Raw genomic sequence first — 72,089 nt, forward strand, 5'->3', positions numbered from 1 at the left:
CCTCTGCGGGGGGCCTCAACTCCCCTCAGACAGAGGTTGTGCCTGCATCCCATGGAGCAGCCTCCATACCTGGCAAGCCCAGACCTGCTGTGGACAGAGACTGCTCTGTAGCAGCCTCCTCTGCCCTCCCCCCCCCCCCCACCTGACTGGGGGTGCAGGCAGCTCCATGGAGCCAGTGCTCAGCCAGGGAGCCAGCTTTTAAGATGGGGGGAGACAGCTGATACAGAGATTGTAAGGGAGGGAGGGGAAGTGTGTGAAGTCAACAAGATTAACCAATAAACCCAGACTTATCAGTTAATCATGTAAACTACACTTTGACATCCCTAGTACGAACCAGGAGTCTGCGAGCAGGAAGGAGGGCAGCATGAGGGGGTCTATGAGGAGTGTAGGTCTTAGGATTCTTTCTGTAAGTGGAGGAGACCAGTTGTTTGAAAGGTGGGGAGTGTATCAGAGTGTCTTTGACTGGAGAGAAAGCTGGGGATGGATAGGGGTTTCTCTAAAGAGAAATATCAGGTTTTTTGGAGGGGGGCAGTCTTTAGAGGTGACCTGTTTGTGTGATATGACTATGTTTACAGAGATCCAAAGTGGTATGTGAGTGAGCTGTATGTAGGTGGGTGAACAAGGGAGGAACAGGGTGCAGCTGCAGTCTCTCTGTGTGAGAAGCCCTTCTATGGTGAGAGGGGTGGGTGAGTTTGGTGCGTGTCCAGTTTGGTGCGTGTCCCATTTTGAGTAGTGGCTTGTATAATAGAATTCTAAACTATATTATACTGTTATACCGCTAGGTGGTGCCATGTGCATCAAATCTACTAAACTCGGCCCTGCTGAGTATCTTGCTCAGAAAGAAGCTGTGACTGTCCCATATTGATAAGGAGCTTGACACATCAGGTTGGCTCCTGTGAAGAAAATTGTCACTTTTTTTTTTTTTGGTGCAGAAGGTAGGTGCTTCCTCTGCTTTCACACTCCTCCTCCAGCTAAAGCAGGTTCGGTGACTGCAGTGAGATAGGATCCAGGCAACTCAGGACTGCCTCCTGGTCCAGTGTGGGGTTTATACAGTCCATCATAGTAGGCATCCTGAGAGCCACAGACCCTACATTGCCTCCAGCATCTGGCAAAAGAATGGACAGCATGGAGCTGGCACATTACCTTGTCCACGATATCCTCCTGCTGCAAGAGAATAAGAACCTGACAGAGATCTGGATGCCTCCAAAATCAGGGGGATTAATGGCAATAGAAACCAACAGCATTTCCATCTAGTACCTGGTCATTTCTCAGGGACAGATTTACTCTAGACCTCTGGGATTGACTCTTTCTCTCTGGTGATCTCTAGTGCTAAACAATCTACCCACTGTAGGGTGAACTCCAGTCTCCATTCCCCCAGCCTCCCTTTAACAGCTGTCCCACCTCCAAACCCACTGGCTGATGCAGCTCATGTTATCAGAATATCTCCTCCACAAACCACTCAAACTAGGTAGGATAGGGAGAGGACTCTAGCAGAGGGGCTGGGAGGTTTTCTAGTAGCAATAATGTGGGACGAGGGATGCTGAGCCCTTTCCCCAAGTGACTCTCACTGATTCATGGTGAAGCCTGCAAGATGGCAACCTTAGTGAATGGGGCTGATCAACACTTGTCACTGATTGACTCATCCAATTCTCTCCAGAACAGGGCAGCAGCAAAGCAACCTTCCCCCAGCCCTTGTGCTTCAACCCTGCCTACTCAGTTTGCCATGGCAAAGGTAATGCAACAGCTCTACATCATCCTGCCCCCCAAAGCCGCCAGTGACAGGGGCAACTCTAAATGGTAGCTCTGGGAACTGAGCTAAGGCCCTGTGGAACAGAAAAGGCTCATAGACATCACTAGCACGTTTTCTTGCCCATACCATGAGCAATGGCAGCTCCTGATGATGCAATGCTTGTAATTAAAGAGCCTTGCTAAAGAGCTGATTCTGAACTGCTCAGGGACAAGCTGGCTCCAACTCTGACTCATTCCTCTCCAGGCTTGTTGCTGTCCAGCCACTTAATAGCAACAGGATGGAAAGGACTTCCATGACCTAGGGTACGTCTAAACTGGCGGGTTTTAATACTCCACCGTGTCTAGGGAATGCATCTGCTCTTCTGCTTTTTTTTTTGGTGGAAGAGCTAACGCGCTCTTAGAGGATAAAGGCAGTGTCACCACCCCCAAACTCATGAGCTTACTCCAACTCCTTACCTCATCACCCATTGGCTGACCAACTTTCCCCAGAATGGAACTGGCTAGGACCAGCCCAGCCCAGCTGATCTAGAGCAAGGGGTCATAGATGGCAAGAGTTGCTGTTTGGAGCAGTGATTTTCTCTGCCTCTGAGACAATATTTCTGAAAACCAGAAATCTACAGAACATGAGCCTTTAAATGCTTGCCCAGAGCCAGGCTCCAAACCCTGGGGCTGGAATGGTATTTATGTCTGGAGGCTCAATTGCACACAAGGATGGATCAAAAGCCTAGTGACTGTTACTGCAAGGGGGTGGGGGAGTCACAGCAGGGGCCATGAAGTGCTGGGAATATCTATGTGGGTGAGCAAGCATGCTCTGGAGTACAGCTCTGGGACACACCAGGAGCCTCCTGTCGCCTCCAGCAGAGATACTTCCTGGGAGTAGTTGCTAGGAGCGTGCATGGGACTTTTGGAGCTGACACACCAAAGCTCTAGTCCTTCCCCTTCGTGATTTCTCTCTAGTAACTGTGTTAGGAGCTGCAGCATGTGAGTTTGTTCCAAGGAGAATCCAAACTGCAGCATGAGAAGGACACTGTAACCTCACCAGAGAGCATAGTTCCTTGGGGGAGGCGCGGGGGGATGGTGTGCGTGTGTGCGCGCTCTGCTTCTTGACTTGTGATGGCAAATCCCACCTTCAGGTAATAGCTGGGTGTGTCATGCTCAGTCACCAACCCAGTGGCTCTCCTCTCAGATGCTCATTTGTCAGCCAGGTAGACAGGGACATGCCATAGATTCCCAGAGATACAATCTTGCAGTGACTCACCCACCCAAAGATTTTTTCATGCCATGTAGCAGTGGGATCCCTGGAACACATGAAACCATGACTATTAGCAAGGTTCCAACCCAGGACCTTTAATGCCATGCTCTTCCCCAGATCTGAACAAGGAAATCTATGAACTAGAAATAAGTAAGTAAGACTCATGGCCAGTTTCCAGGATGAAGCCACTGCAGGGATACCTCACCAGCCCCACACTCTGAGCTAGGTACTTACCTCCCTCACCCCAGGCTGGCAGTGTTTATGTAGCCAGCTCTCCTGGTGCCACTTCCTGCACCACATGTCTCAGCAGCCCTGGGGGAGAAAGAGAGATGAAGTCAGGTTTCTCATTCTGGTTTCAATACCTACATCCTGCCATTCCCAATGGTGGATACTAGGGATGTTAATGGTTAACCAGTTAACTGGTGGCCCAGCTGGGCCCACTGCAGGCAGTGGCTCTCCTGCCCATCTGAAGCAGCCTCTGCCCATGTTGGTGGGCTGCTTCAGCCCAGCCAGCCCTCCACCTGCGCCTATTTAAGCGGTTAATTGATTAAATGGGATTTTACATCCCTAGTGCATATATACTGGGAGGAGCTCTCATTGCATCCCTGGCCCAACAGAACAACAAGGCTCATTCCCATGGATGGAGTATCCTGGGCTGTAGTTGGGAAGATCTGATCCTAAATTGGAGAGGAAGAGAAAAGAGAAAAAGACATCCTCCATCTGGAGCAATCTCAGAGGAGTCAGCAGGTTTTGGCAGGGGTCCTGTCATGGTGTATGCACATCCCATCCATTGGGGTGCAAGTATCCAAGGGTGATAACACCACCTAGTCAGCTGCCAGCAATCTCCATCAATCTGTACCAACAGCCTTCTGGCCTGAGCAGTACAGTCTAATGGCTAGCGTTAATAAGGAGTAGCCCTTAGTTCAGGGCAGCATCAATATTTGGGGGCAACAGCCCCAGTAGGGGGACCCAGGCCCACCCTACTCCACCAGGCCTCAACCCAGGGCCTGTCAGTGGCAGCATGTTGTACCACTCGCTCTGTGGGGAATCCAACTGCAACACACCAAGCTCACCTGAGTGGGAGATATCACTCCTGCCCCTTGCCTGGGGCACTTCCTACTAGTGCTGGGATGGGGACATTCCATGTGGTCTCTAGGTCTTCCAGTTCCCCTGCAGCCGCCTCTCTCAGGAGCTCCTCCAGCACTGGTGGCTCAAGACAGTCTCTGGTGCTCCTCCAGGAGGTCCTTCTCCAGGAGTCAGCTCAGACGGAGCCGAGCTACTCCCCTTTATACTGCTCCAGGATTTGGAGCATGCCCAATCTGGTTGGAGGGGCAGGACTTCCTCTGCCCACAGTGTTTTAACCTCTCCTAGTTCAGTGTGGGGTATGCACACCCTGTCACAGGTCCCAATACCTCAGTGGAGTCAGTATCAGATGGGAAGGGGCTCATTTTGTCAGGCTTGCCCTTGCCCAGCTTCCTTCAGCCTAAGTCTTTTATTGCAGCGGTTCCCAACTGCCAGTCCACAGAGCAGCAGCGGGCCATGAACTCCTGTTTGCTGAACTGTGGCACATTTGCCAGGCCATGCCCCCAGCTTTTATTTAGCTCCACCCGCTGGGGTTCCCAAGAAATTCCCTTCCTGCCCACTTTCCCACGCAACAGCAGGGTAAGTGGGGCAGCTGGCAGCCAGGTCTGCTGCGGCCGGAGCTGGGAACGCGGTGAGGCCGTCCCTACTGAGGCTGCCTCATTGTTGTCCTGGTTCTGGCTCTGGCAGCTGCTTTGCAGCCTGGTTGGTAGGGCCACGTGTAGAGCAGCTGCCCTAGCTGGCAGGGCCAAATGCAGTGTGGAGAGCAGATGCCCCAGCTAGTGGTGCCAAGAGCAACGTGGAGAGCAGCTGCCCCAGCTGCTGTGGCCAAGTGCCCCATGATGGGCGGTTGCCTCTGTGACCCCATTCTCCTCCCACTCCACTCAGCAGGAGCCTCCCCTGGCCTCCAGTTGCTTCCAGCCAGTGGGTACACACATTATTATTATGCATTATTAAGTGCATAGGAAAATATGAATGTGCAGAGTATGTCAGCACTGTCAGGCCTGTTAACTACTGCCTCTTTAATTCTGCAACTGGTTTGGACTGGAGAATAATCTTTAACAAGTATTAGCAACTATTTTATTGGGCTTTTTTAAATGTGTGCGCAGCAGTTTTTCAAATTCTTGTTAACCATCATTTCCCCCCTCCTTTGATTTGCCTGTTATACCCTGGGCTAAAATTACCATAATGAATATGCAAATATTTCAGTGCTGTCCGCCAACAGTTTTTGAATGAGTTTGCGGGTCGGTGGTATAAGAAAGATTGGGAACCACTGTTCTATTGGGTCCCATCTCAACAGCTAGGTTTCCGTACCCCTCTGGTGTCACAGCGGCTGGTACAGTTGGTAAATACGGTCTCAGCTATGATGTACTTGGCTGGGTCACAGATATACAGACTCAGCTGAGCCACAAGATTCCAAAACTGGAGAAATGTGCTGAGTTCTAATGGAAGGAAGAGAAGACGGGTCCCCATCAGCAATCTACAGTCAGCTCCCAGGATTCTCTCTCCCACAAGTCTCTCTGCTGGATATGCTCAGGGAGAGGAGCTAAAGCTAGACTCTTAAGTCTCTTTGCCTTCAATGTAGCCTGGAGCAAAGGGATATGGGCAACCCACTCCATGAGGACTTGCCCCCAGCTGCCCCATGATGATAAGGCCAGGAACAAACCTGGTGGGAGCAGGGGCTGGAGTATGGTCTTCTTTGAGGCCCAAGCCTACCACTTAAGCAGGCAAAGAAGATCTTGACTCAAACCTCCCTGCTCTGACTCTGCCTCCCCAAGGGGAACACTCCTAACTCCCAACCCCTGCACTGCAGCAGATCCTACAGATTGTCAGAGACAGCCCGCTTACACCGAAAGTCAGGAAGATGGGGTCAGAGGTCACTTAGGTCAGATTCAGTGAGGGTGATGGTGAACTGGAGCTGGGCTGTTCTGCACCTTATGGCCCTGGCTCTCTCCTAGGACACTCTGGACCTGATCCAGAAGTTGGCTTGACATGCTGAGGGGGAAAGGGTCAATGGGCGGGTGCACTTGTTGTGCAAATGAGTCATTTCCCAGCCCCAAGAGATTTTGTGCTATCACTGGCTCCTTCCTAGAGAAACAGGAGGCTCTCCAGTTAATCAGTCCCTTTCTTCTACTGAGATAACTGGGAGATTGCCCTCACAGTCACTCCCTTCATCCCACCAAGGATTTTAGAAACAGAGAGGGGCGAGGAGTCTGCTTCCTTCCTGAATCAGGAGTTCAGAGAAGATGGGATCTGCCCCAACACTGAACATTGTCCCAATTTGGAGAGACAATGACAAGTTGTGACCTGAAAGCTACAATCATTGTCCTGTGTGCAACAGTCCCCTTCAAAAGCTGTATGATCACCAAATCTTGATTTCAAATCAATTCTCCATTTTGTCAGGGGTATTTTGGGTTGTAATTCTGTGCTCCAAAGTGCTTGGTGTCATCTGCAAATGTTATAAGCATACTCGCCCTCCATTGCCCTATTTGTTAATGAAATTATCAAACAGTGTTGGGCCAGGCTAACCCCTGCAGAATCCCACAAAATATGTTCTTTCGTGTTCACCACCAGACATTGGTAACTACTTTTTGAGTATGATCTTTTAACTAATTGTGCACCCACATTAAAGTAGCTTCATGTATGCCACATTTCCCCAGTTTATTTTTGAGACTATCATGTGGGACTGAACACCAAGATATATCATGTCTATTGCTTCATTCTCTAGTAACCCTGACTAAAAAGGAATGGAGTTGGTTTGGAATGAATTGTTCTAGCTAAATCCAGGCTTACTAGTCATTATACCTTTAAGTGCTTACAAACTAATTGTTTAATACAGGCAGTCCCCGGGTTACGTACAAGATAGGGACTGTAGGTTTGTTCTTAAGTTGAATCTGTATGTAAGTCGGAACTGGCGTCCAGATTCAGCCGCTGCTGAAACTGACCAGCGGCTGACTACAGGAAGCCCGAGGCAGAGTTGCTCTGCCCCGAGGTTCCTGGAATCAGCTGCTGATCAGTTTCAACAGGCTGAATCTGGATGCCAGTTCTTACATAGTGATAGAAATGTAGCCGTGTTATTCTGGGGTAGTTGAAGCAAAATGCAGGACAATGTAGCACTTTAAAGACTAACAAGATGGTTTATTAGATGATGAGCTTTCGTGGGCCAGACCCACTTCCTCAGATCAAAAAAAAAAATTTTTTTTTGATCTGAGGAAGTGGGTCTGGCCCACGAAAGCTCATCATCTAATAAACCATCTTGTTAGTCTTTAAAGTGCTACATTGTCCTGCATTTTGTTCCAGTTCTTACATACAGATTCAACTTAAGAACCCCAGGCGTCCCCAACTCTGCCTCGGGCTTCCTGTAGTCAGCGCTGGTCAGTTTCAGCAGCGGCTGACTTGGGGACGCCTGGGGCAGAGCAGCTTGGGTGCTGCTGGGTTGGTCCAGTAGCGCCGCTCCTCGGCGCTACTGGACCAACCCAGCAGCACCCAAGCTGCTCTGCCCCAGGCGTCCTGATTCAGCCGCTGCTGAAACTGACCAGCAGTGGCTGAATCAGGACGCCTGGTGCAGAGCAGATGGGGTGCTGCCGGGTTGGTCCCATAGCGCCCAGAGCAGCGCTACGGGACCAACCGGCAGCGCCCCAGCTGCTGTACCACAGGCGTCCGGAGCAAAGCCGCGGAGTACGGGGGCAGCGGACAGCCCAGACGTGCCGCGGCTGTCCTGTTGCCCACGTGCTCCGTGGCTTTGCTCCCCGTCTCCCTGGTCTGCTGGTTTCCAGCAGACCAGGGAGACGGGGAGCAAAGCGGAGCAAAGCCGTGGAGCACGCCGGCAGCGGGACAGCTGCGGCGCGTCTGGGCTGTCCGCTGCCTGCATGCTCCGCGGCTTTGCTCCGCTTTGCTCCCCGTCTCCCTGGTCTGTTGGTCTCCAGCAGACCAGGGAGACGGGGAGCAAAGCCTCTGAGGACGCCGGCAGCGGGACAGCCGCGGCGCGTTTGGGCTGTCCGCTGCCCGCGTGCTCCGCGGCTTTGCTGCCCGTCTCCCTGGTCTGCTGGAAGCCAGCAGACCAGGGAGACGGGCAGCAAACCCTGTTCGTAACTGCGGATCCGACATAAGTCGGATCCGCGTAACTCGGGGACTGCCTGTAATTTGTTCTATGTATCAGAATGATGCCAACTAATTCCCAGTCCTCTTCGTTCCCTTTTTTATAATGGGTACTATCTTGTTAATGGCTATGAAGATATTCTTTTTCTAGGATCTGAGAAGAGAATGTTTGTGCTACGTCTAGACTGTAAGCTTCTTTCGAAAGATATTTCAACTATTAAACAGCAGAACCATATTTGCTGCATAGAATTGGAATTGGGTTCAGAACAGATTGAGTCAGAGAATCTGGAGAATGGGAAGGTGTGAGACTGCAGCGCCATCTAATGGCCACAAGAGAAATGGGCTACTTGTGGCCCTGTGTACGCTGGTTGTTCAGTTAATACAGAAAGACAGATAATGGAGAGTTATATAAACAGGGTTTTCCTGCATTACATCATAATCTGCCATGACTCAACATGATAGGACACCTCATGTCATACATACATTGTTGCTAGTGACACTCTCAAATGGATCTTCACAGCTCCCCAACCACCAACCTGCCATGAGGTAGGTATAGAGGATCGTTAACCCTATTTGACAGAAGGAGAAACCAAGGCTGAGAAAAGTGAAGAGACTTGTTTTACCCCACACTGCCAGTGGCAGAGTGGGGAATAGGAGTCTTGACTTTGAAACTAACCATCAGCCTTGAATTTCATATAGTGAATGATCAGAATAAAGTGATCTCAAATGACATTCAGACCAACAACTGTTCATAGTAATTATTCAGCAAGTATGTTAGAGGAACTAGAACATTAGAGAGACTCATGAACTACTCAAAGACAATTCATGCAGAAAGGCAGAAAAAATTCATCAAGCCTCTGATTATGGGTTATTTGCTTGATCTTAAAAGACAACCCTGAAGTCCTGAATCTCCTTCCAGTAGGCAGGAGGAGGCTGTAGCCTAGAATAGCCCCACCCATGCTCTGCCCCCAGGCTAGGCCACCCTCTGACAAATCCCAGAGTTCTGCTCTGGCCTGCCCAGGCTGGCTGGCGCTTGGGCCCTGCTGCCTGCCCGGGACTCAGACCATGCCGCCCTGTCTCCTGGCACACTGGGGCTGGGAGCATTGCAGACTTGCCAATATCACATTACCTGCCTTAGCCAATCGGATCTCCCAGAACAAAGATCAGATGCTTCATCTGGACTCAGCATCATTGTAGTTGACAACATGGATAGCGACATGGCTACTGCAACAGTGCAAATAACATGGCTGTGGCTCGTTATCCACTATTGATAGGAGCTGCTCAGCTGAAGTCCACTATATATTTGTGTACAATAGGTAGGTCCACCGATAGGGGGAGCAAAGAGAGCAATTGCCCAGGGGCTCAGCAATTCAAGAAGGCCTGGGGCTCCTGCCACAGCTGCTGCTATTGCAGCAATGGTAGTGAACAGAATCCAGGCCCTTTAAATTGGTGTCATAGCACCACACTGCTCCACATGCTCCCTGTAGCTCTGAGGGCTGGGGACAGGGACTGGCCATGCTCTGGATGACATAGAGGGCTGGCTGTCCCAGGCCCCGCCCTTCCACCAGAGGCTCCACCCCTTCTGAAAGCATGAAACCGGCTTTCTCTCCACCTCGCCCAAGGAACCACAGAAGCTGTCAGCTCCCCTGACATGAAGTAGGCCTTTACTAGGTTGTCTTATGTAACGAAATGAAAGACCTCCGCTATTTGGACAACACATCACCACTTGTCTCCCTTAGAGCCCCCAGATTCATATTATTTTAGACTGTCTGTTCTCCCTGAAGAATTCAAGGTGCTCAGTCAGCTCCATAAAGGTAACCTTATCAGCAATGTCAATACCTCATGCCCTTTATTAGGATTACACCATCTGATCCCTCCCTCCAGTTTCTAGGTTCCTCAAGGGCCTCCCCCAGTTAAGGAGTCCCTTCTTCTTTGGAATATTAATATAGTTTGTAGACAGGTTAATGGGCCCTCTTCTTGAGCCCCTTCCAGTGTGATCATTGCTACATTTCTCAGTGAAGACAGCCTTCTTCGTAGCTAGAACATCAACCCAAAATGGAGAATATAGGCACTTACGGCTGATTCCCTCCTAGAGATAAGATGACCTCATTGCTAGAGCCCTACCAAATTGACAGTCCATTTCACAATCATAGGCTTTCCAAAATTATACATTCATAAACTCAGAAATTTAAATCTGGAATTTCAGTGTTGTAATTGTAGGAAGTCCCCAACAGGAGTGGTGGGAGGGGGCGGGAACAAGGTTATTGGGGAGGGTTGTGACACCGTTATCCTTATTACTGTCAGAGCTGGGCAGCTGGAGAGAGGCAGCTGCTGGCTAGGATTCCAGCTCTGAAGGTTGTGGTGCTGCCAGCGGCAGTGCAGAAAGAGGGATGGCATGATATGGTATGGTATGGTATTGCCACTCTTACTTCTTTGCTGCTGCCTGCAGAGCTGGGCCCTCAGTCTCCAGCTGCCCAGCTCTAAAGATAATAGTGCAGACGTCAGGGTGGCATGGTATGGTTTTGCCACCCTGACTTCTGCACTGTTGTTGTTGGAAGGTTACTGAATTCGGAGCTTGGTGTCCGCCAGCACAGAAATAAGGCTAAGAGAAAAAAATTGTTGGACAGACAGATGAACATAATGTGTTGGGGTAAAGTCAACATGATTTCTCTCAGGGGAAATCATGCCTTACCAAATCTATTAGAGTTCTTTGATGGGGTCAACAAATATGTGGACAAGGGAGATCCAGTGGTTATAGTGTACTTAGAATTCCAGAAAGCCTTTGACAAGGTCCCTCACCAAAGACTCTTAAGTAAGATAAGATGTCATGGGATAAGGGAAAGTCCTTTTATGAACTGATAACTGGTTAAAAGAGAGGAAACAAAGGATAGGAACAAATACTAAGTTTTCAGAATGGAGAGAGCTAACTAGTGGTGTCCCCCAAGGGTCTGGCCTGGGACCAATCCTATTCAACTTATTTATAAATGATCTGGAGGAAGGAGTAAACAGTGAGGTAGCAACATTTGCAGATGATACCAAACTGCTCAAGATAGTTAAGACCAAGGCAGACTGTGAAGAGCTTCAAAAAGATCCAACCAAACTAAATGATTGGGCAACAAAATGTCAAATGAAATTTAAAGTAATACCCACTGGAAAAAATAATCCCAACTATACATACAGTATGATGGGGACTAATTTGGCTACAACTACTCAAGAGAGAGATCTTGGGGTATGTCTACACTAGCCCCCTAGTTCAAACTAGGGAGGCTAATGTAGGCATTCAAAGTTGCAAAAGAAGCCTGGGATATAAATATCCCGGGCTTTATTTGCATCTTCCCGTCCGGGTGCCATTTTTAAATCCCCCTTAGTCCGAACTAACTGCCCGTGGCTACACGCAACAGTCAAATGTTAACTCGAACTAAGTCCTTTGTTCAAGTTAACTGTTACATCTCATTCCACGAGGTATAACAGTTAATTCGAACTAAGGACTTACTTCAAGTTAACGTTAGACTGCCGCGTGTAGCCACAGGCAGTTAGTTCGGACTAAGGGGATTTAAAAATGGCGCCCGAACGGAATGATGCAGATAAAGCCCGGGATATTTAAATCCCAGGCTTCACTTGCAACTTCGAATGCCTACATTAGCCTCCCGAGTTCAAACGAGGGGGCTAGTGTAGACATACCCTCGTAGTCATTGTGGATCTCTCTGAAAACATGCACTCAGTGTGCAGCGGCAATCAAAAATGCAAACAATGTCAGGAATCATTAAAAAAGGGATAAAGGATAAGATAGAGAATATCTTATTGCTTCTACATAAAACCATGGTACACCCACTTCTTGAATACTGCATACAGATTGGTCGCTAGGGATGTGAAGGACTAGTTGACTAGTCAACTATCCAATCAGTTAATTCTTATCAGACAGTCAAGAGGCTAGTCGACTAGTCACTTCCCCTCCCTTGCTGCCTCTGTCAGAAAGTGGCAGCAAGGAGGGGGGGAAAGGAGAGAGTACTTCAAAGCAGCTGTGTCGCGTGGAGCCTGGGACCACACTCTTGGCTCCACAAAGTGCTGCCGCTCTGAAACACTGCATTCAACCCGGGGCCAGCTAGGGTGTCCCAAGGCTGCATGCGACGTTTCAAAGCAGCAGTGCTACATGTAGCCCAGGATCAGCGGGGGAGTCCCCACCTTATCCCGGACTCCACAGGGCACTGCCACTTTGAAATGCCGCAAATAGCCAAGCATCAGGCTCCCCACGGCGTTTCAAAGTGGCAGTGCCGCATGGAGCCCAGGGTCAGCAGGGGAATCTCCAACTGATCCCGGACTTCATGCAGCACTTTTGCCTTATCGACTATTCAATTAGTCAATTACTCAAAATTTAACATCCCTAGTAGTCACCTCATCTAAAAAAAAATATTGGCAATGGAAAAGGTTCAGAGAAGGGCAACAAAAATTATTAGGGGTTTGGAACAGGTCCCATATGAAAAGATTAAAAAGACTTGGACTTTACAGCTTACAAAAGAGGAGACTAAGGGGGGGGGGATGTGATAGTGGTCTATAAAATCATGACTGGTATGGAAAAAGTGAATAAGGAAGTTTTTTACTTATTTCCCCAATATAAGAACACGGGGTCACCAAATGAAATTAATAGGTAGCAGGTTTAAAAAAAAAGGAAATTTTTCTTCACTCAGCACACAATCAACCTGTGGAACTCCATGCCAGAGGTTGTGAAGACTAGGACTTTAAAAGAGTTCAAAGAAGAGCTAGATAAATTTATGGAGGTTAGGTCCATCAATGGCTTTTAGCCAGGATGGGTAGGAATTGTGTCCCTAGCGTGTATGTCTGGAAATGGATGCCAGGGGAGGGATCCCATGATTACCTGTTGTATTCACTCCCCTCTGGGGTATCTGACATTGGCCACTGTCAGCAGTCAGGACACTAGGGAAGATGGACCTTTGGTCTGACCCAGTATGGTCGTTCTTTTGTTCTCAAGGGTGGAAATACCACAATCTCCCCTAAAATAACCTTTCAATCTCCCCACTTCCCCATTTGAGAAATTCTGGTTTCCCCCTGTGAAATCTCAGTAGTATATGGCAAAAGCGCACAAAAGATCAGATTTCATGGTCTGTGTCGTGTTTTTCATGGCTATGAATTTGATAGGGTCCTGCTCACAGGTCTCTCCATAGATTTTTACCTAAGGTTGTTTTCATTTGAATAGATGATTCACCTGCCTGTTTTCTTTCCCTAGCCCCATTCCAGCTGGGGACCGGGAAGGAGGGGTTGGGAGGACAGATTGCATATTTGAAGTAGAGACAGCTGTTGTGTGTTACCTTGACAGCATAGTGTCCTTCAGGAGCTGACCTATGCTCTTAGTAACATTTGCAGGTACAGCAAAAGGCCAGGTAATATTTACTATCTAAATGGGTTTCTAGTTGCTTTAAATCATGCTAGATTGGATTCACACAAGCTGGTTAGAGCTCACTCCCCCAGGGCTCAGGCAGCCTCTGTAGCAAGCAGAGTACCCATGGCAGAAATTTGCAGCACCACTATACAGGGATCAGTGCAAACACCCACACCCACCCACTATACAGGGATCAGTGTGCGCACGCATGCGCACACACACACACACAATTCCCTGTACAAAGCCTCCATATCTGACAGCTGCTTTGGCCTGCAATCATTGCACACATCCAACCTCCTGTTTATGAGGTCACTGTTTCCCAGTCACCAGAGGTGGAATACATGTAGATAGTCACTAGTTACTCAACAGTAACTGATTCTTTGAGATGTGTTGGCCACATGTATTTCACAATCCAGCCTCCTTCCCTCCTCCTGCAGTCTTTAATGCCTGAATTCTGTGGTAAATGGTTGAACCCATCCATCCCTTTATACCTTCAGGTAGAGCAGTGGTTTCCAACCTTTTTATGCCAAAGATCATGTTCTAAATGTCAGAACAAGCCAAGCTCTACCACCTCATCCTTTCCTCAAGACCCCACCCCTTCTGTGAAGCTCCGCCCTCTCTGTTCTCCTCTCCATCACTTGCTATCCCCAGCCCTTATACACTCCCAGGGTATGGCTACACTGCCGCTTTTTTTCCGATTCTTCTGTAGGAAAAGGTTTTTCCAACATTTGGCCTGTCTAGACTGGGCCAAATGTTAGAAAAACCCCTTCTTTCGGAAGCTCCCTTGGGTTGCCGAAAGAGCACGGGGCAGGGACAGAGTGCTAAAAAGAGTGGAAGAATAAACACACCCCTGGACGCGGAAGAGTTTTTCCAGGCTACCTCTGGAACCCCAGAAAAACTCCTGCAATCTAGCCATACCCTCATTGGGTTGAGACAGGATGTGTGGGCTCTGGGGTGGGAAGGATTTGGGTGTGGGAAGGGGTGAGAGGTACAATCTCTGGGAGGGAATTTGGGTGCAAGAGGAGAAGGGGATGCTGGCTCGAGGAGGGGGCTCCAGGCTGGAGCATGTTGGGGTCAGGTGGAGGGCTGGGATAATGCTCCCACCAGCACAGTTGAGGCCATATTAGTGAAGCTTGTGGATGTGAGGGTGCAGGAGTTTGGGTTGGGGTAAGTGAGGGGCTCAGGGCAGGGAGGTTGGGAGTATGATGGGCTCAGGACACAGATTTGCAGCGTAGATGGTACAGGAGTGTTGTGGCAGAAGTCTGAGGATGTGGGGGTGCAGGAGTTTGGGGATGTGAGAGGCTCAGGACAGGGGGTTCCAGTGTATGACAGGGTCAGATCTAGGAGTTGCAGGGGTGTTCTGATGGTGTGGCCAGATGGGGGCTTGACCCCAATTAGGGGCTTGTTGGGCAGGCTTAATTTTTAAATAAAATGTCAAGCACAGAAAGTTTCAGCATTGTCTTTATTTATGAGAAGGGCGGGGAATCTGTTTTGAGTCAGGGGTCACTGACCTACAGAAAAGTCAGTTGACACCACACAAGTGAGATGCAAAGAAACTCTCCTCCAACCCACTCACCCCATTCAAGCCTCACTACTATGGCCCCAGCTGTGCTGCTGGGAACAGGGGACATGGTACTGAGGAAGGGTGCCAGTGGTTGCTGGGTGCTAGTGGGGCAAGGTGCCAGTGGGGACAGGGTGTTCGTGGGGGCAGGGGATAGGGAGTCCCCGGAACATGCCTCCTCTGGGGACTCCTAATAGCCGTGCCACCCCTTCCCCCCTGCCCCCGGGGCAGAGGGAAGCCCCAGCACACACCTCCTCCCGGGACTCTTTTCCCCTCCCCCTCCCGCAGAGGGGGTAAGCTCCGGCACATGCCTCCTCCTGGGACTCCTCCCCCCTCCACACACACACACCCCGCAAAGGAGGGAAGCCCCAGTGCATGCTGCTTCTGGGGACTTCTACCCTCACCCCACCCAGTAAGTCCCCGGTGCTTCACAGACCTGGGTTGTAGTACTGCACCGGCTGTTTGGGGGAGGGGGAGTAGCCAGTGCACTTCCTGAAACCCCTGAAGTGATGCGCAGCTGCTGGACTTCTTTCCACCCCACAGGAAGCCAGCACTACCTCCATTGTCGCTGGAGGTAGGTAGCAGGGCTTCTTGGGGATGGGGGGAATTGGGGGGCACCCCCGAATGCCTCGTCATCAACCAGTCGAGCCCTCCTGATCAACCAGTCGATCGTGATCGACAGGTTGGTGACCACGGAGACAGGGTGTTGGGATGAGTGCACCAATGGCACTAGCATGGCCCTGATTGGCACTGTTGGCCAAAATAATCCAATTATGTGGATGGGGAATGTGCACATCAGGCCTGGAACATAAGTGGACAATTATTCAAAAAAATTACCTAAGTACCCTAAAATACATCCATAGTTAGTTACCCATTACATAACTGAGGTATCCCAGATGCTGAAGAGGTTTTTGAGAGAGGTTTTCAGTCTAAAAGGGTATTGATCTAGAATTGATGCTCTCCATTAGTAATTTGCAACTTCATTGGGAAAATACCAGTTCATGTTATGATTTAATTATGTGCTGGTAGTGTTATTTGTTCCTAGTGATTACTCAAGGGACCATGAATAGACTGGTCTTTATTGAAAAAAATTTTTTAAATGTTAAGTCAAACAATGATTTGTAGACTTCAAAATTCAAAGTACCTCTCCAATTTTATAGCACTTACATCTTTATGTATCTAGGAAAACTCCATGTCAAGGGTTCCTTTTTAAACTATGAAAATCATCACTTTAAACTCAAAAGAGATTAAAAGGGTGAGGTAATGCCAACTGTGGCACCAATCAGAATCTCAGGTTGTGACAGTTGCAAAACCACTATTCCCTGTTTCACTTGACAATACACCTCCCCCCCCAAGCTTAATTTCTGATATTGGAATGTACTAGTACTGCAACTTCAAGTCTCAGAAATATCCTTTTGTGTTAGGCAAATTCACTAGAATTTAGCAAAGTGAACTGAAATTTGGCCATTAGTATTTAACCCTAGCTTAGTAGTTTTAAAAGCATGAAGTATAAGCTTCTTAATAGATAATTTCTTAAAATACTAATACTAAAATACTATATTTCAGCCATAAGTTACTTTAACTTCAATTTCCAGACACACAAATTACCCCAAAACCCATCAAGAAATAAAGAGATTCAAACTCAAATATGCTTAATTCTATTTATTACATGTTAGAAATATTCACATCTCATGGTATCTGGTTTACCGTCTAAATCCAGTCATAACCAACAAAAGAAAAATGTTAACCATGTTTCAAAATGAGCACTCTTACATTCATTTTCTCCTCTGTAACTTAAGAAAAAATTGTTCAGCTGTACTAAATTCTTATGTTTGACTATTTGAAAAGAAGCATTAAAAATCTGCTTTAACAAGCAAGTATACTGGTTTGTTAATCAAATGTAAGTTGGCAGTAGTAACCACAAATTAAGCCCACAGGTGGTTATTAATTCTCTCTTCTATCCAAAACTGTCTTTTCGGTTACTTTTTTATATCTGGATATGTATGCAATTTTGTTCAATTAAATTTAATAAGAAAAGAAATCTAAGATTTGCTGTCTGAGAAAGCTCCTGCATTGTTTTCCTTATAGCTCTCCTATGAATCCAAATAACTTCCTTCAATTATTTTATATTTCAGATTCTTGCTTAACTGGAGATCTAAATTGAGGTCTCTGTTTAATTCCACTTAAGCTGAAAAAAGTACAGAAACTCTTCATTTGATGGTGTGCATAAACATTACACTCCATATATAGCAAAAATATCTTTTATTTATAATTTACATTTCCACAAGTGAAAATTGTACATTTTTTTACATATACAATTCCATTCAGTTAAATTTGAACGCATCTACAGAACTTTCACACAATCGACACCTGAAACTGTGCAGGCAATAAAAAATTCAAATACAAAAATGTATTTATTAACCAAATAATAGCTGGGGCCCTGCCCCATGAGAACATTTTATTTATATAAAAAGTATTTGCCTTCTAGCATTAACACAGCAGCTCTTCTGTTCTGTAAAAAATCATACCTTTCAAGTTGAGTTACACTGGTTCAACCTTATCAGTTTCTGTTTTAATATCTGTAGATGCAGGTGTGCTCTCTTCTATACAAGTAGCAGGGGTGTCGACAGGTTCTTCTTTGACTTTAGGACTGTTACAGGGCTCCTGTATTTCTTGTTTGACAATGTTCAACATAATATTTAGTGGGTTTTCCACAGGGGTCTTGCTGGGAGATGGTGTACAATCAAATGATGACGTCTGTCAAATGAAAATTAACAATAAATACACAATTTTGCATATCGCTAAGACAGTTACTTCCTTTCTGACTAAAAGGGTGATAGAAAAATTATTAACGTTGCTTCACAGGCTGTGTTAATTTGGTTATTTAAAATGCAAGCTTCTCCCCTCACCAAGATTCTTAGAAAGTTGGTTTGCTCTGTAACATTATTGTCTTAGCAAAAATAACCTAACATTCTCTAAATGAAAATTATGTCAAATAAGGGACAAGTCTGTAGTATAGTGGTTTTCAATCAGAGGACTGCAGACTAGGGATGTAAAATTTCAATTTAGCTAAACAAATAGTCAATGCAATTTGATTAGTTGATAAGGGCACTTCCACCTTTGAAGTGCAGGCAACAGCCCCAGCCTACATTTCAAAGGCAAAAGTACTGTGGAGAGTATAGGGCCAGTGGGGGACTCAAGCAAAGCCCGCTGGCCCCACGCTGCCCGTAGCGTTTCAAAGCGGCAATGCCGCATGGAGCCCAGGGTCAGCGGGAGAGTCTCCAGCTGACACCAGGCTCCACGTGGCACTGCCATTTTGAAATGCTGTGTGCAGCACGGGGCCATCTGGGGACCCCGGACTGTATGCAGCTTCTCAAAGTGGCAGACCCTGGGCTCCACATGGCGCTGCTGCTTCGAAAAGCCATGTGCAGCCCGGGCCAGCTGGGGACTCCCAGCTAGCCCCCAGGCTGCACGCGGCATTTCAAAGCAGCAGTGCCATATGGAGTCCAGGATCTGGCACCAGTCTCCATGCAGTGCTGCCACTTAGAAGCATTCCCCCTCTCCCTCCAGTTTCCTTTTTCTGACAGAGGTAGCAAAGAGGGAAGCAACTACTAGCCTGTTGACTATCCGATAAACAAATGCTTATCCAATAGTTGGCTCGTTGTTCACATCCCTACTGCAGACTACGTCTAAGGATTGCAGAAAGTTGTCATTACCATATAACAGTGATTTTTAACCTGTTATTAAACATACCCCCTCGGATTCACAGCTATATCTAAGATTTCCAAAGGGATTCACACCTCCATTTGAAATTTTTAGGGATCCACAAACTAAAAAAGTTGAAAGCCACTGATGATGTATATTGCCATAAAGCATAGTATGCTCCTCGCTAACCCCAACCCAAGAATTTGAATTTATTCACATTAAACATCTAAGGAAAATTAGAAACAAAAATCACATCAGGATCAATTCACACCATTCAGCAAATTATTCTGATTTAAAAGCTTTAACCCCATACATTTGGACCTATATATTCTATTTATGGCTTTTGTTTATTGCTGTTTGATATATAAGCTGACTTGCTATGACACCATAGAGTTAAGCAATAAGCTTCCCAATTAGTTTTCAATTCTATAGTTACCATTACACCATCATTCTTGCAGTTCCTTTTCTAGTCATGTGACAGAAATGGGTAGCATGCTCTGAATACATTCACTCTGTACAAAATCTCTCAATACAAAGGAAAAAAATCAACCTCATAATAAAATGTTTGAGCATAAATAATGAAACACTTACATTTTGGTAATCTTCATAACATGATGGATGATAAATCTAAAAAAAGGAATACCATGTGACTTCTCTACATATTCAAACAAACAAATGAACTTTATGTATCAGTTGCACTGGTTATGAAATTAGGTTTGCAGAACACTTTTGATTATGCACTTCACTGTCGCATAACCTAACTTCCCTAAGAATTCACTTTTGAACTGAAGTCTTCCATGCTTGGTTTCTAATGCCCAAAGGTAAATCTGAGCAAAATATATTTTGTCCTTAATGCTGATCATAAATATAATTTCTCCACCAAAACTTCATGTTAAAGTTATTAGACTGTATGTTCCACCATCACAAGGTATGAAAAGCAAGGAATGCGGCTTAAGCAGTTAATTATCATGACCGCAAATCCATTTATTAGCATCCCTTCTCAGCATCAACTATTTCCCTCTCCCCACACTCAGATAGTTATAATGGTTAATATAACAGTGGTGCGTATTTCATATGTTCCAAATACATATAAATATAATTTAAGAAGGGCCATACTGGGTCAGACCAAAAGCCCATTTATCCTAGTATCCTTCTTCCAACAGTGGCTAATGCAAGTTGCTTCAGAAGAAATGAACAGATCAGGTAATCATCCTGAAGCCAATTCCCAACTTCTGGCAAACAGAAGCTAGGGACATTACCCCTGCACATGCCAGCCACAGATGGACTTAATCTACTAAAAACTTATCAATCTTTTTTGAACCCTGTTATATAGGGCCTTAGCAATATCCTCTGGAAAAGAGTTCCACAGATTTACTGTGCAGTACACATCAATAGAATCACAGAACACTAGAACTGGAAAGGACCTCAAGAGGTCATCGTGTCCACTCCCCTGCACTCACGGCAGGACCAAGCACCATCTAGACCAGGGTTTCCCAAACTTATGTGTCGGGACCCAAATATTGGTCACCATTACATTTCAAAAGGGTCACCAAGTGTCTCCCCAGGTGGCTCTGCCTTCCCTCCTCCCCCCATTTTTTAATTGCCTTGGGTCACCAAGTCTTCCTGAATTATCAAAATGGGTCCCCATATGGAAAAGTTTGCGAACCGCTGATCTAGACCATCCCTGATAGATGTCTATCTAACCTGCTTTCAAATATCTCCAACTTATTTCAGAGTTTAACCACCCTGACAAGTTAGGAAGTTTTTCCTAATGTCCAACCTAAACCATCCTTGCTGAACCTTCCTTGCTGCAGTTTAAGCTTATTGCTTCTTGTCCTATCCTCAGAAGCCAAGGAGAACATTTTTTCTCCCTCCTTGTAACACTCTTTTAGGTACTTAAAAACCACTATCATGTTCCCTCTCAGTCTTCTTTTTTCTAAATTAAACAAGCCCAATTCCTTCTGACTTCCCTCATAGCTCATGCCTCTCTAAACCTTTCATTCTTGTTGCTCTTCTCTGGACCTTCTCCAAATCTTTCTTGAAATGTGGTGCTCACAACTGGACACAATACTCGAACTGAGGCCTAATCAGTGCAGAGTAGAGCAGAAGAATGACTTCTTGTGTCTTACTCACAACACTCCTGTTAATGCATCTCAGAATCACATTTGCTTTTTTTGCAACAGCGTCACACTGTTGACTCATATTTAGCTTGTGGTCCACTATGACCCCTAGATCCTTTTCTGCAGTACTCCTTCCTAGACAGTCGCTTCCCATTCTCTGTGTGTGAAACTGATTGCTCCTTCCTAAGAGGAGTACTTTGGTTTGTCCTTATTAAACTTCATCCTATTTACCTCAGACCATTTCTCCAGTTTGTTCAGATCATTTTGAATTATGACCATATCTTCCAAATCATTTGCAACCCCTCCCAGCTTCATGTCATCTGCAAACTTAATAAGCATATTCTCTATGCCAATATCTAAATGGTTGAAGATATTGAACAGAACCGGTCCCAAAACAGACCTGTGCAGAACCTCAACCCTTCCAGCATGACCGTGAACCGTTAATAACTACTCTCTGAGAATGGTTATCCAGCCCGTTATGCATCTATCTTACAGTAGCCCCACCTAAATTATATTTGTCTAGTTTATTAATAAGATTATGCGAGACCGTATTAAATGCCTTACTAAAAGTCTAAGTATACCACATCCACTGCTTCTCCCTTATCCATAAAACTTGTTATCGTATTAAAGAAAGTTATCACATTGGTTTGACATGATTTATTCTTTACAAATCCATGCTGGCTGTTACCCTATCACTTTATTTTCTTACAGATGTTTCCAAATGAATTCCTTAAATTCTTGCTCTATTATCTTTCCTGGCACAGAAGTTAAATTGACTGGTCTGTAGTTTCCTGGGTTGTTCTTATTTCCCTTTTTATAGAGCACTATATTTGCCCTTTTCCAGTCTTCTGCAATCTCTCCCATCTTCCATGATTTTTCAAAGATGATAGCTAAAGGTTCAGATCCTTCCTTTATCAGCAACTTGAGTATTCTAGGATGCATTTCATCATACTTCTTTTTGTATGTTTTAAACCTGATGCCTCTAATATATACTCTTTCATCATCTCTTTTGCTAGCTGAAAAGTCCGTCTTATTAAGCTCTCCTTACAGGGAAGTCATTCCATACCCCTCATCATTTTTTTCCAATTCCAATATATCTTTTTTGAGATGGGGCAACCAGACCTGCATCTAGTACTCAAGATGTAGCCATACTATGGGTTTATATAGAGCAGAGGTGGAGAATCTGGGGGCCGGAGGCCAGATGCAGCTTCCAGCTTGCCCGGATCAGGCCCCTGAAGCTCGGGGCTCCCCCCAGCATTGGAAAGTACGCACTGACGAGGGGTGCTTTTTTTGTTTCTCTCATATGGTGCCCGACTGATTTTTCTGGGTGTCAGTGGCCCCTGACTAAAAAAAGGTTCCCCACCCTTGATATAGAGGTTTATTTTCTGTCTTATCTATCCCAGAAGTTCTCAAACTGTTCAGCATCCTGAGGATACCCATTTTTATTTATTTTTTCACATGCCCCTAAGCCGCCTCCTCCCTCCCCTCAGACCCTGCTTCTAACTCCACCTCTTTTCCCAAGGCCCCATTCCTGTCCTACCTCTTCCTACCCTTGCTCCATCCCTGCACCTCCTCTTCACACCCTTTTCTGCCCCCACCCTACTCCTTCCATATGCTGTGAAACAGCTGTTACCTGGTGTCCCCCAGCATGCAGGAGGCACTGGGAAGGAGTAGCAGAACTTGAGAGAGGAATCCAATGGAGGAACCCACTTTGAGAAACACCAATCTACCCTTTCCTGACTTGCAACACTGTACATTTTTTGACTACCTGTGCACATGAAGGCCTTGTCTACATTTATCAGGAGATCAGTGTTGTGAGGATCTATCTCCCTGGGGTCGATTTACAGGATCGATCCACTAAATCAGCCACTGATCATGCTCCCATTGACTATGGTAGTCCATTGGATCAAGAAGAGTAAAGGGAGTTTACAGGAGAAAGTTTCTCCCATTGACCCCCCCACAGTCCAGATGCAATGGTTAACTTTGATATACGGTACATTGACCTCAACTATACTATTCGTATGACTGGAGTTGTGTATCTTACTTAGTTCAACATTGTCTCCTCGTGTAGGCCAGGCCTGAGGGGATGTTTTCAGAAAACTACCCACAATGACCTCAAGATCTTTCTTGAGTGGTATCAGCTAATTTAGACTAAGGATGTTAAATATCAATTAATCTACTAGGTGAGTAGTCAATGGAATTTTCATCGGCTACTTGACTAGTCATTAAAGAAGGGCGCTTTAAGCACTCACTTCTGGCTCAGGTTGCATCTGAGCACAACTCCTGGCTACCACTCTGAACTCTTAAAGGGATCACAGAGAGAAGCCGGAATGCAAAGACGCTGGCTAATTCTCTGGCCCCTTGCAGGTCTCAGGACAACCCTCATGCTGCTCCTCTGCATTTTTAAAAGGGACGCCACAGTGGCAGCTGCCATGCCCCCTTTCCCCCTCCCAAACCACCTCATGCTGCCCCTCTGCATTTCTGAAGGGACACAGCTGACACAGACAAGCGGACAGGCTGCCGTTGCTATGTCCTTTTGAAAATGCAGAGGGGCAGCATGAGAGCTGCCCTGAGACCCAGCGGGGGACCAGAGAATGAGCTAGCATGTATGCTAAAATATAAATACTTTGAGGATACCCCCTCCTATATGGTGCAGAAGTTCTGGTGCACCATTAAACCTAAAAGGCAGCAGAGAAAACTCTTCAAGAGTGAGGACAGACTGAGCTGCCCCTCCACCATTAGGACCTTTGAACACCCATGCTATTTTTTCAATCTACCATGGCTTTTAGCAATCCCAACCATCACACTCCAAACGTAACAAGCTTCAGAATACCTTTTCTTCTACTCTAATAGCATTCTTGAGATGCCACTCCTCCTCTTCCTCATCCCAATATTGTTCAAATTGCTCTTGGCAAATTTCACAGCTCTGAAAGAAGGGAAAAAACATAGCTAAGTAAATTTACAAACATTTAATTAACGCTTTTGTGCTTTCCAGTTTCTGTAGAAGCAGCTAACTACAGTTTACTAAGGGGACATTTTAACAATCAAGGTAAACACATTGGAACACATCACATTCCTATGTACACAATGTATAGTTAAGTGTCAGCTAATGTAGGTAACAGAAACTTTTGTCCACCTTGGTATTCTGCCAGTATAAACAACTCATAGCTGATCATATAACTTTCCTCTTTAAATAAAATTCAGGATGTCTATCATAATTTTGTTGCTACTCTGTAACATTTAAGAACTTAATTATTATTCAGCATTTAATAAAGCCAATTTCCATTGGCTTCAGTGGTAATGTCTCTGAGTAAGGCCTGAATAAAAACACAAGTTAGAGAGCTTATTATTGGCCGACTAAGAATTTTTTCAGTTTGCCTGCCTCTACCCTCTCTCCTACTGCAAGTCTGCTAAATCCAAGCTTCAGCTTCCAAACAGGTACATTTCTAACATGTATTTGTTAGATACAAGGATAAAATGTCACAGTTTTCATAAAATACTTAGGGATAAAAAGAAAAGCTGTAAAATTGCTCAGAATTAGACCATCCCTTTATGTAGGCTAATCAAGGTAATTTAAATATGCAAATTCACCTCATCTGCTCCAGCTGGTCCAGCAGGAACACTTTGAAACTCTTTTTCTTTAGCAGCTTCTTGTGTCTTCAATACAACCTCTTCATGTACTTTTTCAAAGAACTGACTCTTGGCACGTTCCTCTAGATCAGCTATTTCTTCAAATTCTATCCAGTCCTAAGGAAGTTAATAAAATTAATATCCAGGCCATCTTTTCATTAATCATAACTTTTACACATTTAGAAATACAGAACCCCAAATGTTCTATTTTGACAAGAGGTGAGAGCATTTTTAATAAAAGATAAACTTAAAAAAACAACAAATAGTCTGGCAGCACTTTAAAGACTAACAAAACACGTAGACGGTATCATGAGCTTTTGTGGGCATAGCCCACTTCTTCAGATGCTGTCACTGAAACTCTCTCATTAAAGATACAGTATGAGATGTAGCCGTGCAGGTTTCTGCACACTGCTCCATTGTAATGCAAGCCTGTTTTACAGGAACCTCTCTTTGCAGCAACAATGTAGTTCAACACCTATCCTCGTTTTAATCATTCCTGTTTAACTGAGACTATCAAAAAAGGGTCAATAGTCTTAAGACTTTGTTAGTTCTCTATAAAGCTTTCTTTTATGCTCTTACTAGATTTACCTGGTATTGCTCAGGTCCTTAACTCAAAAAGTTTAGTTTTTCTTCATTTAAAACATTGTTCTGGGGTGGGGCTGGACATAAGGGTACAGTATGCAGGCTACCCTGAGGAAGAGAAGACAATCCTAGCCCTCTCTCAACCCTAGCCCTCTCTCACCCCAGTAGCTTGGGGCCACATGAAAAGTGCCTATCCATGGCTGCTGCAGCTCCTGTAGGCACAGCCAGGGGAAGGGTGCAGGTTCCCCATCTGGATGACACACAACACACAGACAAGGCGGCACACAAACTCTGAAATATATAGTCGATACACCTGTCTCTTTCTCCACTCCTGCCAGCCCAATGGGATTATAGCTGTCCTAGTCCCCATCTCGAGTGCCTTACTGACCCCCCCTCTGGTCTTTCTTTGGCCCTCCTGCCAAACCTCCTGAGAAACAACTGAATTCCACACACATCCCATTATTCTGGCACAATCAAACCCTGAGCTTGCTTTAAGTTATAAGATGAAGCTACATACCAAATTTGACAGTCCAAGCTCTTACCTTTTTAGGAGTTCTTGAACAAATGGACTCACAGATAAACAGACAGACATTTCTAAAATATACAGGCAGTCCCCGACTTACGCGGATCCGCACTTACGTCGGATCCGCACTTACGAACGGGGCTTTCTCGCCCCGGAGGTCGGGGCGAGAAAGCCCCGTTCGTAAGCTGCTCCGGTGCCCCTGGTCTGCTGGAGACCGTCTCCAGCAGACCAGGGGCACCGGGCGGGTTCCCGCGCTTCTGAGGCTTTGCCAGAGCAAAGCCTCAGAGGCGCGGGACCCCCCCGCGGCTGCGGCTTCAGTCTGGGTGCAGCAGACCACAGGCACCCAGACTGAAGCGGCAGCAGTGGCGGTTCCCCACGCCTCTGAGGCTTTGCTCTGGCAAAGCCTCAGAGGCGCGGCACCCCGCTGCCGCTCTGCTCCCCGTGTCCCTGGTCTGCTGGGGGGGGGGGGGGGGGGCGCAGCTAGTGTGCTTCCCCCCCCCCCCCCCCCCCCCCCCCCAGCAGACCAGGCTTTTGTTTTGGACTCTGGGGCAGAGCAGCTGGGGCGCTGCCGATTGGTCCTGCAGCGCCGCTCTGGGCACTACTGGACCAACCCGGCAGCACCCCAGCTGCTCTGCCCCAGGTCCTGATTCAGCTGCTGCTAGTCAGTTTCAGCAGCGGCTGAATCAGGACGCCTGGGGCAGAGCAGATGGGGTGCTGCTGGGTTGGTCCAGTAGCACCGAGGAGCGGCGCTACTGGAGCAACCCAGCAGCACCCCAGCTGCTCTGCCCCAGGCGTCCCAAGTCAGCTTCTGCTGAAACTGACCAGCGCTGACTACAGGATGCCCCAGGCAGAGTTGCTCTGCCCCGGGCTTCCTGGAATCAGCTGCTGATCAGTTTCAGCAGCAGCTGACTTGGGGACGCCTGGGGTTCTTAAGTTGATTCTGTATGTAAGTCAGAACTGGCGGTCAGTTTCAGCAGTGTCTGAATCTGGACGCCAGTTCCGACTTACATACAGATTCAACTTAAGAACAAACCTACAGTCCCTATCTTGTACGTAACCCGGGGACTGCCTGAATAGTAAGATATCCACTGACAGAAAAAAGGGGAGGGAGAAATCCCAGATGATCAATTATAAAAAGGCCAAATTTTGTGCTGATTTACATCCCATGCAACACACCTGATTCAGTGCACCTGCACAGGGACTAATTTTTCCTTTATTCATATAGACACATTCAAAGATATTATTGTGTTACTTACTGTTAAACTGTAGTACCATCTTCTGTGAGTAATTTTTCTGCTAATGTCTTTTTCAGTGCGATTTTGTCGGTAATGCCAGTCCAAGTGATCTGCATATACATCAGTCTGTGAAGTTGTAAACCTCATTCCACAGGAGTAACACTGAATACCAGTGTATAGTCGATTTATAACACTATCATAGCGCCTACAAGAGAAAAAAATTGCCAAGTGTTAACATTTACTCAGAAAGTGATTTTTTTAAAGGGTGAGAAAACATTTCAGTGAAGTATGCTGGATTCTCATTGCCAACACAGAAAGCAGTGAAGTCATTATATAACTAAAACAGGTGTCAGAGCATAGGTTTCCATAGTTTCTAATTTTGTGAAAGACCTAAAATGAATTCAGAGATCTCTAGGTAACCATACATAAGAAGCATATTAGCACATGCTTCCAGTTTTAGATCTACTGAGTCTAATGATCTAAAAAAGCAAATTGATGTGAATAAAAAAAATATTAGGATCAAAACTGCAAACCTTTGTGCAGGTGCGCATATGAACAGTTCCACTGACTTCAAACTGCATTTTTTAAATATTGGTCCAATTCAAAAATCTGCATGTTTTCTAAGAATTAAATGTGTATAAATACATTTCACATGGAAGATTTTACGGTAAATGATATGCCATTAATATAATAATGAAACAGAGTTGTATTCTTCCTTCACTCTCACTCTACTGTAATATCAAAATCTTCTACAATTAGAAGATTCCCAAATTACCTTGAAGAAATGACAATTCAACTACCTATATACTATTGTGTCATGATTACCCAGAGTGCACACTGAGCCCACATTAGTACACGTACTGTTTTAGTTCTTCAACTGTAAAGTTCGTGAGATCTGGGATATCTTGATCCTCACTCTGATCTTGGTCATCCTCGTCCTCTTCTGGAGCTGGTTGGGTAGAAGTTTCATTCACTTCTAAAAAGCGCAGATGGAAAACTGTCAATCTGCCAAGATGTTATTCTGAAATAGTTCAACTTATTCAAAGAATAAAATGAACCTGGTAACGCCATACACACTACACTGCATTAACCAATTCAATCGACAATTTGAATTTGGGCACATTTTCAACTGACTTTTCTAACTCATCCAAATCCTTGGTTTTGAAAGAAATCTATAAAATACATAAGCTAAAGCAATTTCAAACGATGTTTTAAACAATTGTTTTTATTAAAACAAATATGGAAGGATGGAACCAAAGACAGATTTATGCAGACGGACTGATTTTATTTGGAAATCTGGCTGTGTTAGTTAGCTAAAATCTACAAGTAAACTGTTCAACTGTGGAAGTTTTAAAAGGAAGTTACCAAACACAGTTCACTTCACTCTGTGCACCAAAATGGGCACTCCCAAATTATAGGACACCATATCCATTTTATTTGCCATAAGAAAATCATTAGAACATCTACTTGACAAAAAATTAGAGTCTTTGCATATCAAGATTTTTACTGGGAGTTTTTCAGTACACTCGTGTTAAAATCATAGAATCCTAGAGCTGGAAGAGACTTTAGGTCGTCCCCAAGTCCAGCCCTCTGCCCAAGGCAGGACCAATCCCAACTAAATCAACCCAGCCAGGGCTTTGTCAAGCCCAGACTTAAAAACCTCTAGGGATGGAGATTCCACCCCATTCCAACGCTTCACCACCCTCCCAGTGAAACAGTTTTTCCTAATATCCAACCTAGACTTCTCCCCACTGCAACTTGAGACCATTACTCCTTGTTCTGCCATCCGTCACTACTGAGAACAGCCTTTCTCCATCCTCTTCGGAACCTCCCTTCAGGAAGTTGAAGGCTGCTATCAAATCTCCCCCTCACTCTTCTGCAGACTAAAACCCAAATCCCTCAGTCTTTCCTCATAGGTCACGCGCTCCAGCCCCCTAATCATTTTGGTTGCCCTCTGCTAGGCCCTCTCCAATGCGTCCACATCCTTTCTAAAGTGGGGGGCCCAGAACTGGACACAATATTTCAGATGTGGCCTCACCAGAGCTGAATAAAGGAGAATAATCACTTCTCTGGATCTGCTGGCAATGCTCCTCCTAATGCACTCTAATATGCATTAGCCTTCTTGGCTACAAGGGTACACTGTTGACTCATATCCAGCTTCTCATTTACTGTTATCCTCAGGTCCTTTTCTGCAGAACTGCTACTGAGCCATTCAGTCCCAAGCCTGTAATAATGCTTGGTGTTCTTCTGTCCCAAGTGCAGGACACTACACTTGTCCTTGTTGAACCTCATCAGATTTCTTTTGGCCCAATCCTCTAATCTGTCCAGCTCACTCTGGACTCTATCCCTGCCCTCCAGCGTATCTACCTCTTCCCCTAAATAGGCAGTTTAAGAGGATAAATGCTATACATACGTGCTGAAGTGGAATCAGTAGGTTTTGACACTTTGAGGATTCCTGTCTTAAGGAGTTTAGAGAACAACTCATTTACATCAAGCTGGCCAAGATGATTATCAGGATATGAAAGTGGAACGGATCCTAAGTGAAAAAAACCAGCAACACCACAATATTTCTGATCCATGCAAGAAAATCAAACTTTGATATAAAAGTCATCTTGTGTATTTTATTCATACACATTTAAAACAATTTTTTGAAAAGTTAATGTTTTAAAGAAAATAGTTGCTAAGCACAGTTTTTAGTATGCCATAATGCTGAAAATGCTTTTGTATGGGTGAGAGAAGGCACACGGAGCAGTACGGCTGATGTGCGTATGTCAAGTTACACCATACACGCCTGCATATCAGAGACCAAAACTAAAGGTTTTCATAATATATTAAGTGCACAAAATCAAATAATCAAATGTAACTATTTTCTAGATTCAGACTAAGAAAAGAATATATTCCAAAAACAAGCATGTATGGTATGTTGGGTGGCAGACAAATTTTGAATGCTTAGTATGTAAGGGGAGGGAGTAGCTGCAAAGGGAAGCTGACTAACAAAGAACCAAGAGAGCACAAAACAAAAGGAAATCTGGTAAACGAAAAGCTGAAAAAATGGCGGAACAGAGAGGGGAGAGAAAAATATGAGATAACAGAATGGCAAAACAGAGGTGGTTCTATCTGAGGGCTAATCTTTTCTCACAGAATTTGGATTGGATGATGAATATTCCTGATAGTGATATGTAAAATGGAATGTATTTCAGTAAGCAATGAACATCAGAGAACACATGGGTTACATAAACTAATCAGTACTCGACCTGATTGATACTTGAATGGAGAACTTCCAAAATAAATTCAAGTATTACAGAAATTTTATTTATTAGCAATTAAATGGCAAGTACTGAATCAGGACCCCAGTATAGTGCTAGGTGGCAATACGCCACGAAGTGCATATTGTCCAGTAGACGAGATGTCGACTACCTGAGTAGCTGCTACGTTCTGTCGTTTCTGATGCACAAAGTTTGCCTAGTACAGGTTGGACCTCCCTTGTCTGGCATCTTTGGGACATGACCTGTCCCAAATGAGGGAATTAGCCAGATATGGGGAGGTCCCTGCCACCGGCATCCCAGGACACTCCTCCCAACCCCACCCCTATGGTTGGCTCCGCTCTAGCCCCATTGCCACTGGGCTCCAGCCTGCTATGGCTCCCCGGAGACAGAGCTCCCCAGCTGCCATGGCCCTGCTTCTCCCCCACCCTACAGGGAACCCCCAGAGACAGTACTTGCCAGCTGCCCTGCTTTTGCACCTCTGGCTGCCCCACTCCTGCCTGGCCCGGCCTGGGATACCCAAGGATGGGGCTCACTAGTCCTATTGCTACCCTGCCAGAGATTCCCAAGGACAGGGCTCACCGATCCCACTGCTACGCCGCAAGGGATCCCCAGGGATGGGGTTCACATTCCTGGGTCCCAGGGCTTTCTGATCCAGCAACATCCGTGATCCTGCCGCACCACGGATGTTGGCAGACCAGAGAGTTTTAGATTTCGGAGGTTCAACCTGTAATTTAAAATTGCTGGCACAAATTTGCGTACATACCTGCTTGAGTCTGAACAAAGCTTCCGGGATTTTGTGGAAGTACAGGTAAATACGTTTGTCCTTGACTGTAAGATCCAGGTTGAGAAGATACAGATATACCAGGAACCTATAAAAGTAAAAAGTTATGTACTTTTTTCATAGCTATTTGAATTACAAAATCTTCTTTCTTGTTATTCATTTCTAAGTATCCCCAGTATAGAAATATAAGACTTCAATGGACCTCAAAAGATCATCTAGTCTAGCTTCCTGCACTGAGAACAGACTGAGTCTGAGTGTTACCCGTTATGTCCAACCAGTTCTGAAGCAGTAGGCACTATAATGGCTACTGCGATAGTGAACTAGCCACGCTCAATCAGCCAAACAGCCACATGAGTAAACTTTTTGGCCTGGAGGTATATAAATGATCACAAAATTGTGGGTCAGGGTGCAGGGGGGGGATATAGGATGGCCTGGGGCTCTGACACTGGCCTGGGGTTGAGGGGTTCAGGGTACAGATGAGTGCTTCAGATTGGAACTAAAGGGTTCTAAAGGCAAGTGGGGGCTCTCAGTGGGAACAGGGGATTTGGGAGTAGGGATGTTAGCGACTAGTCAACTATCCAATAAGCAAATGTTTATCGGATAATCGAGTAGCGACTTGACTAGTCACTCCCCCCCCCTCGTCTATCAGAAAGAGGCAGCAGAGGGGAGCAGGAGCTGGTGGGAACCAGCTTTAAGCTGGTTCCCCCTAGCAGCATCTCCACAGGGGAGGCAGAGGCACAGCAGGGCTCTTGTACATTTCCAGCACCAGCCTCTGTTCACAGTGGCTCTTACTACATTTAAAATGCAGAGCCACAGCGTGGGAGGCTCCGGAGCCAGCATGAGTCAGGACTGCTCATTTCTGGCTGGAGTCAGATCCTGGAGCTACCTCTGCTATGGCTCTGCACAGCGGTGCTTAACTATATGATTAGCCAGATAACATTTTAACATCTTTATTTGGGAGCACGGGAGTGGCAGGGAATGAGGGCACCAGTTGGGGGTGCGAGTTCTAGGCTCAGACAGAGGTTTGGGGCAAAGGAGGATGCTCCAGGCTGGGGCAAAGGGGCTTAAGAGGCAAGGGGAAGATCAGAGCTGGGGCAGGGCAAGCTCAGGGGTGCATGATTTGGGAAGCATTTACCTGAAGCAGTTCCTGTAGGTAGCAACCCAACCTCCCTCCAGCTTCTATGGGAAAGGGGGCCCCTGCAGCTCTACATGATGCCCCTGCAGCTTCCAGTGACCACTGTTCCCTGCCAGTAGGAGCTGCAGAGCTGGCCCTACAGGTGGGGACCGCATGCAGCGCCACCTGGTTGCCCCTGCTTCCAAGAGCTACATGGAGGAGGGCAAGACAAGCCCCTAACCTTACTCCTCAGCAGCTCAAGAGCTGAATTAAAAGGCCCAGTGGGCCTTTTCGCCCACCCTGATCTAGACCATCCCTGATAAGTGTCTTGTCTAGCCTGTTCTTAAAAATGTCCAAAAACAGATTCTACAACCTCCCCCATGTAACTTGTTGCAGTGCTTAACTACCCTGCACTGTTGGGAAATTTTCCAAATGTCTAATGTAAATCTCCCTTGCTGCAATTTAAGCATTATGCCAGTAGTCTCCAAACTTTTTACCTTGTGACCCTCTTTCCCATTTGCTCCTCTTCCCAGAACTGCAGGCAGGAGCAGATCCAGGGCTCCAGAAGAGAGGGGGAGAGGGATGTAGACACAGGTATGGTAGCTGAAGCCACAGCTGGGGGTAGGACCAGGGTTGGCATTTGGGTGTAGGACAGGAAGCTGGGCTCAGCTGCGGAACTAGGTGGTACTCCCTCCTTCCCTGCTCAGGCTGACCCAGGCCCCAGTTGCGTCTCACTGAATATTTAACACCCCAGTTTGGGAACCTCTGCATTCTGCATTGCCTATTTATATCCATCAACATGGAATGGCTGCATATGTTTTTGAAGGCTCCTTATAAATTGACAACACAGTAATTCAAATTGTATTTGTATTGCCAAGCATATAGGGGGAATGAGGAGGACCTAACGAATGCTAAGGACTTCCATGTTTACTTATTTTAACAAGTGATGTTTGTTTCTTTTAGCCAATAGGCCTACTTCATTTTCCAATACTGGCTCACCATTGCTTCTTTTAAACTGTTTCTTTTGACCAAAATTGGGCATTAAAATGCAAGTGTATGCCTACCCATTTAATTTTCAAGTAAACTCTGCTATGAAGTAAATATACTGATTTTTAGCTGAAAATTTAAATGGTATCACTTGTACCAAAAAATAATGGAATCCAGAATGTCTCCATAAAAACAAAACATGCTAGTGAATTCCAGAGAGAAAAAGTAATTTTTATAATTACTTCTACTGTTATAACTGCCTTCTACAAACTGATCAGTAAATTCCTTCAGCCTATATACTTCTGGATTCAGGTCTGCTGCCTTTGATGTTCTTTAAAATTTTACCACTATGATATGAGAACACCTAACTATTGGTATGCATTTAATTAGCAGATCTTATCATATTCAGCTTACGACCCCCTGAGAATGAAGAATGCTTGTAGAAGTCAAATTTTCTGATTAGGTAGTTTTGTTTGGCACAATTCTATCTACTGAGAATTTTTGCAGGACAATCATCAATATTGAAGCCAACTGACCTAACCCACCGGTGAAAGATGTCTTCTAAACAGGAAACTTTTGTCCAACAAATAGCATGTGCCAAAATTCCGTATTCCTAATAACCTCCCTCCTTCTTGAGAGCATTAAATTTTGTAGCTTCAATAAACTACACATATCCACACGGCTTCTTCCTACTTACTTACACTAGTTAAGAAGCATTTGGCCTCTATTTCTCTTGCAGAAAATGTTTATATGTACTTAAGTTTATAATGTTCTCCATGGAATTAATTTTGTGCAAAGTTTAGTTAAAATATTGCATTTGATTTATAACCCCAATCACAGCTATTTTTGCATTCAAACAGTTAACGGAAATAGACCAGTTTCATTATTGTTTTGGTCAGGTTTCACTTTCAGAAACTTTTAAAACACGCTGGAAAATACCTGAACCTATTAAAAAAAAATTCGCATTTTTCATATTAGGATATTTCTTTTAAAAAAAAAAAAAACCCTTTCAATTTGGAACCAATATTATCAGATTATGTCCCTTTAAAATTCAGTCATATGACTGGAAGAGACTCGAGGGCATCTAGTCCAGTCCCCCTGCCTTTGTGGCAGGACTAAATATTATTTCAAGATGGTAGCCAATTATATTCAAATTAAGAATGTTAAATTTAATTAACTAATCAAATAATTGATGCAATTTGCTGGCTCTTGCTACATTTCAAAGACAGAAGTGCCACGGGGAGCATGGGGTCAGTGGGGGATTCAAGGAGTCCCCTGCTAGCCCCATGCTTTTTGCTTTTTAAAATGTACAAGAGCCCCAAAAGGGGTTCTTGTACATTTCCGAAGCAAAACGCGAGCAGGGAGCATAAGGCCAGTGGGGGACTGCTTGCGACCCCTGCTCACCCCATGCTTCTTCTTCCTGCCAAGCTTCTTCTTTTGAAATGTAGCAAGAGCCCTTGATACATTTCAAAGGCAGAAGTGCTGCCAAGTCTCCACTGCGTCCGTCGTCCCCCCCACCCCCACAGAGACAGTGCTTTTAAGCCCACTCTCCCCAGTACCCCCCTTTGCCGCCTCTCAGACAGAGGCAGCAAGAGGGGGAAGCGACGAGTTGAGTCACTAGCTGACTATCCGATAAGAATATGCTTATCGGATAGCCAACTAGTTGCTTTTTAATTTTAAGCCATGTGTAGGGCTGCTGTCTCCTAAGCCCTCAAACTTATAAAATTTTGCTATACAGATGTAGGCAAGTTTAATACTAAACAATCTTACCTGTTGTGGCTGCGGAGTATTTCCTACTGATACAGAATTAGGCAAGTTACTGAAGTTTCCATATTGAGGACCCTGAAGATTCTTGTCATCAAAATAATGTCCAGATGTTCTGTTAAGTGGATTGGGAAAGTTCTGTGCTCCAGGGCCAGGTGGCCCATTGAAATTTGGTCCTTGAGATGTATCAAACATTTCATGCCTCTGGAACTGCATACCATGGGATGGTCCACTGTAAGTCTGACTGGGATGTTCACTGTATGGACCAGTTTGCCCATAAGCTATTGTTTCCAGTCTTGAGGCAGCAGTGTTAGCTACATTTTCAAACCTTGGCCCTTGAAGACCTAGAGGCATTGCAAACCTTGAATCTGGCTGGTGCTGAGGACCCTCAAACCTCTGAGGTACTGGTGTATCAAATCGTGGCTGTTGTCCAGGTGGGCCATCAAACCTAGGAGGTGTCTGTTGACTAGGTGCCCTTTCAAATCTTGGGCCAGGTTGTCCATGTAATCCATCAAATCTTTGTAAAAGGGACAGCTGACCAGGTTGACTATCAAATCTGGACGAATGACAGCCATCAAATCTTGGACCAGTCTGACCCAAAGGCCCTTCAAATCTAAGTCCACCCCCTGTCTGGACTGATGGACTCTCAAACCTAGGACCAAGCCCTGGCTGGGCAAGAGGACCCTCAAACCTGAGACCACTCCCTCCTTGCACATGTGACCCTACAGATTGCCCAAGAGGCCCCTCAAAACGCAGACCTCCTCCTGGTTGAACATGTGACCCCAAAGGCTGACCATGTGGCCCCTCAAACTGGAGACCACTTCCTGGTTGACCATGGGGCCCCACTGGCTGCATATGGGGCCCCTCAAATCTGAGTCCAGACCCTGGTTGACCAAGAGGCCCCATAGGTTGACCATGAGGTCCTTCAAATCTGAGTCCACTCCCTGGTTGACCATGAGATCCCATAGGTTGACCATGGGGTCCCTCAAACCTGAGGCCACCAGATGGCTGACCATGAGGCCCGTCAAATCTGAGGCCACCCATAGTCTGGCCTGCAGGCCCCTCAAACCTGCGACCACCCACAGGCCCCTCAAACCTTATAGCACTTCCTACTTGCCCCAGTGGGCTTTCAAACCTTAGTGCACCACCTGCACCTACTGGCCCAAGGGGCCCCTCAAATCTGAGGGGGCCTATCTGCCCTGATGGCCCATCAAACCTCAGGGTACCCCCACCCCCTGCCTGTCCTACAGGCCCATCAAACTGAGAGCTAGCCACTCCTCCCACCTGACCCAGTGGCCCCTCAAACCTCATTGAAGCCTGTGCAAGTGGCCCTTCAATTCTAGGACTTGAATTATTAGAAGGTCCATCAACAAAATGACCAACTTGTCCGTCTCCCCCTCCCCTTGCAGCAGGCTGTCTAGGCGAGCCATCAAATAGAGGTCGGTCTTCCATGAGTGGACCTAATCTCGGCTTTACATCAATGCCCCCAAATCTTGATCCTGGACTCTCTGTAAATGTTTTCTCTGGATCTTCATATCTAGGTCTCTTGAAATGTTCACCGAATGGGGATCTTGGTTCCTCTCGAACACCTAAAATTTAAAAGAATAGTTACTTACTGAAATTCTTCACGATTCCTAGCCTCAATAATATCAAAATAATATATGTACCACTCTGTCCAAGTATCTGTCTTTCTTCACGATTATCAAATTTGCAGAATCCATCTCCATCAATGTTCTGAAACTCTGGTGTACTTTTCCCTTGTTGCCTGAGTGCATCTCTGAACTCATCTGATTCTCCCCAGCTATCATAAGGATCAAAGTTTTTAGAACTTCTTGTTCCCTTGGAAGAATTTTGCTCATCGTGTCTTCGCCGGATCTCAAGTGGTGAAAGATTATCAGGAAAAGGTCTATTACCACTTATGGGAGAATGCCGTCTTGACCTCTCTCCAAATTGCTCTTTTCTGTCAAACTGTCCTCCACGTATACCTTTTGTTTGCTCACATTCTATTCCAGAGAGCAATGCATCAGTCAAATGATAGTCTAAGATATCATCAGGATCTAACAGATCAAGTCTTGGAAATGAATGCTGAACTTGTGTTCTTTTCAATTTAGCCTTATGTTCATAATATGTTAATTCAGCATCAGAAAGAAGTGGTTTCTTCTTCATACCACATTTTTCTTCTGTAGGACTATCCCACACATTGCATCTGTGCTTTCCTTCCTGATATTGGAACAGTTGACGAATCTGATGAGCTACAACAAGGAATTCATCTTGTGTTATTTCACCAGATGTTAGACGTTCATTTGCCTACAATGTACAAAAAAGTAAACACGTTTTAGATTTAAAAAACTTTATTTTTCAAATACAAATAGCCAAAGGAGGTGGTGTTGCTGACTTCCCACTTGCACCCAGTCCCTCCGCTATGCCTCTGCCTTTTAAATGTATTAAGAACTGCCAGGCTCTTAATACATTTAAAAGGCAGTGTCATAACAGGGTTAGGAAGGTAACCCCGCTGCAGCTCTGCTCTACCCCCTAATTGACTAATCAATTAGCTCATTATATGCAATTTAACATCCCTAGTTCTGAAGTGTAGAAAATAGCGAACTAGACAGCTGAATGTCTCAGGATAAAGAGAAAATTAGGAATGGTGTCATGGAAGCAGTCTACTAGGCCACCAAAAACTTAAACATCTGGTAGTTACCCTGACATCTGTTGGAAAAGTAATACAGCAAATTCAAAATTTCCAGTAAATTCTTGGAATGTATTGGGAACAACTTAATTTCAGAAAGTAGGGGACATTACCAAGGGGAGATCCATCTATTTGGGTACTCCATCTCTTTAAAAAGCATAAAGGAAGTCGGCAGGAGAGCATCTCCCATGATACAGCACAGTGTAGACACCACGGCTACGTCTAGACTGCATCCCTCTGCCGACAAAGGGATGAAAATCAAGCACTTCGGAAGTGCAAATGAGCCCGGGATTTAAATATCCCGGGCTTCATTTGCATACTCACGCTCGAGAGCTGTACCCAGCACGCACCCTTTGAAAGTGAAAGTAAAGTGTAGCCGCAGCTCTGCCGACAGCAGGGAGCTTTTTCGGCAGATCCTGTACTCCTCATTTTTTGAGGAGTATAGGATCTGCCGAAAAAGCTCCCCGCTGTCAAAAGAGCTGCACTACACTTTATTTTCACTTTCGAAAAGGAGCAAGAAATTGAAAGTCAAAGGAAAGTGAAGGTCCTTATTTAGTCTGGAAGAAGTGTTAATAACTGGTAACATCAAGAAGGCTGAGATGTTTAATGTCTATTTTGCTTCAGTGTTCACTAAAAAAGGTTAGTGGTGACCAGATACTTAACACAATATTAGCAAGAAAGAAGGGACACAAACAAAACTAGGGAAAGAACAAGCTAACGAATGTTAAAGTCAGCATAGTCTGATGAAATTCATCCTGGGATAATTAAGGAAATAGCTGAAATAATTTCGGAAATGTTAGCTATTGTCTTTGAGAATTCATAGAGGACGGCTGAGATCTCCACTCACAGGTGAAAGAAACATAGCATCTATCTTTAAAAAGGGGACCCTGTGACTCTCAGACCATTTAGCCTAGGTCTCCAGAAAAAATACTAGAAAAAAAGTATTTAACAATCAATATGTAAGCACCTAGAGCAGGAATAGGGAACTACAGCCTGTGGGTCAGATCGAGCCCATGGCTTGCCTTGATCCAGTTTGTGAGCCTCTCAAGATCCCTTCCAGTTCTAGTATTCTATGATTCTCTAAAATAACTGTTATAAAGATTGTAAGGATCAATTGTTCTCCATGTTCACTGCAAGTAGGACAAGTAATAATAGATTTAATCTGTGGCAATGAAATTTACATTAGATATTAGAAAAAAAAATCTAACTTCAAGATAAGTTAAACTCTGCAGTAGGCTTCCAAGGAGGTTTTGGAAGCCCCATCACTGGAGTAAAAATTGACTGGACAAATACCTGTCAGGGATGGTCTATACTTACATGGCCCTGTCTCAGCATGGGGTGGGAGAGCTTGATTTAACTTTTAAATAGTCCCTCCCAGCCCTATATATGATGCAAATTATTTGTTACCTTTTTAAGTAGCTCTCGCTTGCTTGCAGAAGTCAGTTCTTTGGGAATTTGCAAATTGGCATCTACACTTAATCGATGCTGTTGCTTTGGGGCTCGAGGTGACAAAATTCCTTTACTAGCTGCCCACATCTCCCTGTGCCTCTGATGAGGAGATTTACTAGGTCCTCCTTGATGTTCTTCATTCTGTTGTGAACTGAAAATAATAAAATAGTTAACAATTAATTAAAAATAGATTCTTTATGCACATTATGACTGATGTGCTGCAGCCACAAGGGAAACTGGGCATCAATTATTACACTGGTTTGCCAGTAAAAATGTTCAAAGAACAAGTTTCAGCTGTTTTGATAATCTGAATACTACTCCCCAATCCTGCTCCTACTGGAGTCAATAGCACAACTCTCAATGATTTCAGCAGGAGCAAGATCAAGGTCAAAACTGGTAACTTACTTTTTACTTTCCTCCCAACCAGATTTCCATCGTTTGCTCGATTTGGAACCTTGCCAATTTTCCACATTCTCCTTTGGTTCTGGAGTGGATTTTGTAGAATGCTGATTTGCAGTTTCCTGTGGTCTATCTTCTTGAGTTTTTTTCAGTCTCCTTGGATCTCGTGCATCCTGTTTAAGGTTCCTCTTATTAGAATTTCTTTCTTCTCTTGTAGTTAGCGTAAATTCCTCAACATGAGATTGCTTAGGCCCTGACTGACGGAGCTTTCCAATCTTAGGAGTAGAGGACGTAGGAGACAAACTTCTCAGTCTTCTTTTGGGTGATCTCCTCTCTCTTCTCTTTGGTGAATGGGTAGATGGAGATCGAGACTTAGGAGAGCGTGACCGGGATCTTTTTCTATTACTGGCTCTTCCTAGTTTTCCACCCTGTTTTTCTAAGTCTTCTGAAAGAGAGTCTTGTTTTTGAACAATTCCATTAATGACTTTATTTCTGCTGCCAACAGGTCTGTGTTCTGATGTCTTATGTTCCTCTTTTTCTTTTCTCTCCATACTTTTTCTCTTTTCCTTTGTGTCGTCATCTTTATCATCTGGCTTCTCCTGAAGATGCTTTTTTAATCTTGGATCTCTTTTACTAATTTCAGATATTTTGGTACTTTCACATTCTTGGCTGTTAGCATCTTTAGTATGGGATAACTTGCTTTTCAAAGGTGATGGTGATTTAGATTTTGCCTCTGTCTGATCAGGTTCCTTCTTTTGTGTTTTCTCACTTGATTTTAACTTGTCTTGCTTTGATGAATTTTGTTTTTCGGACTGAATTATTTTGTTTCCCTTGAGATCAGATTGATTTCCTATAGTAGATAGAAATTCTTTCCTATGACTTTGATCTTTAAGATGAGAAGACTGTTGAGCCATCCTATTAAGACGAGGATCTCTGTTTACTACTTTGACATCATGAAACTGAGAAGATGGAGATGGTCTGTGTTTTTCAGATTGCACAGAAGCCTGGTAAGGAGCTCTGACTGTCATATGAGTCTGTGAAACATGTTGTTTGGAAGGTCCTTGAACTGAACCCATAGTAGTTGCCCCTTGAACACTAAGAGAAACTGCCTAAAATGGTAAGAAAAAACATTATGTAAAATATAAGCTCCACAAATTCCTGTGTTACTAAGCTGCTCTACACATCTAGAAAAACAATTATAGATGAAAAAGCTTTGAAAGTTAATGATTAAACCGGTTTAATTCAAAATAATCAATCCTAGGACCTGGCCTCTAAGCACTTGTTCTGAAATGAAGTAGCATCACAGAAAACAGAAACGAAGATCAATTGGAAAAACAATGCAATGTCAATGCTACATAAAAGACTATCTACGAATATATAATCTTTCAAAATGTCAAATGAAGGTTCTCATTGAATTTCAGGGTTTTTCCATCTTATCCCAGAAATCATGAAAAAGTAGAAATTCAAGATATAAACACGATATGCAAGGGGAGACTGATATCTGACTTTTTGGAGCCAAACCTGAAATGACTGTTGAAAATATATAGGCTTCCTGCTCCAGTTTGTTAGAAATAAATGTCTTGCTTTTAAAGAATGACTAGAATAATTGCTGAAAATGCATGGTTTGTGTGCTTTTAACGTGTACAGATGTACTAAAGAGACTACAACAAAAGATGGGAGGCTAAACTCAATATGCCAGACATACATCACTTTGGGAAAGCAAAAACAACCGTTGTAAATCGTAATAAAATATGAAGTTGTAATAAAAACCTGTCTTCATTCCAATTTTGAATTAAAAAGCACACAAAGAAATTGTGAGGTAATACATATGTAATTCTTAAGTCCCAATTTTACAATTAACTTCACATGGAAAGATACCACTGCAGCAGCAGGGCCTTATTCTAAAAAAACTAGTCTTGCCCAAAAGAGTGAAAACTGTTATAGCCCACTACATAAGCAGCAAACAGTATAGCCAAGGTACCATTTTATAAACATTTCAAAAAACAAAAAGATTCCAGTTCTTCAAAAACAAAAACCTTCCATGTACCATAAAAACTAACTACCTTACTTACCAACTGTGCTTTAGTCTGTTCTAACTCCAGCTCTAACTTTTTCTGTTGAAGTTCCAATAACTGTTTTTGCTTTGCCAACAGTTGTTGTCTTATTAGCTGCTCCTGTGTCAAATTCTTTTGTATTTCAGGAACAGCTGGAGGAGTAGAGGTACCAGATGAAGTAACTGCAGAAGCAGGTACAGGTGATTCCTCAGGCTACAAAGAAAAATAATTGTAAGGATATTTTAACTCCAGGAGGGAGAAACAAATGGAAGAGGTTCAAAATTGTATCTGAATCTCATTTAATTGTTTTAATTTTATGAAAATATTCTTGGAACATTTAAAAGTTTTGCACAATTGGAATTTGCAAACAGTGATAGTTTTTAAGCAGTTGTGAATATTCAGCATTTTAATTAAACTCCAATTTTGACACGTGAAATAGCTGAGAACTTTGACTTACCTGTCTGCCATTACAGAGCTTTCAAAATTCTTTAATACTGGCTTAACGTGTCAGCACAATGGGACACAAACAATAAAACTGTATATCACCATCTGCTCATGCAGAAATTATATTAAAACTTACCGATTTATTTAAAAATTTGGGATTCACATGGATGCTAGAAGTATTCACATTTGGGGGTAGAGGTTTAATTGGCCAAGCAGGATCTAATGAGTTGACTCTGACATCAAGGGCATACAGTTTCTTCAAAGGGAAAATTTCATCCCAGGTGGAGCGTAATTTAAATAAACTTTTCCTAGTATTTTCATCCACCTAAAAACAACAGAACAATTCTATGGCTTGTTAAGTTAATATAAAACAAGATTAGCATGTTTAAAAACATGATTTCAGATATTTTATTCTACACCTGCATTAACTTAAAAAACTCATACCTCCATATATCTTTAACGAGCACAGCTCAGTATTTAGAAGTAGGCAAAACGTTCCAAGAAACACAACTATACCAACAGGACCAAGTACACTACTTGTCCAATGTATGCTTTTCGGCTAAAACCTACATCAGTTACTCTATGAAAACCTTAAAATGGCAGAAATGTATAAATATGGATTTGCTGCTTGAAAGGCATTTGAGGGTTTCATAGGCTATTACCATTCTTTTTTAATCGGTATTTCTTTTTGTATATCAAAACATTCAAATATCTTAATTTGGCCCAATTTCTGTTGTTAAAATATTGACAGCCAAAAAAACCCCCACTATATTAATAAATCTATAGTTATTGACAATGAACAAGCTACTAGCAAATCAGAAAAGTCTTCTGAATTTCCTGACTTACTATGCTTTCAAGTCTGAATAATGACACCAGGCATTCTGTATCACAAGATTTTGACTGTTTTCACTCTACAATCTATATAACTCGAGAACAATTTGAATAAATGTAGCAAGAAGAAAATTACCTACAAGTCAATTAAAGTTGTTGCTCAATAGTACAAGGATATGGATCCATCAACTATAAGAGTGCTAAATCTCTAACGTATCTTTTATAATCTATCAATAGTTTCAAGCATCCTACCATGATGTGAATTAGAAATTTACAAAAATATTCAACTGGTAAGTTATTTGCTTAATAAATGGTAATAATTTGAAGACCCTTAACTCAAATGTACCTCAACAGCTGTCCCATATACCATGCTATTTTTATTTCAATACAAGAGTCTGAAATTTACAGCAAAAACAGCTGTAAATTTGACTTCTGAAATTTGAACTGAAAAGCTGACTTCTCTTGCTAGTAAAAAGTAAAAATCTTACTAATAAAAGCAAGACTTATAATGTCAATGCCAGAGATCCAAGATAGTATTCAAATGGTTTCTATCCATTTCAATGCCAATTTAAATATTAAAAGTGATGTCTATTTAATATTTAGGTATTAAATAAGGATTAAAACAGCATATAAATTGGATTGTTTCAAAGTAAGGGATGGTAAACCTATAAAGCTCAGAAATGTCCACAATTTTAATTTCCATTGCACTGGAAAATCATGGACAGAACTTTTGCTGGTTTAACTCACAAAACCTTACAGAACTTGGAAACATTCCTTTAAAGTTCCTATAATTTAACACTCAAAAACATTATTTATAAGTGTCAAAAGAAACATTGAGATCCTCAATGGGATGTAAAACGAACAGAAAATATGCGAAATGTCTACAATAACGTTAACTAATGTTATCTGTTAAATGTATGGGATGCTATCTTCTTAGCTTGATAAGCAGAAAAGTTAAATTTAAATCCATTAAGACCCAGTCCTTCAAAAACTTTACTCAAGTTTGTCTTTCTTCCTTGGGAGGATAATCCCAATTATTTCTTGTGATTAAGGATGACAAACATGAACAAAGAGTTTGTAGTATTGGACACAACATTGAAAGAAAAAAGGCATTTGTAACATGATGGTTTTACTTTCTTAGAAAGCCTTTCACAAGTCACTAAAAGAATGTCAATATGCCATTAACATGCAGTGTTCATAGTTAAAGCATTCTGTCATTCCACATGCAAAAAACTTAAAAATGAAGTCAACTTGAGTTACAAAAGGCAAAAATAATCACCCTCAAACAAGTGACAAAGTTCATGTATATTCTTTGCATAAATGGCTTTATCTTTAAAAATATCAACCACTTAACATTATTAAATTAACTTGTACCACTGCAATAGACCTTACCAAGTATTATAGTACATGACAGAAAAAAGGCTAATATGAACTTCTCTAGTGAGATATACTAACAGAAGTTAATTTAATAAAAACTTGATAATCATCCTGAGCTAGTAACATCTCTTAGAGGCTTCTAACAGCTTTTGTTTTAAGTGTAGTAAAAGACAAATTTTAAAACATTATTACTTCACCACGCAAGAAAACCCAACGCTGAAAGGCAAATATTTATTTACACAGGAGATAACTTTGATTAGACTACAGAACTTTTCTGAAAGCATATGTACCTTTTCAAATACACAAATAAATGTTGCAACTAGGTTTTTAGTAAATGCAGTAAGATATTCTCTTCCAACATTCTTGACAATGGAATCCATAAGGTACATAACAGGAAGCTTCTCTGTAGGGGGAGCCTGAGGTAATAAGAAGAAACTGAGAAGTTTAGTATAACAAATATATTTGAACATTTTTAAGATTAAAGGGTTGCCAATCCCAAAAATATACATCTCTAATTTTGGCTGACACTACAGACCAAAGTATTAATTTTTACACATTGAACTTAGAAAAGTTTATGATTAACAAGTATCATACTGTGTGTCTAACACACAAAAACCCAAACAGTTTAGCTATTTGCTTTAAGTTTGTGTATGAAATGACTTGGGTAAAAATAAATAGCACACCAGTGTATCCTATTGTTTCAAATGTAACCGTTTCAGGTACATTTGATGGAACTGATTTTAAGTTTACATTAAACCACCATCAGCTAGTGCTGCAACTTCTAATAATTGTGACTTGTATCAAATTAAAGTTTACCTAGGCTTCATGTTAACAGAATTCAACTTCTGGCAGAATGGCCCCCAAAAATTTAACTCTGTAGATTATATGTTGAACATGACAGTCTTTTTTTTAACCTACATTTGGAATAGACTAGTTACTTCACTGCAATCCAAACAAATGAGGAATCTTATTAGGAGTTGTAGTTATTCAGTTGGATTTTCAAGCTGTATGCAAAACATGCAGCTAAAACAAGTAGTTCTAAACCCAAACCACAGGTCCATCTACGAGGTTGGTCATGAAAGTACAGATGAGCTTGTCTGGAAACCAAGATTTTCACTGAAGATGGTCTTCAAACTCTGGACTCTCCATTGTCAAAGAAGCAGGATTTTTTTTTAAGTTCATACACAAGATTGGTACCAGGTTGGTGCAGTAGGACTAGTGTAGTGGTGTTGAAATTGGTAAAGCAACTTCCAAAGGAAATAAAGCCTTGTTGGCCTAACTCCCCCTCCCACTCCAAGTAATTTTAATGTCTACCATTGGCTTTCACAAGCAGAACGCACAGCAAACTTCCAGAAAGCATCAGCAGGTACACAGACTTGTTGAAAGGACAACGTAAAAGACACATGTTGTTAACCGTGCTCCTCTTCCACAGGAACATCCATTGATAAAACTTTTCCCATCTGCCATTCCACAAGTCCAGGTGGAAACATCAGTGAATTTACTCGCAGTTTAAACAGGGTTGTCCAATGGGTCCATTAATTATTCATGACATCTCACTTCACAAAACCCATTGCCCAGACAAGCGTGTGGAAGTGCTCTTGCTTTACAGTTTTATATTTAGTACCTTGACCATTAAAGTGACTTTAAGGAAACTGTAGAAAAAAATTAATATAGAAGGGCATTTTGAGTCTATAAGTCTTGTATATGGGTAACAGAGTCAAACTATGTTGTGTTTTCACCCTAAAAATGTACTTTTATTTTATTTTCAAACCATTTCACTACTGTGACCTGAAAGCTTGCTCCAAGAGGCAAACAAGGGGTAATTTCTTATTAAACACAGGTGGTAGCTGTCTGCACTAGTTTATAAACAGTGAACATTTAAATTAGAAGATGGCATGTCTTAATATGTAATAAGCAGGTGCAGCTAGGCACAAGATGGCTTAAATCAGCAATATACTGCTTAATTTTGGGTACAGAAAATGTGCATATTTTAACCCTAACTGAACTTTAAGGATGAGCTAATATAAATAACCATGTGAAGTAGATACATCTCTGGCCTTAGGAAGCCAAAGACCAAATGTTCAATGAAGCTTGATATTAAAATGGCTCAGATTGTTTTGACTTCTTCTCAAGGTAGCTTATTTTATAACTTTTTTAATTCTGGAAAGAAAATGGGAAGATTGTAATCAATGTGTAAAACACACATAAGCTGTCTGACCAGCACATATTCCAGAGAGCTACTTATACAGTATGAGCTACATATTTTTCCATTTAATCAGTGAGTATGTTTGCACCACAGGTTCAATATACTCAGCTGTGCTCAGAATCTGAGATCTTCTGGCCCTTTTAAACTAAAGCTATCTTAAAAAGTGTTAGAATTGTCTCTTGCATAATACACCAGGTTGTGAAGTAATTGCACGTGGAAGTACTTCAATCTGGTCAGGAGATCATTCTGTTTTAGCATGGACTCATGTAATTTAGAAGTTATAAAGCAAACCCAGTGCTGAGTACTTGAGTGTTTCAGATATAATATTTTATGAACCAGGTTAGATAAAGTTGGAAATGTTAAGTCTTCATTTCTGGAAGTGTTTATTAAGTCAATATAGTTATCAAGTATTCCAATAACCACAAACGCAAAACCTAGTTTGGTATGTACTTTGGTTTTCAGATGCCAATACAGTTATTATATAGTAAAGAACTCTACTAGCTGAAAGATACCCACAGGACACTAACCAGAAGTCAGGGGGACCCAACATAATAACAAGAACAGTGAAGGATACAATCAGCAGTTTGCATGGTGGGGTTTGGCCTTCATAAGAGAATGCTTGCTGTTCTCTTTCAATAAATGTATGAAATTTGTTGCTGAAGATGTGCATCTCTGGGGAGAGGGGCTTTATTAGTTTTCTGAAGGATATGAACCTTAAGATCATTTTGATATCTGAACCCCCAGTCATGTAACTTTTAAACACTTAACAAATAACCATGTAAATAATATTGATTTTGGAAACAGATTCTGCACTAAACAATGGTAAATAAAAAGACAAATACATATTTCATACAGTTTATTTACAATTTTTATAATACCAGTCACACAGTTCAAAACCATTTATTAAAATGTAAAGCAGACCACTCAGTTTTTACACTGAACAGAAACTGTCTCCAGGCAACACTTTTTTTTTTTTTTTTTTTTTTTTTTAAGTGGCTGAGTAAAGGAGGTGAATTTCCCAGGAAGAACTAAAAACTTGCCTTAAATAACTGGAATCACTAACAGTAGCTAGGCAAAACTAACCATAGATACAGGATTTAAAACATCTTTTAAAAACCAGGAGGCATTAAAACCACCCAGAAATGAAAAAATTCACAGCATTGGTATTTATGACAAACCATTTAATATGCACATCCATTGCCCCCATATTAGATATATATTAGATTGTGAAATCCCATCCCCAAGGGAAAGGCAAAGCCCAGCCAATGAAGACATTTAAAACTAGTATGGAGAACCCACAATTGGAAGCCATCCTGCTCTGACAGAAAGGCAAGAAAGTTTTAGAGGCCTATTCCTCCCCATCTAAATTCTACAATTCTCCCCATAAAAAGCCTTAACTTAAAATCAATAGAGGCCTATCCCTCCCCCATCTAAATTTTACAATTCTCCCCATAAGTCTTAACTTAAAACTATAATACAAAAGTCCTAGGCCAACTAATGGTAGAAAGGACAAGGGAGAAAGGAAGTGTAGCTCTGATTTGGGTGGGGATGAAAGAGAGCTATCTTACTGGGATTAAATTATGGGCTAATGAAAATCCTCTTCTAAAAAATATAATATTCCCCCAACCATAGGCCCGTGGCTGACTGATGTCAGCAACTGCCTGGGCTGGGCTCTGAGGGAGCATCTTCTTTCCCATTTGTATCATGTGCTCTTAGGCGCCATGTTAGGATCCTACAAACTGCATTTCTCCCCTCAACCAATAAGCTTCTGTAACCAAGTTAAATGCAGGCACCACACCAAGCCTCTAATCAGAGCAGAGATTATATAGCCCTAGCAGAATCCCTACATCAAAATAAATTTCTCTAAGCAAGCAGCCCCATCACACCACACCAAACTTTTCTAACGAAAACAGATGTTGCCCCCTCTCAGCCTACTTTTTCTCATCAAGGTAGATTCCTCCCACAGATGTCTGGAAAGGGAAACAGCTGTTTTCAAACCTATGAGGGACCTACAGTTAGTATCTAAAAAATGGGAAACCTTTGTTTTACGAAATTATTTTTTATTTTTACTTAAAACTATCCAGGAAAAGAGCGCTGCACGTTTTCCTCCCCCACATCAGCCTACCCCAACACGTCCTTATAACTGCACTACAAATAACTGAACTGATGGGTTTACGCGTTCAAACACAGCCACTGGCTCCCATCCCCACGCCCAGGGGACCCCAGCTGTAGGGCGAGGTGGTCCTACCGCCCAGTCGCTGCCAGGCCGCCATGTTGCGTCTCGGGTTTACACGGGCCTACATTCCCAACTAACCATGTTGCGCTGGAAGCGGCTCCGTGGGGCGATACCCGACCGCTCCCTTCTCGGAAATTAGATCCCCTGTTATCACAGTGAGTCCCGTGCCCTGCGTGGCACGTTAGTGCGGTGGGGCTGCTCCCCTGTCTGGGGTGGGAAGGGAAGGGGTCCTACACTTCGTGTGGGAAGAATGGGCCCCCCAGCGTCTTGCTCCCGCCCAGTTTCGGACCATAACTCCCGTCTGCCTTCTCCCTCAAACTCCCCTGACGCTGGCCCGTCTTTGTGGCCCCAGACCCTTTTCCCGACGCCCCGCAGCCGTCCGCCCCACTCCCCTCTCCTCCCCTGTCTCTTCCCCACAGCCCCCAGGGCTCCTCGTGTGCTGCCCCTCCCCCCACGGGCCGTCACCTGTCTCTAAAGCCTCCTCCTAGTTCCCCTCCCCCACCTCTCCAAGCGCCCCCTCCCCTATTTCCCTGTCTCCCCTCTACGCACCCTCACGCTGCCCCCCAGCCTGCCTCGCCCCTGCCCCCCGGCAGTATAGGTAGGAGTAGTAGTCGGTGGAATATAAAAACCTTGGCGATTTGCGCCTCGATCAGGGAGACGATGTCCTTGGCGAAGGGCACGTTCTCCTCGGCCAGGATGGTCAGCATGTTGATGTGCGGCTTGCTGTTGAACGTCAGGTCCTCCAGCGACGACTGGTAATCGCGGCACGCGTCCTCGCGGGCCTCAGGGCCGCTCTCCGGGCCCGACATCCTCCTCGGACCGGGGCCCGCGCCAGGACCCGACCCACCGAGACCGAGAGCCCCCTCCCCGCGACGCCCCCGCCGCTGCTGCCGCTTTCGCCGCCGAGCAATGCCGCCCCTCGCCGATGCCTCAGGAATCCTCTACCGCATCCTCAGGGCCGGAGCTCCAGCTGCTGGTGGTGCCGCCGCCGCCGCTGGTACTACAGCCGCCTCCCCAGCCGCCGCCGTCTCAGTCTCACACACACAAAATGGCGGCGGCTGCGGTTCGCGAACTTCTTCTTCCTCCAACCGTTGCGTCATGTGAAATTGTTCTAAGGGGGAGGGGCGGGCCCTTGGGAAGCCCCTTTTGTTCCCTTACTGTGTTCTGATTGGCTCACGCCTCATCCTCATTGCTTCTGATTGGTTCCCCTATCGCCGAAAGTACTTGTGATTGGCTACTTCTTCCTCTAATGGATTCTCACACTAAACCCCGGTCCCCCCCCCATCACTGAGTTACCATTGGTTCGTTTATTTCTTTCCTCGCTCCTGATTCGTTGCAGTTTGTAATCCCGCCTCTCTATGCTGGTTTGACATTTTGATTGGTTTTCCCTTGTTATCCCGCCTTTCACTGTAGTTCTAAATTTTGATTGCTTCTTCCGCCTAACTCTGTCCACTCCACCCTTAGCTTCCTTCAACTGCCTCGCCGAGAGCTTGGTACGAGCCGAGACCTAGTTTTCTATTGGCCTGTCAATTCGCTCAGCTGTTGGCATGGCAACCCCGGGCTGTTCTGAGGCCTGCTTCCCCACCCCCAAGCTTGGTAACTCGCAAACAACACCGATGAGGACAGCCAAGTGCTCTGTTACCAAACCCGCCTGGTCTCTCCCGAGCTGAGGCAAACCCAGAGCCTGCTCCACTCTGCTGTTCTTTCCTAGCCCAAGCAGGCTGGGATGGCACTAAGGATGTTAAAAAAAAATTAATCAACTAATCAAATAGTTGATCGAATTTCTATCGACTATTCAATTAGGCGTTAAGGGCGCTTCTGCTTTGAAATGTAGCAAGAGCCTGCTGGGCGGTTGCTGTGTTTCAAAGGTGGAAGTGCGGCACTGGGTTGGCCTTTGAGCCAGCAGGGGCTATTGTGCGTTTCAAAGATTGAAATGCGGCTGAGATCCAGCGGGGACTCTTGCTGGCCCCGGATTCCATGCAGCACTTCCACCTTGAAATGTACAAGAGCCAGAGCAGGGACTTTTGTACATTTCAGAGATGGAATGCCACCACTGAGCCCCTGCCCCCTCCCACAGAGCTCTCAGTCCCCTCCCAGAGCCCACACCTCCATTGTACACCTCCAACCATGCCCCAGCCCTGAGCCTTCCTTCAGCACCCAAACTTTCTCCCAGAGCTTGTACCTCACACCACCTCTGGCACAACAAACTCCTGCCCCAGGCCGAGCTTGGAGCCCCTTCCTGCACCCAAACTCTCAAGCCCAAACCCCTTCCTGCATCTTAATCCACTCTCATACATCAGAACCCCCTACCATGCTCCAAACCCTTCAGCCCCAACATAGAACTCGCACCCCCTCTCACACTCTAACTCCGGGCCCCAACCAGGGGAAAGTACTTAAAAACAATGAATAGTCTAGCAGCTCCTTAAAGACTAACAAAACATGTAGATGGCATCATGAGCTTCCGTGGGTACAACCCACTTCTTCAGATGAATGGAGTATTAAAATTATTTTTATTTTTAAAATAATAGTATTTTTTTTAATACTCCATTATTCTGAAGAATTGGGTTGTACCCACGCAAGCTCATGATACCATCTACATGTTTTGTTAGTCTTTAAGGTGCTGCTAGGTTATTCATTGTTTTTTACGTTATTCCAGTTACAGACTAACTCAGCTACTCTTCTGAATCAGGTGAAAGTACTGTAGTGAGGATTGGGAGCGTGAGTGACAGAGGGAGGGGGGATGAAGAGAGAGGGGCCGGGCCTCAGAAAAGGGGCAGGACCTCAGAGAAGGGGAGGGCCAAGGGTGCTTGGGTTTGTGTAATTAAACAGCTGGCAATACTAGTCCCAAGGTGCTGCACACACCCTGAATTTGTCTCTGCCTGTTTCAGTTGGACAATCTCTCTCTTTTCCCAATCACCAGTGAAAAGAACAGTCTGTAATGGAACAAATTCTTGTACAAATCTTCGTGGCCATCCTTACCCATATGCAGAATATGCAGTTGCATAAAGGACCTGGAAATTTAGGGCACAACTGGGTCTTAAATTCCACCCATTCGCCTCTTTGTATCTCTGTTCCATGGCTCTGCTTCCTCTGGAGAGTATCTACTTAACTTAAAAGTGAAAAAGCTTGCCAGACCTATTTGCAGAAACTTGAACCTTTGAAAGAGCCATTCAAATGGAGATGAAGCCATATAACAAGCATATGCCAAATGTAGGTCTATAGAGATATATAGCAGATATATAAAATCACTTTCTGAATTTACTGTATTAGTCTACAGGATCTTAGTTTAAAATTTACTTTAAAGTATTACATTAGTGTGTTGCTAAAGATTAGAAAATCATATCTCTAAAAAATCATTATCCATCCCCATTTGCCTTTGAGCATATGGGTGCCAGTTTAATAGTACTGTGTAGGGCCCCATAAATCCTTAAGATGTCCCTGCAACTCTTGATCCTCTCCTTTTGAATATAGTTTTGATCTACATTTGTAAAGTTTTAGAACTATAACTTAAACTGTATCTATGCAAGCTTTAGACTGAATGAGCTGAGTGAAATCTTGTTATGGGATGAGGTAAAGTAGGGCTACTCAACTTTGGAAGCCCTGGGGGCCACAGTGATACAGTACATGCCAAGGGCCACAACTTAAGTATGGTTGCATAGACATGCAGATATATATGCAAATAGCTTCTTTCACATTGATGGACATGAATACAAATATTAAGCCTTAAGCTGCAGTGCCAGACCCAAATGTGGCCAGTGTGAGCCAATCAGCACCTGTCAGACTCTGCCCACGCAGCTAAGCAGCCGGCACTTCCCAAATGCCCCGGCGCTCCTAGCACCTCCTCTCTGGGGGTTAGAAATGCCGACACCCTGTACCTGTGTGTTCCAGCCAGCCCGTCGGCTGATATCTTTCATTACTCACCCCACTGGGGAGATGCCTCGCCGTTGTGGAGCATGTTCCCAGTGGAGGCCATGTTGAAAGGATCCCACCTGTGGGCCGCATGTTGAGCCCCGCGTAAACCCAAACTGCACCCAGGCTGCAAACGGGCTGCATGCAGCCCACAGGCCACGTGTTAAGTAGCCCTGAGTTAAAGCCTTCAGGAAGATGCGTGAATGAAGCCTCCATTTAAGATAGTTGTAAGAGACTGTTAAGAACATAGTAATGACCATAATAAGTCAGACCAGTGGTCCCTCTTGCCCAGTATCTTGTCTTCTGACCACAGCAATCATCATGTAATCCATGCCCTGTTGTTCACTCTGTCAGTGGGTTTCCACCCACAAAAGCTAATGCCCAAGTACATTTGTTAGTCCTTAAGGTGCCATAGCACTCATTTTTTACCTTATACTGACAGTGAGGGAGCAGGTGCCCTGCACTGAAAAACAAGGTGTTAAAGCAACCCTTGGAGAGGGCTGTGACAGGAGCCAATAGGAGGAAGGCTGACGGCAGCCAATCAGGGCCAGTCTAGGCCCTATGAGAAGGGCTGCTAGGCAGAAGGAGCTTAGTCTCTCTCTAGCTATGGAGAATGTTGGGAGGAAGTAGACTGTATGGGGGGAATGTATAGGGGGAAGTAGACTAAGCTACCTGACAAAGGCTGGTACCATAGATAAAGTAGTGTTGGGTAATGTCAGGGAGCCAGCAGGGCTCCAACGTAACTAACTTCCAGGCTCAGGTGCTAACTAGGAGACCTGAGGAGTTGCAGAGGGCCAGCTGAGGAAGAGATAGGCAGCAAGCCCACTCTCATTGCTGATGATAAGTAGCCAATTCAGACTGCAATTTGCCCAGGGGATGGGGCACCACAGTCTGGGAGGGATGTAGATCTTGGCATGGTGGAAGTAGAAGAGGCAAGTTACTGCAGGTGAGTCATTACTGAAGAAGGGTGCTTTGGTGCTGGAATGAGCTAGTTTTCTGGAAGACCAGCAGGAGGTGCTGTGCAGTGAGAGCAAGACCATTAAACTGACCCTTTGTGACTCCCTTCATGTTTATTTCCGTTTACCTTTTGTACTTCAGATGACCTATAACCTGGCCCTATATATTTGAAAGAGATTACATAAAATTCAAGCAACCACAAACTCATAACTAGATAATCTCACTTCTAGATCTAAGATTTTGGGTTAATTTGAATGACTCTCATACAGAGATTAAGGGAATACCATCCAGTTTTCCAGAGTTGCTGAGGAAATGTAACTATAGAGGCAAGATTAGTCTGGGTAGGAGGCTTGTTCTGGGGAATACAGGAGTTTTTTGGTAGAAATCCTGCTGAATGTATGAGTGAATAGTAGTGTTTCAGTATTTTGAGTGGAGCTTGATTTGTAGGCTTTTCTTGAGGCCTGGAGGTTTTTGGTAACTGGAGGCATAGTCAGTGAGCCCAGCTCTGTAACAGATCTACAGCCTTTTGTAATTTGCTGTCATATTTTAGCGCAGTGACTTTTCAAGTGAATGGATATCCACTGCTTTTATATAAAAGATTTTTAAATGGACATGATGAATAGGTTGCACATTAAGTTGAATAAGGTCGTTTATACCCTTCTATTGTCTGCAAAGTTAGGATGTGAGAAGCAAAAAAAGAAAACCCACCCCACAAATCCTTGTTGATGTGGCCCCTGACTGACTGAAGAGAAAGACACTCCTCACATTCCCTTCACTCACCATAGCGTAGTGAGGCCCAGGCTGGTAGATTTTGTGTGCTCCAGCCATGCTGGAGAGTGGGGGAGAACGCTAGAGTGCCAGTGTGGGAAGGAAGGAATGCTGGGAGGGGGAGCCCTGAGCCTTGGGGGCTGCATCCGGCCCGTGGGCCTTAGGTTCCTGGCCCCTGATTTAGATTATACTGCTATTCTGTTTGAAACAATGGGCTTGTATACACTTAAATCACTACAGCAGTGCTGCTGCAGCTGTACTGCATCAGTTGTAGACACTACTATGCTGAGGGGAAGGATTCTCTGATTGGTATCCGTCAGTGGTTCCCATCCTTTTTTATACCACAGACCAGCAAACCCATTTGGAAACTTTTGGCAGATTGATAACATTTTATTTGCATATTCATTGTGCAAATAAGGAATATGCAAATAAAATGTTACCTGTCTGCCTAGCACGAACCCAGCGCCTTGCTCCCCAGTGCCTAACACCCTTTGACCCCCACCTCTATGCCCCGTTCCCTTTCACTTTTTAACCTCTGATCCCTACAGACCATGCCAACAGTCTCTTGCCCTGTGACTCCACCATGCCCTCACCTAACACCCCACCCCTGCACTCCCCAGAGTGAGGCTGCCCGCCTAGGGAGCATGGCTGTTACTGCCATATGGGCAGGGGGAGCAGCCGTTGGTGGCACACATGCTTCCTCCTCCTTCCCCAAGAGTATCTTGTGCCCCCATGGGGGGAGAAGCGCAGAGCCCTGTTCCGGCTGCCATTATCAGGAAGGAAAGAGGGAAGGAGAGAGGCGCTTTCTCCTCAGCCCCAGCAGCATTAGCAGCAAAATCGTCTGCATCGCTGGAGGGAGCGTGGAGTCCCGGCCAAGCCACCAATGTTATCTGGGGGGAGGGAGAAGGGAGATTCCTCTTGCTCTGCCGCCTCCTACTGCCACCTCAGACCCAGTGCAGAAATCAGCCACCACAGCTGCCGCAAACAGCCAGCTTGAGCTATGGCAGGCAGTGATTCGTGGACCGTAACCAATCCACGGACCAGCGATTGGGAACCACTGGTGTAGGTAATCCACCTCCCCCAGAGGTAATAGGTAGGCTGATGTAAAAATTTTAACTGTCTACATGAGGACTTAGTTTATTTTAACTACAGCAATCAAGGATGTGGACTTTTCCATGGATTTTCCACCTAGTCACCGTAATTAAACCATCTTAATTTTCTTAGTGTGGACCAAGTTTATTGAAACAAATGTTTCAAAGAAAGTTATGGCATGTGCATGTTAACAACAAAAGGCAAAGTGAATCCAGGGGCCAAGGGTGGGTTAAGGAGAAACAAGGAAGCATAACACATTAAAAACAATAAGCATAACCCATCCTGTCCCAGATGAAGGTGGGTGGATTTTTAAAACTCAGTCTATAAATGTCCTTGGGAGAGCCACCCACGAAGTGAAAAAAGAGTCTTAATCTCTGGCAAAGTTCACAGGCTCATAGATGGAGCGTGCCCTGCAATGAGATTAGTCCTAGGTCCTTTTCAGTCTGGTGGTTTTCCTGCAACAAGAAACATAGTCCATTAGGGAAGGAAGTGCATGCTTCCCTTGACCTTTCCTTCGTCAGCAGTCTCGGTCAGTCTCCATCGGCCCTCATCATGGACCTTGCTTTGCTTTGGTGCTCAATACATAATCCATTAAGTTTATATTACATTCAAGTTCACAGAGGTTATATCTAAACCAGTGTTTCTTAAAGTGGTCCATGGACCCACTCTGAGTCTGCTACCAGGCTGCTCCAGTTTGTTTACTTACCACCGCCGCTGCTATGGAGCCCTGCGGCTCCCATTGGCTGCAGTTTACTCTCTGCAGCCAAAGAGAGCCGTGGGAAGCAGCACGACCCGGGCTGCTGCTTCCCGCTGCTCTCCTTGGCTTCAAACAGCAAACTGTAGCCAATGGGAGCTGCGAGGCTCCATGTCTGCGGAGCTGGTAAGTAAACAAACTAGAGCGGCCCAGTAGCAGCTTTCTCAGAGTGGGTCTGTGGACCACTTTGAGAAATACTGGTAAACTATCATCCACTTTTGTTGTTACAACTTATTTTGCAAAGAGGTGTAAATAAGCAGGATATGTGAATTTAAAGTAGATTAGTTACACTTCATTAAGTCCCTGCATGGTTGCTGCTATTCAAAATTAAAGTGGCCTTAATTTGATTTATCTGAATTCACTGTTCAATCAAATTAAGGTCTAAAGGGGCCCAAATAAGAGCATCCACACAGGAGTTTAATGTGGTTTAACTAATTCAATTTACAAGTTAGTTTGTATTAATTTTCCTGAGTGTCCTATTTAGTATAGACAAGCAAGGTGATAGCACATTGATCCGAAATCAATCTGTGAGATCACTGCACTAGCTTGTTCACAGTCTGAAGTTAAAATTTGCAGACAGATGTGTTAGCTATTTATTTTTTAAATTAACATTCTGTAGGAAATATCAAATACCAAAAACTAATTTTTTGGAATGCAAACAAATTCCTGATTTCAGATCATGAATTATTTGTCTTTACAAAAGAAGCATACAGACTGCCAATAACCATGACCCAACGCTGAAGGCTAACAAAATCCTAGATGAGGATAAAACCTGTTGGATTCACTTGTCTCAGCTCTTGTCAGTCCAGCATTGTTCCAACTGTGGAGAAGAAAATATAACCTCAGAACATTTAAAATCCCTTCATCTTCATATCAGTTCTTTCTTTCTCTATGCTATGTCTCTCAATTTAGCATCATCTGTTTTGATTAATTACTGTGCTACTTGCATTGTCATCCAGATTGTTAATAGAGATATTTACTAAAATATGGTCCAAAAGAGATCTGATACCTCTCTGTACATTTTCTCTCTTAAATCCAAAGCAACCTATTACTCATCTTTATTATTATTTTTTTAATTATGTAACTCCCAACTATGTATTAGGGATGCTAGATATTGGGTAATTGAATAGTTGTGTAACTGCATGAATTCTTATCGGTTACCTGAGTATCCAAGAGTCCCTAGGGGCAGGGCCGGCAGCCAGTATGCTCCGGCCCCACATCCAGGGAGCCCCCTACCATCCTTATGCTACTGCCTCCATATCAAAGGAAGCAGCATGGGGTTCCAGGCGGGAGCTGATCTGCAAGGAGAGTCAGTTTAAAAACCAGCTTCCTGCCTGCAGGGGACTGAGCCACCCACAGAGGCTGCTGCAGGTGATGGGAGGGGAGGGGAGGGTCTGAGGGACGCTGCTGCAAAGCAGCCTCTCTCTGTGTTGGCCTGGGCTGGCCGCGGACAGAGGCTGGTCCCCAGCAGTAGACCCTGTCCATGGGGAATCTGAGAGCAGCTTCTGTTCACAGGGATCTCAGATGCCCTGCGGACAGGGGCTGCTGCCGTGAAGCAGCCTCTACCGGTGGAGGGCCCAAGCTCAACATGGACAGAGGCTGCTCCATGGGATGCTGAGTAGCATCTATCTGTGGGGAGCTCTGGCCTGCCATGGACAGAGGTTGCTTGGCTGCAACCTCCCCTGGCACACCCCGTCCACTGCTGCCTCTGAGAGAGGCAGCAACAGAGGGTAAGGGGGAACAGGTGGCACTGCGGAGCTGGTGCTGGAGGGAACCAGCTTTTAAGCCAGCTCCCTCCAGCATCAGCTCCTGCTTCTCTCCCCCTTGCTGCCTCTGATAGAGAGGCAGCAAGAGGGGGAATGCATGTAGTCGACCAGATTAACCGATAAGCCTAAGCTTATCAGTTAATAATATAATCAACTACACTTTCACATCCCTACTTCGTATGTAAATATTTATTGCTTTTCTGCATTACCTATGACCAGTCAGATGATGTTTTGTTGGGAAAGGCTCTGTGTTGCTACGGAAACTGTCTCTACAAATCCATTCAATCAAATGAGGTTCTATTGACACTACTCATGCTTTCAGCAAGAAGTCATAAATAATTCACATTTTCCCAGGGCAACTCATCACATTGAGGTTGAAGGCTTAGCGGAAAACACTAGTGGTTAGATGGATTTCTCTACATTAGAGAATTTAAAATATATATATTTAAATGTAATATCATATTCTAAAATTAAATTGAGTTAGGATCCTGAACTCAAACATCTCGTGGTTACTTCTACTTTCCCTACCAATTCTTCCCTATTTGTGATCAGTAGGTCAGCAGGAGCATGACCCCTCGTTGGTTCCTCCATTACCTGCACCAGGAAGCTATCCCTTACTCTCCAAAAACTTCCTGGAATGTATGTGCACTGCTGTATTGCTCTCCCAGCAGATGTCAGGGTGATTGAAATCTCCCATGAGAACCAGGACCTGTGATCTGGAAACTTCTGTTACTTGTCCGAAGAAAGCTTCATCTTCTGGTCTGGTGTTCTATAGTAGATGCCCACCAGGACATCACCTTTGTTGCTCTCATCTTTAATCTTAACTCACAGATTCGCAACAGGATTTTCTCCAGTTTCATACTGGAGCTCTAAGCAGTCATACTGCTCTCTGACATAGAGTGCAACTCCACCTTTTCTACCCTGCTTGTCCTTCCTGAACAGTTTAAGGTCCTCCTGACTACATTAGCAAACCTGCTTGTGAAGATGCTCTTCCCAGTCTTTGTTAGGTGGATCTCATCTCTTCTTAGCATTCCTTCTTGGAATAAATATCCCACAGTTGAAGAATCCAAAGCTCTTTCTCCAACACCACCTGCACAGCCACACATTTACCTACATTGTGATGATCCCTAATTGGGCCTTTTCCTTCAACAGGGATGATGGAAGAGAACATAATTTGTGCCTCAAACTCCTTTATCCTTCTTTGTAGAGCCATATAATCTGGAGTGGCCCACTCAAGATAATTCTTTGCAATATGCTTGGTGCCCACATGGAGAAGTAGAAAAGGGTAGCAGTCTGATAGCTTGATCAGTCTTGGCTGGCACTCAGTCACATCCTGAATTCTAGCTCCAGGAAAGCAACACACTTTTCAAGTATCCAGCTCTGGATGACAGATGGATAACTCTCTCCCTTAGCAGGGAGTCTCTGACCACCACCACCCATCTCCTCCTTTTGGGAGTGGTGGTCATAAAACCCCTATGCTTAGGACAATGCATCCCATGCCTTCTGGTCAACAGGATCTCCTTCTGATCTCTTCCCTCAGACAACTCTTCCAAACCATTCTCTGCGATTCATCTGATGAAGTGGGTTTTACTCACAAAAGCTTATGCCCTAAAAAAATCTGTTAGTTTCTAAGGTGCTGCAGAACTCCTTGTTATTCTTCACCATAATAACTGTGCAGAGAGCCTGAAAATGGTTTCTTACTTCTCTCTGCATTGGGGGTACACGAGTTCTCCTCTTTCTTTTTCTGAAGGCCACATGCTCCCAATTTTCTTTCCCACTCTGATTCTTCAGCATGCTGTGCCTGCAGCAGCAAACATGGACTTCTATCCAAAAAGTCTTCATTTTCTCTGGTGCAACACTGGGCAGATACTTGGGCTTGCACTTCGTATAGACAAAATTGCTTTGATCCTCTAGAAGGAAGACAAACATGGCACACCCCTTGCAAGTCACAAAGGCTGATCACTCACTATCATTATTGTCAACAAACTTTAAAAAACAGTGGTCCTGTAGTACCTTAGAGACTAACAAATATATATATAGTATGATGAGCTTTCCTGGGCACAACCCACTTCTTCAGATGAGTAAAGCTGCATGATACTATACACTTTTTGTTAGTTTCTAAGGTGCCATAGGACCACTCATTGTTTAAGATTTTTTAAGTTATGGCTACCCCCTGAGACTTTTACCATTTTTGTCTTTCTTCTTAGAACTTCTTCAGATGGTGTATTAACTGTTCACAGAAGCCTGAAGTCCAAAAACCACCTGTGGGAACTTCCCTAGGCAAACTCCTTCTGTTGGTCTGTCCTCTGTTCACTCAATTTGCAACCCCCTTTACATTGTGCCTCCCAACTCAGCAGATATGAGTCATCCCTGATAGGAGCAATTTTGAATGATCCAAGGAGGTTTAGTGATTCCAAGAGCATGGAGTTGCATCCCTGACCATCTTAAAATAAATTAATAAATCTATCTTCCATGAACTTGTTGTTTGAACCTAGTTATACTTTGGTCTTCACGGTCCCTAGCAACAAGTTCCACAGGTTGACTCTGTGTTGTGTAAAGAGATACTTCCATTTGTTTGATCTAAACCTGCTCCCTATTAATTTAATTGGTGACCCCAATTAATATGAAGGAGTAAATTGCATTTTCCTATTCACTTTACTTTCTCTTAAACATTCATGATGGTATAGACCTCTATCATATAGCCCCTTAGTCATGTCTTTTCTAAACTCAACAGTCCCATTCTTTTTAAATTCTCCTCATATGGATGCTGTTTCCCACCCCAATAATTTTTGTAGCACTTCACCATATTTTTTCCAATCAGCAGGATTCGCCGAGCGGCAGCAAGCCCCGCTCGCCAGCTGCGTGGTTCTGCGCTGCACGCATGCGCAGATCGTTCTGCACATGCACAGATCGCTCTGCAGCGGGGTGTAATCTACTCACCACAGGCATGTAGATTACATTGTTTGTCGAGCCCTGCCAATTATAATGTATCTTTTCTAAGATACGGGAACTGGAACTGCACCTAATATTCAAGGCTGGGCATACTATGGATTAACATAGTGTCATTTGGATTGTTCTATTTTATTATATATCCCTTCTTAAATGGTTCCTAACATTGTTAGCTTCTTTGATTGTCACTGTACAATGGGTGGATATTTTCCAAATCTGTCCATGATGACTCCCAGATCTACTTGAATGGTAACAGCTAATGTAAATCCCATCATTTTGTATGTGTAATTGGGATTATTTTTTCCAATGTGCATTAGTTTGCAGTGCAGTCAGTTTTGGACTTCACTGTTTTGGATATTTCTGTATCATATGCAAATTTCCCCACCTTACTGTTCACTCCCGTTTCCAGCTCATTTATGAGCAAGATTAACAGCATAAATACCAGTAGAGATTCTTGGAGGACCAACCTGTTTACCTCTTGAGATGGGGTGTGGTCACAGAAGACCCCTTGGGATTGTTCCATGGTATGCTGATTATGCCACTGACACCTGCCTTCTTGCTCTCTGGGGCTCCCCACCACCCTGTCCTGCTGGACCAGATTCTCTGGTCTCCCCCAGCCAAGGCACAGAGTTGGGATTACTGCTCCCCTGAAGAGCAGTGCAGACACTGAACCATTTCAGCGCTGGGAGGATGCAGTTGTAGGGCACAGCATCCAGGAAACCAATCCTCAAAAGGGATCAAAACCCCAAATGAATCCATCTTTCTCTGAGTAAAAGTTTTACACAAAGAAAGCTCATAAGAATGTTTGCCCTCTTTATCAGTGAAAGGGAGCTATGCACACTAATTGTCCCCCCACTCCAGGTTACAATTATTTACACTGGGCCTGATAGTAAACAAAAATGTTTTTATTAAATGCAAACAGTAGGATTTAAGTGATTGCAAAAGAAAACAGATTAAAGCAAGTTACTAAAAAATGAAAAGAAAACACGTAGCTAGTTCTAATTAATTAAAAAACTTATGGCAAATGGATTCTAGGGTAGATCCTTACCCTAAAGAGCTGTTCTTGTTATAGGCATAATCTTGAGGTCAAAGATGATCTTTTACTCCAGTCTGGGTCCCAAGTCCTCTTTTAAAGTATGTCATGTCAGCCGAAGACAAAGACCTAATAACTTCCACTTGCTCAAATAGTCTTCCTTCCAGGGTGGGAATCTTTGTTCTCCATTCCCCTCTCCATGGAAAACTACCTGGCTCAAAATGGAATCCCAGTACTAGGTGATATGGTCACAAGTCTTACTAGTCCAATCACCTTTGGACTTACAGGACAAACAAGGCTGTTTACACGTCATTAAGTTGATCACCCTGTCATCAAGGCTTCAGGGGCATCAGTAATGGCTTTCATGAGCACATTTAAAACTATAAACAGTCTCATACTTTGTATTTCTAACTTTTCATGCTAGACTAATACATGCACCAAAATAGAATATACAGATCCAGCAAATTGTAGTATTGAAATTAAAAGGTTACATAAGGTATTTTGTTTAAAGAATTTTTTATACAGGCATATTTATTTTCATAAGCCAAACTTCATAAAACATGGGGAGAGACCGTCACACTGTAATCTATGTCTAAATTAATACTCTTAAGAGCAACTTTAATTAAGTCTCTGTGTCTTCATGCCTTTCAGAGACTGAAGTTTTACAAAGGCCTGTTTGTGGCCAATGAAGAAGAGGTCAGGATATGGCAAAGGGAAGAAGAATGCCCAATGTGTGTCTGCAGTTTCTCTTTCCCACGGACCCCCAGGATTTCTGGCATTGTGAAGCCATACCTCTTACTTTTACTGTCTTCTAGTTACCTTAGGGCCGGTGTACACTACAGGCTAATGTTGACCTAAATCATGCACCTTCACTTATGTAATATACATAGCTGGAGTTGATATAGCTTAGATCGATTATGCGTGGTGTCTACACAGTGCTGGGTCAATGGGATAAACTCTCCCTTTGACTTACCTTAAGCTTCTTGTTCTGGGGGAATACTGGAGTAAACAGGAGCACATTTGGCAGTTGATTTAGCAGGTCTTCACTAGATCTGCTAAATTGACCCCCCATAGATTGATCACCAGAATGTTGATCCCACTGGTAGTGGAGACAATCCCTTAAGAAACTAAGAGGAGAATCTGATATTCCCCTGTGGATATTCCTATGAGGAGGAACACTATTGCTCTTGATTAGACATTCTTTCCCTTAGTGCAGGTACATCTGGAAGAGCTAATTTCAGGTTCTTGGCTACACTACTGAAGAAACCATTTCTATATGCGATGGCAAAACCTGTTTGTGGATGTGCTACATTGTAAGAAGTTTCAGTTCCCTGAGAACAGAATCTGGTGTAAGCATGGTAGAAGATTGTGTGTTAACTCTCATTTACTTAGCATGGTTATCACATACTTTCTCTTCTATCCATACAGACAAGAAAAAACTAAGATTGGGCCATAACCATGGGTCATGACACCGTTGAAACACAGTTATTTTTGTTGAGGCCTGAGTCTATGTAGCCATTAAGCAAACTGATTATTATCTCAGTTGTGTGAGAGCTTCTAAGAAACCTGATTCCTTATTGGGTTTACTCTGTCAAGACCCATGCTGGTCCAAATTCTGATGTTATTTACACCTGGGTAACCCTATTAAAGGCACAAGTGTAACTCAAGGCAGAATTTGGCCCATTCTCTGTGCTGTCCCTTCCCTTGTTTTTCAGGATTTACTTATTCATCCTTCAAAACAGGATTTTCCTGTTATTCTGCCCATGCTGCAGGATTTAAGCACAGTCTGACTCTTCCTATTGCTAAGATTGCTTTCAGCTGTCATGAATGCAGAGACATATTTTCCCAAATGAAACAGAATCAGACTCAATGGCCTCTGTGGAACCAATGGTCTTATTCCAGATCCTAGTGGACAAGCACAAAAAATCAGTATACTAATATAACACTTTTGGCTCAAGTCTATTTTAGATCTTTTAAGAAGATTAAAAAGGTCAAATAGAAAGGAACCAAAGTTTACTTGCACTGGTGAAATAATCTGCAATTCTTTCAGTAATAGGCTTGCAGCACATAACTTCATAGAATCACAGAAAGTAGAAACACCAAGTGATCAGTTCCAAATGTCAGGAAATGTTCTAGGCACCAATAGTCAGAACCCTATTTATTTTGGGTGATAATTAAAACACTAACAAAACACGTAAATTGTATCACGAGCTTTCATGGGCGCAACCCACTAGGTGCTACTAGTCTACTTGTTTTTTAAGTTTTTCCTGTTACAGACTAACCAGGCTACCCCTCTGAAGCAATTAAAACACTGAAAGAGGTAAAACAGGTGACAGGCAGAGACAGTATTATCTGTTGATGGCAATCATTCACACCTCATAACAATCCTCCCCTTCTCCCTCCCCCTTCCCGCTGCTCATCCACCCAGTAGACTGCAACAGGCACTCCGAATGACCCAAGAAAAATAATTGCTTTCCCTGCTGGGAGCCTTGGGGCAGTTACTCACTAGCAGGAACAGGGAGGGAGAGGGGAGAGAGAAAAGCTTTGTGTACAGTAATTACTCATTTAACACATGCCCGCTTAACTCGTTTTTGCAATAGCATGATTATTTTTAGGAAACGTTTTTTGAGCAACACGACCGTCCCTGAAATAACACGAAAATAATCAAGTGGCGGACTACTTCGCGTGGTGGTATAAGTTGGTGAAAACATTAGTAATATGCATGAGTAGATGACTACATGTGGTCACAGCGCTCCTCCGTTCACTCACGTGTTTATCTTTGTGTTTTAACAAACTGCAGCAATTTGTGTTGCTAGATATCTAATGTTGACATTGATGACCCAGCACCAACAAAACATTGACTTTGCCACCACCACCTGAAACCCAGCCCCGCCTTTTCCATTATTTTTAATGGGAAAATTGACCTCGCATAGCACATTTTCGTTTAGCATGAACATTTTCAGAAATGCATCTGTAATGTTCAATGAGGAATTACTGTATTCTTTCTTCTTTCCTAAGGTCCTGCTTCAGTACAGCCTGCTGTAGTTGGGGAAGGGAGAGTACCTTACTAGCTATCTATCCTTTCCAATTTGGGAAGAAGAGTACTTGGCGGAGAGAGGGAGGAGGAATGCCCATCTTCTTTGGCATGGTGTGGGGAACTGGGGATGGGGGAGAGAAGTGAAAGGAACAACGCCTTTGGTATGACATGGGAACCCCACAGTGAAGAGAGTTGGGAAAGGGACAAACAGAGCCCTTGGTATAAGTAGTAGAAAATAGGTCCCTGGCATGCAGGGAGGAGGGCATCTAAGATCTATTGTAGAAGAGCAGATGAAAATTAGTTAATGGCAAGTGATCATTAGAATACTGAGAGATAAGGTGACGGAGATCATATCTTTTATTAGACCAATTGCTCTGGTTGGTGACCTGTGTGTAACTTGAAAAGCTGGTCTCTTTCACCAAAAGATGGTTTTCTCTCTGCAGGTTGTACCTCCCTAAACCGAGACTTTATGGTCTGGCAATATCCATGGTCCAGCAGGACCATGGATGTTCCTGGACCAGAGAGCTCAGGGGCAGGGAGGCCAGTGGTGAGCAGGGGGTTCAAGCAATATGGGGAGTACAGCGCCAGAGGACTCAGGCAGTGTGGGGAATCCTGCGATGTGGCCAGAAGCTCTGGGGCAGGGAGCTCTGGAGGCCAATAGAGTCCCACAGCAGGAGGTCCGCCAGTGCAGAGAGCTCCAGTGGTGCATCCCCGAGTCTCATGGGAGGGGCTCAGGCAGTGTAGGGGGTCCTGCAGCGCCGGGGGCTCAAGTGGCACAGGAAGGTCTGGTGTGCAGCCAGGTGTGCAGCAGGGGTTTAGGCAGTGCAGGGAGCTCCGTGGGGCGGCTACAAGCCCGGCAGCAGGGCACTCAGGTGGCGTAGCTGGGAGTCCTAGGGCTTAGGGGTCCAGCCAGGGCCAGCAGCACAGCCAACTGAAGGGAGTGGGGGCTGGTTGGGGCCAGAAGCAGAGTCAGTGGGTGCCTGAGAGGTCAGTGACAGGGGACTTCCTGTGGTCCAACAAATTCCCTTGTTCAAGACCAGCCAGGTCCCAAGGGTGCCGGACCATGGAGGTCCAAACTGTACTATCATGGGACCAACATGGCTGCAATAATGCTGCAAACATTAGAATACTAGTTTGTTCCATTGCATTTTTCAGCTCTGCAGTATAAAGTTATTGGATTATAAAATGTACACCTATAAGACATGCCTGGTTTGGTAAATCCTCATGTGAAAGGCCAGGAAAAAGATAAATAACTTAATGTTGCTTCAAAACAAGGAAAAGGCATCCATAAAGAGCATGAAAGAAGGGTAAAATTTGTTTCAGGGGTAACATGGATGACAAATTCATTTTTTAAGCAGAATTAATTCCTCCAAAATTCTATTCTACTATGTAAGTCCCCTATTGTCAATCCCCTGATGGCTGCTTCCTTACTGAGTTTGGCAGTAAGTTCTTCCAAATCAAGTATGCAGTGACAAATTCCTGCTCCAATCAAGTAAGATCTTGTCATGAAAGTTAAAAATGGCTTTTAAAAAGGAAAAGCACAATGTCATATGCCTGTTTCCCCTTGTCACTAAGGTTGAAAACTTCCATGTTTCAATTAAGCAACTGTGAATCATCAGCATCTCTAATGCAACCCATTCAGTATAGCATAAGCCTTCCATCGTCTTTCATTTTTCCTTTGGAATGATTCCAATATAAGATGTAGCTTCTGGAGCTTTCATGGAAGCCACATCTCATAACTAGCATCTGGATTATTCTTGAGTTCGTATAGTATAAGATAAACATAGTTCAGCAACCATCAAGACAACTGATTAAATTACAGTATAATTCAGGAAATTAGTCAGAAGTTCAACCCTTTTCAGCAAGAAATTAACAACCATAAGTCTGCCATTGAGTCTCCAATGATTGCATCAGTTTGCAAACCAACCTTGCTACGTGTCCACTCTCTAAATGCAGCCCTAGTACCAAACTCATGTTATACGCATGTTTTAGGGTTGGGTTTCAATCCTAAAAGCAAGTTTATCCTTGATATCACTCCATTGATTTGAATGAACTGAGCCCTAATCTTTACAAGTCTGAAACACAATTCTGAGACATAATTCCCACATGCTTTCTCCCTGCCTACCTATCCAAGGCAATCTGTGCTATCATGTTTGGGGTGCTAGAACACAATTCCCTGACACACACAATCTGCCTTGTGTAGAGGGGTCTATGACTCCATGACAAAACTAAAAAACATCTGTAATGAGTCTGCTTCCTGAAAGAAAGGGGGAAGGGAGGATAAAAGTGGTGTTATTTAACTTTGCTTGGAAAACTAAAGGCCAGAGCTTGTAATGAATACAAGTAATAAGTCACAAGAATTCAGTAATTCAAACCAAACTGCATATAGCTCATTTTTAAGCAATGTATTATAATTCAAAACAACAGTAGTGTAATCCATACAATTTTTCCCTAGGAAAAGGCAGTAATACATTCCAAATTCAGAATTCTGTGGCTTATTCAAGGAAAAATTTGGGGTCCAACATCATTGTATCAAATGTTACAGGTCTTAACGTATATGAAAAACAACCTAAATGGAAAGGACCGAAGGATTCATAGCTGACCATATATTTCACTCTTTGGAAAACAATTCTGGAGGCCAATGGGGGTTGCAAGAGGCCGGGGGGGGGGGGAAGAGGGGGAGAAGAGAGGCTGGTGGCCAGGGGGAGAACCGGGCCTGCCTTTCCCCAGAAACAGGGAGGCTGGGTTTGCACGTGTAGCAAGTAGGGGGCACCGTCCCCGAGTGTTGTCTAAATCTAAATGAGAGCTTTGTTGAGTGGACCTGTCTTTGTGTAATTTGTTTCATACAATGAGACCCTAGTCACAGATTAGGGTCACTACTACAAAAGAAACTAATGATCAGTCACAATTGTTTTCTTAGGGTATGTCTAGACTACATGCCTCTGTCAGGAGAGGCATGTAAAATAGGCTACCCGACATAGTCAATGAAGCTGGGATTGAAAGATCCCTGGCTTCATTAAAATAAAATGGCCACTGCACTGTGCCAGCTCAGCTGATCGTCGGCACAGTGCGCCAGTCAAGACATGGATCGGTCGACAGGGGAAACCTTTGTCGACCGCTCCCTTATGCCTCGTGAAACGAGGTTTACAGGAGTGGTCGATAAAGGCTTCCCCTTTCAACTGATCCATGTCTTGACTGGCGCGCTGTGCTGACAATCAGCTGAGCTGGCACAGCACAACGGCCATTTTTATTTTAATGAAGCCGGGGATATTTAAATTCCAGCTTCATTGACTATGTCGGGTAGCCTATTTTACATGCCTCTCCTGACAGAGGCATGTAGTCTAGACATAACCTTAGGTTACTTCTGCTTCCCATGTCACAGTCTGTATCTCTATGTTCAAAGTGTGCCTTGTGAGGTGGAATATTTGATCTGAGGAAGTGGGTCTGGCCCACGAAAGCTCATCATCTACTAAACCATCTTGTTAGTCTTTAAAGTGCTACATTGTCCTGCATTTTGCCTTGTGAGGTGTTACTTGAAAACTCACCATGTGCAGATCATTATTGTCCCGGAAAAATATATGTGGCCACACTGTATGTAAAGTTATAAAATACGACTGTATAACATTGAGACGTGTTCCGAGTTTAGAAAAGCAGTGAGAGACCACTTCCTTACTGACAAAAGGCAAACTGACACCACAGCCAGTCAACAAAATCAAATGGATTATCACCTTGTTAAATGGCCATTTGTTGGCAGGAAAAAAGGTCTGAGTAAGGAATCTGCATTTTGGCACTGAAAAGTTGGCACTTTCCATCCTCACACACTGACTTGTCTCCTGAATCCCAGCTGGAGATGACTATCAAGGAAGAAGAAAATTTCTCTCTGTTCACAGCATCAAAACCACAAGGAAATTAACAGTGAATTGGTGGAGGGATCCTGGCTACAAGAAGCACAGCCAGTAAGACTGCTGGAGCATGTGGTGAGAGACACCTTTGCTTTGAAATCATTTGACTTGCTGGAAGCAGAGTGTGTTTGAGCTGATCAGGTGTGATTGCTTGCACAGCAAAGCAGTGTAAAAGGTACCCTAGGGTGGAGAATTGAGGGAACATTCAACAATAAAGATTGTATCCTGTGGAATGTCACACCCCATGATCCAAAGTTGTGGTTCAATAACCACTGGCAGCATTTACTGGTGACTGGCAGAGAAATAGGTAGTCACATGGGACTGCCTTCTCCTTGTTTCAGCAGCTTTTACAGATGTTCACTCTCTTTAGTACAAAGACATTCCGTGCTATTTCTACCTGGTGCACTCTGTCTGTATAGATCTTCAACTTGCATATGAACCAAGAGCAGGAAGCAAGCAGGGCAACTGGACTGTTGTCGTAAAGATACAGTGTAAGATGTTAGGTAATGGAATGAAATGGAGAGCTAGTGGGAAATAATTTCCAGTTACTGTGGCTGAGATGCTACTAGTGCCCAGAAGCAATGGGAAACTGGATGCAAAGGGGTAGAAATCCACAGAAGAGGAAAAGCAATGATTCCATAGTTTCCTTACTTTGAAATCCCTTCCTTAAGCAGTTGATGATCCTCATCCTTTGTAGAACACAGAGTATTCCTGGGAGGATTTGGTGCCAGCATGCATGGGCAGAATTCATGTTCCCTGCCAATTTCTTTTCTTTCACACAGAAAAATGATTTTCTGACAGGGAAGCAAAGGGGAGCTGCAAGAGCAGTCATGCATCACTCCCTAGCAGTACAGATACATCATTTCGGGCATCCAGAGCAGCAAGCACAGGAATAAATCACCACTGGACTGGGGACACCCCAGCCAGTGCCTCCTATGGGGAGCTGGGATCAGCCGCTAGTCCTAGATGGGTTGGAGGGGGAGAGGAAAGGACTTTCGCTTCCCCTGCAATGAGTAGCTAGAGCTGCATCAGAACCACCCCAAACCTTCCACCAATTGTATGAAGCACAGCATCCTCCCCTGCTTCCTGTCCCCACTGCTCCTCAACTGTGGGGAGAGGGACCACTGTATGGAGAGTTGTTCCCCTATCTACCTATGCCCATGCATTGTGACCTCCTATACAGACATCCCTGCCAAGCGTCACCCAGTATACCCAGAAACCCCCTAGCCTCCATTCCTGAACCCCATCCCACTGAACCTCAACCCCTGCATCTAGAGCCCCAATTAACCCAGACCCTCTGCCTCTGGACCCCCATGCCTACACACAAACCACCACCCACCAATGTTCTCTTTTCCATCCATGTTAAGAGTAAATTTCATGTGCACTAAGGCATGTGTGGATGTGCATCACCAGTAGAAAAACATGCTGCTGCCTGAAGGTGGGTACCCTGCTAATCAGCTGGGTGGCATTTGAATCTCTCTGGGGTGGGTGCCCAGGTGCTCAGCTTACAGGGAACACTGCCCCTCACCAAACTCCCTGCACTCAGACCCCCACTCTGAGCCCCATTCCCTGAGTCCCCACATTCAGATCCCTATGCCACTGACTCCCAACTAGCTGCACCCAGATTCCCACCCGACCACGCCTCACTCCCCCAGCACCCAGACCCTCCACTGAGACCTCCAAACCCTGACCTCTCCACTGAGCCCCACCCACCTTCACATGGAAGCCCCTGCAGAGTCTCAATGCCCCTGCACCTGGAACCTGCACAACGAGCTTTTGTACATCCAGATCCCCCACACACCTAGAACCCCACTGAGCTGTCTGCATCCAGATTGTCCCACACAGAACACTCTCATCCCTCACCTGGATTTCCAACACTGAATCTCTTCTCACTTGGATCCTGCCTGCCTCAGCCTGCCTGCTCCACACCTGGTGCACCTGGCACAGATTAAGGATGTTAAAGACTAGTTGACTATCCTATAAGCAAATGCTTGTCAGATAATCAGTCATCTAGTCGATTCCCCCCCCACCACCACCACCTTGCTGCCTCTATCAGATAGAGGCAGCAAAAGGAGTGGAAAGAGGGTACTTCAAAGCGGCAGCGCTGCACAGCTGATCCCCGGCAAAGCCTGGGGATCCCAGGCTCCGCATGGCATTTCGGCTGGGTTCTGGGGAAATGCTGTGGGGAACCTGCAGTCAGCTGGGGAGTCCCCAGAGGATCCCGGGTTCCACTGAAATACTACACAGAGCCCAGGATCAGCTGGGGAGCTCCCAGTTGACCCTAGGCTCCACGTGGCATTTCAAAGTACCGCACTTAAAATCCCCCAATGACCCCAGGCTCCACAAGGGCGCTTCCACTTTGAAATGCACAGGAACCTCCTCTGGGGACTCTTGTACATTTCAAAGCTGGCACCCATGTGCAGCCTGGAACCAGCAGACTTCCTGCTAGCCCTGGGCTGCACGCGGCGTTCCGCATTCCTCCTTTGAAATGTACAAGAGGCCCAGCATTCAAAGGAGGAATGCAGAAGTGCCTATCGACTAGTCCAGTAGTCAATGGAAATTCCATCGACTCCTCGACTAGTAAATTAACCGTTAGTTAACATCCTTAGCACAGATGTAGGACCTAAAGGTGTTTTGGAGGGGAGGCCTTGTGCTATATCAGGGATAGGAGCAGTCTCATTGTTAAGTCTGTGTCCTGGGCGTATGGAGACTACAGGGCGATATCTCACCATGCAGCCGGTAGCCTGTACTCCCCACTGTCATGTTGGAGTTTTTGCATTTATTTATTGACAAAATTTTCAGAATTTTGCAATATTGTATACAGAATTTTTAATTTATTGGCACAGAATGCCCTCAGTGCCAGAGCACCCATATGCACGGCATGTGGACGCACCTTGTAGTCTCCAATATGATGCCTGAACTCTCTGTGTTGATGGGCCTGTTCCTGACAACTGATATGAATATGAACCACTACAGCACGTTTTATGTTAAAGGCCCAAATTTTCCATTGTTATAACAAGAGTCAGTGGTAGTTACTCACCATGGGAACTACTGGATGCTCAGCCCTTTTAAAAATTAGTCTGGTTATTTAGATACCTAAATGTGGAAATAGGAACCTAACTTGTGGTATGCAGTTTTGAACATTTTGGCCTCAGCTCTTTAAGTAAGAATGCCCCCAATTATAGTGGATTTTAATGGCCACAATTAGCACCCAATATGGAAAATGTAGTAAAATTTATTGTTTCTTCTGTGCTGGTGACTGGTAACTAAAGTGAATTCTGGATCTTTGTTTGAGCTTTATTAAAAGACTTACATTTGGTGGAGAAAAATCCTCACTGGAACATAATACATTGTACTCTGTGATGAATTCTCCAGCAATGCAAATGCTTTAAAAC

The 72,089-nt window shown here is 44.3% G+C and overlaps 1 protein-coding gene and 1 long non-coding RNA gene across 2 annotated transcripts; one reads left to right on the top strand and one right to left on the bottom strand.

Moving 5' to 3' along the window:
* Nucleotides 1–16,782: 16,782 nt before the first annotated feature.
* On the bottom strand, nt 16,783–49,336 carry PCF11 (PCF11 cleavage and polyadenylation factor subunit). The gene is made up of 16 exons (XM_006132176.4): nt 49,157–49,336; nt 44,376–44,501; nt 42,014–42,202; nt 41,452–41,646; nt 39,386–40,488; nt 38,939–39,131; nt 36,510–37,149; nt 34,849–36,431; nt 30,960–31,065; nt 29,344–29,466; nt 27,792–27,906; nt 26,952–27,135; nt 24,552–24,707; nt 23,794–23,886; nt 19,432–19,467; nt 16,783–17,892 (listed from the first exon to the last, which is right to left on the bottom strand). Exons 1-16 carry the CDS (start codon nt 49,334–49,336, stop codon nt 17,677–17,679), a joined length of 5,238 nt encoding a protein of 1,745 aa, XP_006132238.1. The 3' UTR covers nt 16,783–17,676.
* On the top strand, nt 48,546–49,806 carry LOC142826567 (uncharacterized). The gene is made up of 2 exons (XR_012900779.1): nt 48,546–48,682; nt 49,265–49,806. It is a non-coding gene; the product is annotated as an uncharacterized LOC142826567 (long non-coding RNA).
* Nucleotides 49,807–72,089: the final 22,283 nt, after the last annotated feature.

Source organism: Pelodiscus sinensis, chromosome 1, assembly GCF_049634645.1.
Source record: "Pelodiscus sinensis isolate JC-2024 chromosome 1, ASM4963464v1, whole genome shotgun sequence".
NCBI lineage: Eukaryota > Metazoa > Chordata > Testudines > Trionychidae > Pelodiscus > Pelodiscus sinensis.

Excerpts from the sequence above, each read along its gene's own strand:
- PCF11 (XM_006132176.4), bottom strand. The coding sequence starts at position 49,336 with ATGTCGGGCCCGGAGAGCGGCCCTGAGGCCCGCGAGGACGCGTGCCGC. Across the intron at positions 42,203-44,375 it reads TTATTTGTGTATTTGAAAAG|GTGGATGAAAATACTAGGAA; the intron begins GTACATATGCTT and ends TGTTGTTTTTAG. Across the intron at positions 19,468-23,793 it reads CTATTAGAGTAGAAGAAAAG|ATTTATCATCCATCATGTTA; the intron begins GTATTCTGAAGC and ends TCCTTTTTTTAG.